Here is a 72,089-nt window from a genome sequence, read left to right as displayed (position 1 = left end):
AAAATATATTTTGTGCACAAACTACTATTAATGCTTTATGGGCATAATTGATTTACTCAAAAATGAATTTTGAGTTTTGCAAATTCACAAAAAGATAATTGTATTTCCAAATATATATTTTTGGGGAAGTCGCATTATATCCTCTCATTAAATTTACTTGTTAATTTGGAAATATCTGAATCGCATTAAATTTTCAAATAAGATCTAATTGCAAATGGAACTCCAATATCAAAGAACCTCAAATGAAATTTTTATCCACCACATTTGATAAAGTCATTTTATTCTCACTCCATAGTATTTAATATGGTTTCAAAATATTTCAAATGAGTCAAAAGAAATGAATGCCACTTTAAATTATTGAATAAAATTTTCAACCATAGTTTTCTTATTGGATGGAAATGTTATCCAACATGGTGTGAGAAATAAAAGTTTAAACAAGGACTCAAAAGGTTTTCGTTTCTCCTAAAAACCAAAGCAATTCAATCAATAGTATCTTATTATTAACATTCCAAAATTTGGAAAATTTTGGGATGTTACAATTAGGCCTTCCACTATGTAGGCCAAAAGAGGTGCCAATTTCATCTTTTCTTAGTTTGTCACCGAATCCCTCCATTGCTACAGCCGGTGCCATAAATATTAGACACCGGTGACATGACTAGTCTACAGAGACCATTGGCAATTTAACAACACGTGGAGTGCCCTGGGAAGAAGTGCCCAAACAAGTACAAGAAGTGACAGGACTCCACGATCATAGGCATTACATATTTTGAATGGGAAAAGCTTGTCAAAGTTTAATCATTGATGTTAGCAAGAAGCGACAGGACTCCACGATTATAGGCATTACATATTTTGAATGGGAAAAGCTTGTCAAAGTTTAATCATTCATGTTAGCAAGAAGACGTTAGTTTAATATATTGGAATTGGAAAACCTTGTCAAAATTTGCTCATTGATGTTAGCCAGAAGACATGCATTTGATATTTTTGAGTGGGACGCCCTTGCTGTGAGCAGCGTCGAGTATTTTTTCCTATTCCTGTGTTCAGTTTAGAAGTAAATAGTTACTCTACTGAGATATTCCTGTGTTAAGAGTTTTTTCTGAATATTGTCTATGTAATGCCAGGCCTTGTGTTTGATTGCAAAGTTGAGCTTGGAATGTTGTGGCATGCGGCATCACGAGATGTTCACCGTGCCTCCTGAGAATAATGCTTCGTATTGTTTTGCATGTCGATCTAATGCCAGTGATTTGCTTGTTAAGAAGATCATCCTCTTCTGTTGTTTCCATGCTTAAGAAGTTCATCACCCGATGTTTCATTCATAGCCTATACGACAAGTCGGGTAGGTTAGACGTGAAACCATATGATCTTCTGACCAACTCATGATATTAGGCCGTGATTGGATCATCGTTTTCCAACCAAAACCGCTTGTAAAACTGACGCTTGTAAATTAAAGCAGATGGTCTCGGGCGAAGGCGCTTGATTGGTCGACGAACGATAAAAACGTTGAACGACACTCGGATGATTGCTAATCCAGCCGTTAGCTACTGTTTCAGCCTTGCCCATGGATGGCATGATACGCACGTCGTGCATGTATCGTCTGGTAATGTCGTCCATATAGCAGTGCTCGTAAAATATACACTGGTCTCTCAAATTACACGCGTAACCCGCCGGTTTTACTTATAGTCCTCAGGCCCTCGGTTTCATTACGCCTGTATTTTATGCGTTGTTTTCGATGACGAGTAAATTACACTTGTATGTTAATACAGGTTTGAAATAAATCGGAGCTCCCAAGCGTGGCCTTACCGTTTCATGTCGTCTTAGTTTCTCGAAGGTGCTCATGGGTGTCCGATGATCCTGGCTTCCTGAATGAGTAGCGGGCGCTGTATCAGACCATCCGTAGGGCCCGCGAGGCCCTCTCCATTGTCCTTCGAGTTGTTGCGCTCGCCGTGGCGCCGAGCATTGTTAACATTGTCAACGAACATGAGGATTCAGGAGATGACTTTATTTTGATTGGATGACACAAGGGACCCACTAGGGCCATAGCCGTACGTACGCAAGTGGCTCCTTTTTATGTACAACTATTTTTTTTGGCTTTCTCCTGGTTTCCTGACATCACTGTCCCACACCATTGTAAACCTATGTAGTCAATATAAACGAGAGAATTGCACAAGGTGCGGCCGACAGCTGGGACCAAGCAGCTCGAGCAGTATTTGTGTTTTTGAGGCGTAAGCACTGCAGAGTTTTTCTTGGCGATGATTTCGTTGTTGTTCAGAGGAGATCAGGGTATTAACTGGGAGGGCTGTGGCCCGTCTAGCCCAGGCCAGATATCCAGCCCATATACTAATTTTTTCAAGATGAAAATGGCTAGCCCAGCTATACGACTTTTTGAGGAATACCCAGGCAAGGTCAACTTGTTATTCTCCGCCCCGCTGGGCTGCAAATCTTTCCTAGGAGGGAGGCATTAGGCTTAATAGGAAAATGGTCTTTAAAAAATAATAAATGGTATGTAATTATAAAAACTGGGCAGTAACTATAAAAGAATGCACCAAACACTAAATTAGTTTATAAAATATTATTTATGGATTTTGAAAATCTTAAATTTTCATTATTGCGCGCGCAATGTTTCATTGGATTTTTATGTAATACAAATTTATATTTCATCTGACAAGTAATTTCGGGATAAAAATATTTCGGAGCCCATCAAAATGTGGGAAATTTTATTGAATTCTGTCTTCAATGGTTGGTTGAAATTATTAATCAATGTCCTAGCTAGAAAATGGGCTGTACTTTTAACAAACTGTAAATGGGCTGTTGTAAATTCCATTAGAATTCCAAAATGGGTTGTACATTCTTTCAAAACGCAAATGGGCTATAAGTTCCCTGCCACACACTTGTGGGCCTACTAAGTGACGCGTCCCCTAAAAAATAAGTTGACGCGTATGCAAGGCTTTGCCAACTTATTATAGTCAACACATGGTTCTAGCAGTAGTGGCCGTTGGATGTCTATCCAACAGATGTCGTGCTTCTTCTTCAATCTCGGATATTCTTAGCTTCGGCCGCCCAAAAAATGATTCCTCCCCCTGACATCTGGGGCGCACCGTTTTGGAGGCTGACCTGTGGGCCTACTAAGTTGGAGCGTACCAAGGGCTTTGTCAACTTAGTCAATAATAAACGTTTCAAGCTTCAGTGACCGTACGATGTCCATCCAACGGCCGTAGTGCTTCTTCAACCTCTGGTCTTCTTGGTCCAGCCGCCCAAAGCAGCGCCGGTCATGCCGCCTGCTCCTGCCTCCCGTGGTCGGCTGTGCTGCCGCAGAGGCCTCACCGCCCCCATACTACTCCCACCGCTGGCCAGGCCATCCCTCCACTCACCCACACCCCCTGTTATTCTGCGGCGACGGCAGCCTCACACCGCAGCCGAACCAGTGAACCCTCGTACTCCTCTCCGCGCGGGCTTCCACTTCTGCGTCTTCCCCGGCTCCGCGTCGTCCCCTTCCTAGGCCTCGCCATCATCCAGACCACCGCCCTGGTGCTCTTGGTGCGACATGGTCAACGTGGTCAACGACCGACTTCCATCAGAAGAGTACTGTACGTGGAGAGGTTGACAGCTGGGTCCAGGCGGCCGCAAGGAAGTGCCTTCTTATTACGCGCAAAATAATTATTCCTCCACCTTACAGCAAGGACCCACCGAACGGGCCACCTTATTTCGCAAAAAAAACGTTTCCCTCCTGACTGCTCGGACCTACCGGACGGGCCAGCATATTTCGTGAAAAAAACATTCCCCCCGCTGTCAGCTCGGACCCATCGGAAGTGCCTCCTTATTACGCACAAAAAATGAATACTCCCCCTGCTAGCTGGGACCCACCATGGTGGGAGGCTGACTTGTGGGCCTACTAAGTTGACTGGGATGAGGGCCTTTGTCAACTTTAGTCAATATGAACGATTCTAGCTCCAGTGACCGTAAAATGTCCATCCAACGGCCGTAGTGCTTCTTCAACCTCTGTTCTTCTTGCTCCAGCCGCCCAAAGCAGTGCCGGTTGTGCCGCATGCTCCTGCCTCCCGTGGCCGGCTGTGCTGCCGCGGAGGCCTCACCGCCCCTACTATTCCCACCGCTGGCCAGGCCCTGCGGCAACGGCAGCCTCACACCGCAGCCGAACTAGTGAACCCTCGTACTCCTCTCCGCGCGGGCTTCCACTGCCGTGTCTTCCCCGGCTCCCCGTTGTCCCCTTCCTAGGCCTCGCCGTCGTCCACCGCCCTGGTGCTCTCGGTGCGGCGTGGTCAACATGGTCAAGGAACGACTTTCATCGGACGTGGACTGTACGTGGAGAGGCTGACAGCTGGGTCCACGGCCGCAGCAAGGAAGTGCCTCCTTATTACGTGCAAAATAATTATTCCTCCACCTGACAGCGGGTTCCCACCAGACGGGCCACCGTATTTCGCAAAAAAAATGTTTCCCCCCTGACTGCTGGGACCCACCAGCTACACCTTCGCACGCAAGGAAGTGCGTCTGGGCAAAAAAACGATTCGTCCCCCTGACTGCTGGGACCCACCAGCTACATCTTCGCATGCAAGGAAGTGCCTGACAGTCGGGACCCACCTGGTCGAAGCGTACGTAGCATTGTCATTCTGGTCGCGAACGTGTACGTACATATATACTGGTCGATGTAGAGGCGCGTACGTGTCGTAGTAGAGGTGCGCACGTAGCATGTACACGTACGTACAGCGGTCAGGGTGCAAGAAAGAAAATACGGCCATGTATGTGTACATACGGGCGGGGTCTTGAACACCTACTCGCGCATACGTACGGCGAGGGCTCGTGTACATGGCTGGGTCGGAACGGAGAAACAGCGTCGTCGTCGTGTTCATGGGGAGGCAACGGAATGTGTCGTGTTCATGGGGAGGCAATGGAATGCGTCGTGTTCATGGGGAGGCAACGTAATGCGTCGTGTTCATCGGGAGGGCTTGGACGGTACATGCGATGGAAACGAGGCCTGGCGTACCGCAGAACGGAGGAAACGGCCTTGTGTTCGACTGGCCACGTTTGAAACGGGATCCTATTCATCGGGAGGGGTCTGGCGTACCGCAAAACAGAGGAAACGGACCTCCTACGTTCGAAACGGGGGTCCTGTTGATCGGGAGGGGTGTGGCGTAACGCAAAACGGAGGAAACAGACTTGTTTTGGAGCGCTACGGTCGAAACGGGTTCATGTTCATCAGGAGGCGTGTGGCGTACCGCAAAACGGGACTCCACGGGATACTGTTCATCTCCACTGTCGACCTCCTCCAGCCTCCACGGGCTCCTGTTCATCCAGCCTCCACGGGCTCCTGTTCATCCAGCCTCCACCGCGCGCTACTCCACCGGCTACTGTTCAACCACCCCTCCACCGTCTACTATTCATCCAGCCCTCCACACCACGGGGTCCTATTCAACCACCCCTCCATGGGCACCCCTCCACCATCTACTGTTCATCCAGCCCTCCACACCACGGGGTCCTGTTCAACCACCCCTCCACCGTCTACTGTTCATCCAGCCCTCCACACCACGGGGTCCTGTTCATCCACCCCTCCACGGGCACCCCTCCACCGTCTACTGTTCATCCAGCCCTCCACCACACCACGGGGTCCTGTTCATCCAAAGGCAACGCCACCGCTCACTGTTCATCCACCCCCCCCCCCCCCCCCGCAATGCTCACTGTTCATCCCATCGATCGGCTTCAGTTAGCAGTAGTAGCGAAGGAATCGCTCGATCAAGTTCAGTTAACAGCCATCGATCGATCGCTCGGGTTCAGTAACGCGTAGCCTGCAGTGCAATCGCTCGGGTTTAGTTAGAGCCCAATGCCTCGCTCGGGTTCAGTTAGAGCCAACGCCTCACACACACGCGCGTACGTGTACGAGAGAAACGTGCATCGCTCGGCCCCCGACCTCCCACCATAACCAGGAACTCCCTGAAATTTTCCTCGCCCTCACTTATACCATGGTTTTTTTCGTCATGGACGGCCCAAAGAATGTCACGCAGCTGCGTCTCTGACCCGCCCAGCACGAAAAGCCCATTTTCTGTCATGATTTTTGGTCATAGAAGTAGGAGCCCACCACATCTATGATGATACCGGGTTTTTTCACAATTATCGTCACAGAAGTGTCATATGAATGACAGAAAAAAAAAATCCATTCGGCCCAAAATGTCATGGATGTGTCTTTTTTGTAGTGTAATGTGGTATTTATTCATAATTTAGTTGCCAAATCTCATGCGTGCAATGCACGTGTACCTTACCAGTCTAAATGGTGTTTGTGTGTGTGTTGTGCGTGTTAAACACATTGTACGTAGTATCATACATGGTTTAGATTCCGAACATCTAGCTAGAGCATACATGTACTATGATTTGAATTCAACATAAAATGGATACATATATTTGAATATGATATTGTATGTACATGTAGTTTGTATTTATATAGGGATTTACTTCTCCTATAGTCATGTCATGTGTTGTGAAGATAATATTTAGATGGTTGTATAACTAACCCGAGTACAAGCCCATTCAAACAGGGAAAATGTACTCAAATTTAATTAGTCCATATGCTAGACAACACACATTGTTTTTTTATTGTTGAGGGAACTGTAAATTGTTTTGGTACTGTACACGTTATGTTTGTTGTCCCGATTCTTTTAGTTTTTGTTGTTGTATTTGAATGCATTTCTAGTAATATAGTAAAATGGGACATGCCTCTCTCTATTGATGAGGTGTGAATTGTTTTTTTTGGCTACATGTTAAGCTTGTTCTCCCGAAATTTCAGGCTGCGCCTTGTTATTCCGAAATTTCAAGCTAGCATCTTTGTCTATCGTGCTGCGAAACTCCCACCTCTTCAACCCACGCCTTGTTACCCCGAAATAGTTAAGACATATCTTTGTCTCGTTGTGCTTGGAAAACTCCCTCCATCTCAACCCGCGCCTTTCTATCCCAAAATTACAACGCGCGCGAAAACTCCCACCTCCTGCGGAATACCGACACGTGAAATGCCCGTGATACCCCTGAACCAAAAGAACCGCGTAGCTCAAATCGATGGGGGTACTTTCATAACTTACTCCACATTTCGGACAAGTGCGTCCCTAAGCCATGGGTCCCCCCTCCCATCGCCTCGTTTTCGCCATTCGAAATCCCAGGCCGCCATAACCTCTCCGCTCCAGCCGCGAAACCCCACCCTCCTCCGTTCGCCACCTCACCGCTGCCCAGGCGGAGCCTCTTCCCCGATGATGTCGTCCACAACAAGACCTCGACGTCCCTCATCCACCGTACCGGATGAGGATCCATCGTTGATCTTGCCGTCCCGCCGGTTCAGCCACCCCGTCCTCCACCTCCAAGGAGCTGCCCCGATGTTCCCCTCGTGTTTCGCACCACCTCCATTCCCACACCGCCGTCTTCATCCGCACCACCGAAAGAGCATCATCATCACCATTTCCTCGGATGAAGTTGAGGCCTAATCGGCGCCACCAAATAGGTTGTACATTAATCGCCGCATTTCCTTCATCATTCGATCTTATGGTGCTGCCGGCGCTTCGTCCCGAGCCGACATGGTCCGGCTCCATGCATGGCGGTGTCGCCGGCCACTTCCTCCACGGCGTCTCTCCCTCGGCGGGGACATCCACATCAGTAGGAGCTGCTGCTGCTTTAACTATCGCTCGCACTTCTGCTCTACTCTTGCTCTCGGTCCCATGCTTGGTCTGCTCTTGCTATTGCTCTTGCTCGCGCTGCTGCTCTCGCTCTTGCTCTTGCTTCCGATGCTACTCCGATTTGGCTACACTTCAGCCAACTGAATTGAATTTTGGGTCAGTCGATTTTCAGGGGATGGGGGGGGGCTCGCCGGAGTTAAGGAAGAACCAGCCGAGCAGGGAGGGGGGCTCCTCGGAGAGATACCCCACTATCTATCTTAGGGTTCAGGGTGGGGGCGGTGGTCGCCGGCGGCGGTGGGGCGGTGGCGTCAGATCGCCGGAGAAAAAGCTCGGCACGGGGGGCGGCCTAGAGGGATGGTTGGGGCGGCGGCGGTCCGGCGGTGGGGAGTGGTTTCGGGGCAGGCGGGGCAGTGCACCGCCCGCCGCGGGCGGCGGGGGGCAGTGGTTTGGCCGGTGATGGCTGGCGGCTCAGGGGGCTGGAGGTTGAAGATGAACTGCTACACGACCAGCTGCCCCAGCTCTCGCAGGCGTTGTTGCTACTACTTTTCTGCTACTAGTGCATTCAGTTTTGACAGTTAAATTCAGTTTTGATAGTTAAATTCAGTTTTGACAGTTCAGTTCAGAGATGAGCGGTTGATGTATTTTACATATAGCACTTTGTGGTTATGTATTTTATGTCATCTATTGGAGATTCTATTAGAATTCCACTCAGGTTAACATTGTCTCTCTTGTCCTGCATCAGCATCGGCGTCGTACAACTCACCTGAGCTGATCCAACGATGAAACCCTCCATCATAGCGGAGCAGTACCCCGGCTTCCATCTCCAGACGCCTAAGATCTTCTTCCCCTCCTCTGACAGCCAAGTCAGCCGAAGCATCCTCACTAACCAACCCAATCACGCTCAGATCAGCATGGCTTCGCCAAAGAGGTTGTACACTTGTTGCATCTCTTTTTTACTCTACATGTTATATATATTGTCCACTGAGCACACGTAGTAATGTGAAATACGATTATTTTATCCTACTCTATGACAAGCAATGAGGTACCAGGAAACTTAAGTATATGTGATGGACTCTCTTGAACGCCATCATTATTTATCTCTGCGCGTTTGAGCTGTGCATTTGTCGATGGGCCTGGGAGTTGAGCTAGTAGGGTAGTGGCATGGGTCCAAAGTAGTAGAAGTAGCATAAAAACATTTTTTGAGTGTAGGCTTTTCCTTGCTCAAGCCTGCCTACTAGAATCGCCAGTGCTTGAAAGGAAAAGTGAAGGAAAAACATAGGAATTGGAAAGTTTCCTATGGTACTACTATTCATGCATTTGGTTCAAAGGAATGGAGCAAAGGAAAACTGTAGGATTTGTTCCTTTAGTGTCTCCTTTAAAGAAAAACGTAAGAATTTTAATTTCCACTTGTCCTCCTTTTCAAATTCCTATTCATGAAGCACAAGACTAAGATATAGTAGCATAATAGCATTATAACCGTACATTTTCTTGTGGTTTGACTTAATCTCACCATGCTTCTTTGCATCCTATGATCTTCCAATTCTTGTGAACCAAACACCCAGATTGGCAGAAATCCCGTGTTTTTAGATTCTCTGTTTTGCACGTGCATTCCTATCCTATTCCTGTCTATTTCCTATGCCTGCATTGTTAGAATTCTCAAATTCAAACGAGCCCTTAAATAATTACTTCTGTTACAGATATGTGTCAAAGAAAACCTTGTGTGGTTTGTCCTGCTCCTGCTGCGCTGTGTTCCACCCCAGCTCAGCTGCTCCAACGACGGAAGGGTTCACCACAGCAGGAATCCGCTCTCCAGACTGTCTTTCGCCGCCTTAGATCTTCTTCCCCGCCGAGGGCAGCCACGACAACTGCATTACCATCATCAACTGAGCAGATGACCTCGAGGACTACACTGGTCTGCAAGAGAGGTCGCACTCTTCCGTGTCTGCTTATGTTATGCATCACTTAATATGATGACATGCTACTTTATCATCGTGTTCACCTATTAGACTCTGAGTCAGGTCCAAACTAATGCTGAAACTTGAGTTTTTAAATGGTTGTGGTGTACATATTGGTGCAGCAATCAGTACTATCTGTCTACTATCTGGTTAATCTCGGGTGTCTACTATGAGTTTCATCTTGGGTGCAAACAAACATTAAAGGAGGCATTATCTGTATTTTAACTAAAGCTATTATCTGCCTGCTATCATTGGTTTTAGGTCTATCCACAGTTTTCTACTAGCACTCTGGATTTGTGCATGCACTCCTTAAATAATCTCACTATGTTTTATTCCTATGCATGTCAGTTATTGTACACAATGGAACTGAACATGTAGAGCAAAAGAGATGAGCCTTGTGTGGAAATAAAATTTCATGCAGACATCGCTCCATGGTGGGCGCAAAGGCAGCCCCCCTCCACCCATTTCGGATTGTAATCAAGAGGAAGATAACTGTTCTGAGGGAGATTCAGAAGGAGAAGACCACTCCTATTTACCCCCTGAGGTCTTCGCTCTAACTTGGCATGCTGATGTTGGTAATATCATGCATATGGTGCCTTGCATTGCTTTATACATCAAATATGTCATCTCCTTAGTTTAGACATGCTTTGTGTGAATGCCATCTGTTTAGTTTCTTTATCGTATATGTGAATCATGCAATACCATCTTGATTAGCCAGGCGTCATATATGTGAATTTTGCAATGCCACCCTGGTTAGCCAGTCATCTTATATGTGAATTATATCATGCCATCATTTTTTATTATGTGTTAAATTTGTCAACAATTTTAGCACATTCAATTACTCTTCCCGTGCATCAGCCATTCGGCACGGTCATGGAAAAATCTGGAGTGGAAACAAGGTCTTCAGAGTAGACAATGCTGTCTGACGAAGCGCATGTCTTGCTAGTTACGGATAGCTCCTCAGAGGAGGATTCAGAGAGAGATGACCAGTCCTATCCCCCCCCCCGAGGTGCATGCTCCAACTTGGCAGGGTTATGTTGCTCGTATCATGCATATGGTATCTTGCATTGCTATGTCATTTGCTTAGTTTAGACATGCTTTGTGTGAATGCCATATGTTTAGTGTCTAATTACCATATATGTGAATTATGCAATGCCATCTTGTTGGAAGACATCATATATGTGAATTATGTAATGCCATCTTTTTGCAAGGCATTATATATGTGAATTATGCAATGTCGTGCAGTTTAGCCAAGCGTCATATATGTGAATTATATCATGCCATCCTTTTTTTGTATTTCTCATTGCATTTGTCGACAATGTTTGTATATTCAACTGCTCTTCCTATGCATCAGCCATTTGAATTGGTGATGGAGAAATCTGGAGTGAAAACAAGGTCTTCAGAGCAGACAATGCTACCTGCTGAAGTAGATATCTTGCTGGTTAGAGATAGCTCTTCAGATGAGGATTTAGAGGTAGATCACCAGTCCTATTATCCCCTTGAGGTGTATGCTCAAACTTGGCAGGGTTACATTACTCATATCACGCATATGTTGTATTGCAATGCTTAGTTTTTACATCATATACACAATATTGAATGACATCTCCTTAGTTGACACATCATATATGCGATTGCCCTCTGCTCACTTGCTTAGTATATAAATCATATATTTGAATTATATCATGCCATGATGTTTACATAGACAGCATGTATCTGAATTATGGCATGCCAACCCATTTTCTAAAGACATAATATAGTTATATCATATCATCCTGTTTACATAGTCATCATATTTTGAATTATGTCATTCTATCCGTGAATTATATCATGCCATCATGTTTCCATCGACGGCATGTTTGTGATTTATGGCATGCCAACCACTTTAATAGACACATCGTATAGTTATATCATGTCATCCTGTTTACATAGTCATCATATTTTGAAGTATGTCATGCTATCCTGTTTAGTTAGCCATCATACATGTGAAATTGTGTCATGCTATCCTGTTTAATTAGCCATCATATATGTGAAACTATGTCCTACTATTCTGTTTGGTTACACAACATAAATGTTAATTATTTCATGCCCTGTTTCTTCCCTACTGTCCACTGCACCTGTCTATCTTACAATTCTGTACATTCAATTACTTTTCTTGTTTATCATCCATTTCAATTGGAGGGGGTGATGGCAGTATCCGTGGGAGTAAAAACACGGTCTTCAGAAAAAGATCGTGCTACCTGTCGATGCAGATAGAACCATGGTTGTACTTGCCCAAGAACCAGCCCCACCACACATAACCCAGGCTCACGCAGATTGTACCCGTACCCAATTGGACAGAGAACCAGCTACACCCTTCTAACCCCAACCCTAGCAGATAGTAACCTAGTTCCAGTTAACACAGCACCGTCTCCACCACAGAGCACCCAAACATGATCAGTTAGTAAGGCAACTGCAGTGCCCAAAGCACGAGGACCACCACTCTGAACCCCAAGTAAACACTTAAAGCAGAAGAAGAATTGTTCTCAGGTCAGGTTCCATAGCTATGGTTCATACTACTTTGCTATTACATCACTCTATTTACTCATACCAACTAATTTCAAATTTGAAGGATGCAATTGAAACTCCAATGGCGCAACTAGTATGTTTTAAACCCGTTTCTTTAACGTGTTTGCTATTGTAACTTGCTCTAAGTTGATTTCAGTTTCAATTGAATAAACAATTATGTTCTCATGCCATGCACATTACAAGTGTTGTTATTGTTGTGTAGTTTCCCACACTTATACTCTGTCCATGCTGCTTTATATTAAATAGATATGATTTGAACTGTCTCTACCTTGATTTGGCAACATAAACTAGAATGATATAGACCATACAGTGATCATACTACATAGATATATGTTTGTTTCATGCTATTATCCTGTCCACCTTACTACTGAACTGGTTTACCAAAATGAGTTTCATATACAACATGGTAAACGTGTGATGTGTTTGTTTGTTTCTCTTTTAGAACACTGATAAAATATTGGAGAAGAGTACCCCCCCCCCGGTTATGCAATGGTAAAGGAAGTAATGCAGATAAGGTTCAAGATAGTGAGACATCCCTGTTGGTCTCCAAGAAAGCTGATAAAAACTATGTTGAAGACACTGAGACAACCCCAAAGTCCTGTCTTGGTGTAGTGTTCAAGTTACTGGCTACTACTGCTGGCACCAGCTCTTCGAACTCGCTGCCTGAATCAGTTTGGCTTCTTGAGTCTCAACTTAAAAGATTGATCAGATGTTATGCGACACGAAGCCGTAGGATTGAGGAAGTCCTCTAGAATTCAGATGCATACTTTCTGGTGCAACAGCATGTGCTGGAGGATTTAAGCGCCTAACAAGAGAAAGTTAATAAGCTTGCTAATCATCTTGCCAACATTATGGGTATCCAGGATATTGTTTCTTGAGCTCTTCTGAAGTGGTTTCAGTTCTGGACTTGTTTTGCTGCGGCGTTTATTTGCACTGGTCGCCAACTTCCACAACTAATGTATATGATATGCGGCTTTGTTCCCTATATTTGCACTGGTGGCGTACTTTGATGCCCAGTGGATGTAATATGTGTAATAGCTCTGATAGCCTAGCGTAAGTTGCTTGCTTATTTATTTCCTTGTTGTCTTGTTTATTTGTTTGCTTGTAGTCAGTGCAGTTCTTTTTCTGCGGTTTGCTAGTGCCCACAATAACCTATTTTTTAAAACTAGGCCACAATAACCATGGGCTACATATTTACTGTATTTACTATGGGCCTCCTACGGAACGTAGAAATAATGGGCCTTCTAAGGGCCGTAGAGACAATGGGCCTTCTACGGACCGTATGATCGATCGGCTAAACATGGGCCCATAACAGACCGCATTATGGGCCATAAACGGGCTAGATTTGAAATTTTCCATTCATAGCCTGACCATAACGGGTCGTCATTAATCGGCCGTATTTGATGACGTTACGAAAACATCCCAAAGGATTAACGGGCCACAAATAGGTTAATTGTAACCACAGGCTGAATTTGGCCCACAAGCAGAAAAGGCCAGTAACGGGCCGTAAGTAACCGAATGCTGGAAATAAGCCCAAGAATAAATGGGCCCTAAGAAGGTCGAAAGATAACACGGGTTGGAAACGGCCCAATGGAATAATGGGCTGTTAATGGGTATAAAGCGGTTCACTGTTCATTGCGGTCCAGATTCACCACGGGCCGTTAATGGGCCAAGAGTTACAAATGGCCTCGTATGGGCCGAAAGATATCATGGGCCGTACATGGGCTGAAAGTTACAACAGGCTGGAATCATATTGGACGGCCCAGATAAAGCTAATGGGCTTAATTCCGATAGGCCGTATTGGGCCGTAAATGGGCTATATATGAACAGGCCATTAACAGGCTTTCCGTGGGCCGGCCCGTTACCTTTTGACCAAGTCAAATGAGCCAGCCTTTTCACCGGAATGGGCCTCTGTTGGGCCGTGCCACGTGTCGACGTATCATAGGCGCCTCCTGTCCAATGAATGGATGACATCTGTCCCAATGGTGAGCCAACACGTGTTTCCTCCGGCCATTGACAATTTTACACGTGGAAAATCCTCATTGGTCCGGGCTGTTAATGGGTTATCAGATCCAAAACCGGACCCGATAGCGTAACGGCGACCCGTTACGGTGGATGCCACGTGTCAGTCACCCTTGACGAAAGCACTTCTATGACGCGTGATGTATCATCATGGAAGTGGACACTTCCATGATGATAATTTTGGTAATGTCATGGAACACTTATACGACAGCACAGGTATGACTATCTTGATTCTGACATAAAATCGTCATGGATGTACATGCATGACAGAAAACGTGACCTATTGTGACAAACACATACCATCATGCAAGTGTCTCTTTTTTGTAGTGCTAGGTCATGCTCCGATGCCACCAGCTCTAACGCCTCCATCAAGGTGCGGAGCTCCACTTCGTGGCTCAGCAACCCTTTCGGGGGGACGAGCGCGGTGACCCCGAGCTCTCGGGCTTGCCGCTCCAGCGTCACGTTGTAGGCCAGAATTTCCTGCTCACGTCTTTCGGCGGCCTTGCGCCGTCGGTCCACGGCCTCGGCCTCCTCAAAGGCATGGCCACAGGCCTCTATGGTCACGGTGTAGGACACATCGTCCTTTGCGTGAGTGGCTTCATGCTGGAGGTGGCTGAAGTTCACAACCACTTTGAGTCGATGCCACTCATGCGCCAAGTGCTGATATTCGGCCTCGAGGTAGGATTCGATGTCGCCAAGCTCGACCTCGAGCGGGTCCACTGCGCCCCTCGTGTCCTGAAGAAGGCCGTGTCGGATGACACAAAGATTGCGCCTGAGCTCCAGCACTCGGCCAGGGACCTGCTTCACGCCCCCGGTTGCAGCGGAGACTACGGGAGGTCCGGCGGCATCGGGAAGGAACCGGGGACCAGCCGGCTTCGCGCCCACTTCCCTGGCTCGAGGCATGGCTCGGCATGGGTCAGATACTGGGCCGCTCTTCGGCCCATGGCAATCCCAAGCATTGTTGGGTGACATTGGGGTGAGCGGCCGCCCACCCATCTAAGCTTGGCACTGCCTTCGTCGGAGGCCGCTAGGGCTAGAGGGTCGCAAGCCGCCAGGAGTCACCTCGGGAGGAGCGCGACCCCTCCAATGGGCGCAAACTCGGCCACTGGGCACACAGACGCTCCAGAGGGTGGCGATGGGAGCTCCTTTGCCCCTCCTCCTGACGGAGGCCTGAGAAATGGGGCCTTAGGAGGGCTTGATGAGTAGAGGTCAGAGAAAGCAGGAGACTTACTTGTCCATGGCGATCCATTTCCTCTTCTCCAGGCCCCACAGAGCCGAGCTGGTGCAGCCACCATGGTTTCCTATCTTCCAGGGAGCATGGAGGACGGAAGTCAGCGTGCCGGAGTTTGGCATGTGGTGCCCCACGCTTGGGGCGATTGGTGCATCCTCGGGAGGAGCGTCTTCTTCACCGATCGGGGCCGCGGGGGCGGACCGTTGTGGGGCGGGCGCCCCAGCATATTCCTCCGCGGTTGCTCCGAGGGCTTCAACCTCGAGATCCCCAGTGTCGGGCGCCACCAGGAGGGGGTTGTCATGAGGCCCCATGCCTCCCTTGGGGAGCAGCCCCCACTTGTCGAAGCGCGGCATCGCTTTGGCAAAGGCTCCTCCATTCGGGTAATTGCACAGGGGGAGCCCCTCTTGGGGAGTGCGGCAACCTCTCTGTCGGTCTGGAGGCGGAGTATCTAGCGCAGCGTGCTAGAGGGAAGGGAATGCTCCTGAAGCCTCATTGTGTTCTCGTGGCCGGTGAAGGCTGACATTGGGCAGGAATGGTGCTGGAGAGGAGCGATTTGCCGCAAGACGAACTCCCTCACCACCATCACCATCGTCATGCCCGCCTCCCACGGGTCAACCAGCCTGGCCATGACTCGTGCGAGCCTTGAGTCCACAAGCTTCATGTGCTCCCAACTATATCTCAGCTCCGCCGGGGCCGTCAGAATCTGGAGCAGGCAGCTTACATGGCGGCATCAACATACATACATTTCCTCCGAAATCCCTCCACGTTCGGACAAAGCTCGGCGTTGATACCTGCGCCCATCGTCGCATCCACCACTCAAAGAAACACGCTTCTCGAGCATTGCCCGCTGGCAACCTTCTAGAGGGAGTAGAAGTGGCGGAGCAAAGCCACGGACGGAGTGACACCCATGAAGGCCTCGCACAAGAATGCTAATGCGGAGAGTTGAACGATGGACCCAAGGTAGAGATGCAATGCGTGGACCTGGAAATGCATGAGCATGGCATTGAAGAAATCTGAAAATGGCGGCACAAAGCCGAAGAAGAGGGTGTAGAGGTGAAGAGGGATGTTGGCGGCCTCCAGATCAGCTAAAAACCGAGAGGCGGGCCAGATATTCATCGCGTTCCACTAATTGGAGTTGGCGGCGATCATGTGCCTGACCTTGTCTACCTCTTTGAGATAGAGCATGGTGGGCCGGCCCAGCGCGGGCTCTGGCGCCCCTTGAGGATCCGCCGCCGTGGAAGCCCTACCCATCTTCCTCTTGGGGGCCATGGCGGCGAGGTAGATAGGAGCGGGCGCAAGATCCGGCGATGGGGACGCAAGCTTGCGGAGGAAGGAAGGTGAGGAGGATGAGCGCGCGGCGGGCCAATGATGGTTCCGTAGCGTGCGCCATGCTCTCAGCCTGGGCAATTGTCAAGGCAACCTGGGGAAGCGGAGGGGTCCACATCCCATCACGCGCCACGCATCAAGCCTAGCCTGCAAGCGATTGGAGCCTGCGCCGCTTAGCCCTTGCTCCTTGGCTTTGCCGGCGTTCCTGGGGCTATTGCCGGCATTCTGGGATCGGGCGTACCAAGACATGCCTGCCTATAGCCCAACATGTGGCCTCATCGACGGCCCGGTATGGCCCAGCTGCAAGGTCCCCAGGACAAGACCTTCACGAGGCCCCCAGCCTCGTGAGGCAGACGACGCCAAGACCTCCTAAGGGGCAGCTCTCCGAGCCTACCTCCCGAGGAGCGGAGACTTCAATGTAGGTACCCAACCTCACTTGGCTCTCGATGACGCAAGCCATGACGACCAAGGCCAGGCGGGCGCCAACGGGCACAAAGGTTTCCTCTTTAGTGCTAAGGAGGCAAGGACGTACGCGGATTCCCAAGGAATCCCCCGAAGGTTTCCATACCGCTGCAACAATACCAAGACCATGAGCTCAGCAGGACGGATGTTGTCACCGAGCCCACCTCAGTGTCATGACCAGAAGCTTTGCAGTTGAAGACCACCTTTCATCAGGATAAGATGTACTACTTGTCCCCTTTCAAATTAGCCGTTGTGGGATCCCTTCCCGCCTAAGCTATGAGGGAAGAGGACCAAGGCCACTATAAGTATAGGCTAGTCTCCACCGTAGAGGGGGACCGGGATCGGATCCATTCCACCTTCAATCATAGAGCCCTCGTGAGGCAGCTCATCCATTGTACTAGTTCATCCTCAACCTCCTCGTGAGGCCAATCCACCACAAAGAAGGAGTAGGGTTTTACACCGCAAGGTGGCCCGAACCTGGGTAAATCTCTATGTTCATCTTCTTCCCCGCTCACACAAACTCAACGAGGCAAGGCCGTGGGGTGGTGAGCTTGAGGTTGGGGCTGTTTTAGATCTTCGCACACACCCCAGAGGTCGAACCTTGTTGGTGCGCAGAGGCCCGATTCCGACACCGCCCCCCACAGGTTTATCATTTTGCACATGTATCCGAACTAGCTTTGCCTTTGGTGAGATTTCCTTGGTATTCCAACCTGCGTGCCCGGTGAGGGAGTCCTGGATTAGGGGGTCCTCGGACAACCGGACTATTGGATTATGAAGATACAAGATCGAAGACTTTGTCCCGTGTCCGGGTGGGACTCTCCTTTGCGTGGAAGGCAAGCTCGGCAATTCGGATATGTAGATCTCCTCCCTTGTAACCGACACTATGTAACCCTAGCCCCCTCCGGTGTCTATATAAACCGGAGGGTTTAGTCTGTAGGACAACAACAATCATAATCATAGGCTAGCTTCTAGGGTTTAGCCTCTACGATCTCGTGGTAGATCAACTCTTGTAATACTCATATCATCAAGATCAATCAAGCAGGAAGTAGGGTATTACCTCCATCGAGAGGGCCCGAACATGGGTAAACATTGTGTCCCCTGCCTCCTGTTAGCATCCGCCTTAGACGCACAGTTCGGGACCCCCTACCCGAGATCCGCCGGTTTTGACACCGACATTGGTGCTTTCATTGAGAGTTCCACTGTGTCGTCACCATAAGGTTTGATGGCTCCTTCGATCATCGGCAACGATGCGATCCAGGGTGAGGTTTTTCTCCCCGAACAGATCTTCGTATTCGGCGGCTTCGCACTGCGGGCCAACACCCTTGGCCATTTGGAGCAGATCGAGAGCTACGCCCTCGGCCGTCAAGTCAGGTTTGGAAACTTAAACTATACTGCCGACATCCGCGGAGACTTGATATTCGACGGATTCGAGCCTGTGTCAGGTGTGCCGCACAGCCACAACAAGCATGATTTAGCTCTGCCATGGGACAGTGTTCAGGAGATCACACCTGTGGCAACTCCGGCCCTTGATCCGGAGGAAATTGCGCCGTCCGAGGACGGGTGGATGGACCCCGCCACGGAGGCCGCACACCTAGCGCCGATAGAGCCGAATACTGACATCACCTCCTACGAGACCTGTGTTGCCAGATCATTGGATTCGTCCTCGGCCACAGGCTCCGAACCGCCTGCGTCCGTGCCTATCGAATCTGATTGGGCGCCAATCGTGGAGTTTTCCTCCGCGGATATCTTTCAGCACTCGCCCTTGGGCGATGTGCTAAATTAATTAAGGTCTCTCTCCTTGTGAGGAGGCCCTTGGGCGAACTATGGCCGGCTAGAGTGGGAAGCGGACCACGAAGAAATTCGTTCCCCACCCACCACCCACTTAATAGCCACTGTTGAGGACTTAACCGACATGCTTGATTTCGACTCCAAAGACATCGACGGTATGGACGACGATGCAGGAGAGGAATAGGAACCACCGCCCACAGGGCGCGGGACAACCACTTCATCACACGATATATACATGGTGGATACACCCAAAGAAAACAATGACAAGGAATGGAAGGATGCAGTGAAGGATAATCCGCTCGAGAAGCAACCAAAGCGATGACGTAGGCGCCGCTCCAAATCCTGCCTTGGCAAAAACAGCGATAACAGTGCAAGAAAGAATAATACCCCGGTCGACTCCAAAGCAAACGACGACCACATGGACCCAGCGAAAGAGCAGGATGAACCAGCGGACGACGAACATAGTACGGAGCCGCTGTACCATCACGGCAATGCCGAGGGTAAACCTCATCAACCTGTCTCCAGAGAGGAGGAACAGTCCGGACGACGATGCACACATCATCCCGGAAAGGCACTTGGAACAAGAGGACCTCCACAGAAGGCTTATTACCACCGTGAGGAGTTTGAAGAAGCAGAAGCAAAGGCTTAAGGCCGCGCAAAATACACTCAACAGTAGGTGGAACAAAGTGCTCGACACTGAAGAAGAGTACGGTGGCAGCCGCCACACAAAGAGCTATCCAAAGCGCAAGCTCCTGCCTGAATTCGATGACGAGGCTTTAGAGCCTATACAGCCGAAAAATAAAACAGCCGATCAGCCGGATCGACCACCCCGTGGCCGCGATAGGGCGGCTAACGATGTCGCACATAAGTCAGCACACGACTTACGTGAGGACTTGCACCAAAAAGCCGGCATGACCAGGTCCATCTACGGATCTAGGAAGCGCGCTCCAACACAGAATCAAAACCGAAAACTACAACCGTCAGAATGCCATGACACATCCAAATATAGGGGTGCCACGCACCCCCTATGCTTCACCGATGAGGTTCTCGATCACGAATTTCCAGAAGGATTCAAACCCGTCAACATAGAGGCATACGACAGAACGACAGACCCTGGGGTCTGGATTGAGGACTTTATCCTTCATATCCACATGGCTCGCGGAGATGATCTCCACGCCATCAAATACTTGCCCCTCAAGTTGAACGGACCAGCTCGGCACTGGCTGAAGAGCCACCCTGAAAACTCAATTGGAAGTTGGGAAGAGCTCGAAGATGCTTTTAGGGCTAACTTTCAATGGACCTATGTCCGACCTCCGGATGCATACGATTTAAGTCATATAATTCAATAGCCCGGAGAGTCATCCCGAAAGCTTTGGAACAGATTCCACACTAAGAAGAATCAAATTGTCGACTGCCCGGACGCCGAAGCCTTAGCGGCTTTCAAACACGGTGTCCGGGATGGATGGCTCGCCAGACACCTCGGCCAGGAAAAACCTAGGACAATGGCAGCCCTAACAAGCCTTACGACCCGCTTTTGCGCGGGCGAAGACAGCTGGCTGGCCCATAGCGGCACCAGCGACCCAGGCACATCCAAAGTCAGGGATGGCAATGGAAAACCATGAAGAAATAAAAAACAAGCGTCAAAACAATGAAGACAGCCCAGAGAATACGGCGGTAAACGCCGGATTCAGGGGCTCTCGACCCGGTCAACGGAAAAAGCCATTCAAAGGCAACAAAGATGGACCGTCCAGCCTAAACAAGATTCTAGACAGATTATGTCAGATTCATGGAACCTCCGACAAACCGGCAAATCACACCAATAGAGAATGATGGGTTTTCAAGCAGGCCGGCAAGCTAAACGCGGAACAAAAGGGGAGGGAGACACCAAGCGAAGACGAGGATGAGCCTCGCCAGCCGAACACTTGGGGATAGAAAAAATTCCCACCGGAGGTCAAAACAGTGAACATGATTCACGTAACGAAGGGGAGGAGCAAACACACACTCCGAGACGTATGCGCCATGGAGCCCTCTAGCACCAACTTCAACCCTTGGTCGGCCTGCCCGATCACTTTTGATCACGGGGATTACCCGACTATTATCCGGCACAGAGGATCGGCTGCCTTGGTACTAGACCCAATAATTGACGGATACCATCTCACCCGAGTCCTTATGGATGGCGGCAGTAGTCTTAATCTGATATATCAGGACACAGTCCGCAAAATGGGGATAGACCCGACAAGAATCAGCCAAAGCAATACTACCTTTAAAGGAGTGATACCAGGCCCAGACAACTTCCGAAGTGAAAAGTTAACCTTCGATATCGCTCCATTCCGAAGCGGCTATCAAGCACTACTCGGAAGAACGACTTTCGTTCGTTTTAGTGCAATACCGCATTACGCTTATCTTAAGCTTAAGATGCCCGGTCCACGTGGCATCATCATAGTTAGCGGAAACACAGAGCGTTCCTTACGTGCGGAAGAATGTGTGGCGGCTTTAGCAGCCGAACGCTAAACGGCCTCTCCAACCAGAATAAATGATCGGTCGTCAAGACCGCGGACACGGATAGATGAGTCCGACGCACCACTGGCTGTAACAGCTCAGATAAACCTAAGACTGGGTCGATGGATATAACCCCATAGGTGGTGCTAGGGGCTTCCCACATGTAAAAAGGACTACAATTCGGCTTGACCTTATTTAGATTGAATTTTAATGGTTATTTAAGAATAACCAATTTTTCACACGAAAAATTTCACCTCGGATTTTCTCTCTTACAAATGATCGTCGTGCTACACCCTTCCAGGATATGGCACAACGGAGACACAGGCACAGACGTGCAGCAGGGCCCCGTTCAAAGGTTTCTTTTTAGATTAAGACCCCATGTAAACCTTTTTTACTGTCTCTTGTTGCTTCACACCCTCCGGATACTCAACATAACCAAAAAGGATGCTGGAGTTATTGACATTTCGTCACGTGAGACTAATGCACATACCTAGAAATTCAGGGCTTATTATCAAGGTCATTACTCAGCCCAATATACGTTGTAAAGACTTAATACCTTAGGGAGTGTTCGGCGTCGCGAGTTTGGCCTTATATGCATCAGCTCCAAATCATGTCTTTGGTCAATAGTTGGGTTTGCCTGGCTCCCGTGTTTTGCTACCTTACGTTCCGCTCTATCGGCTAAGGTGGCACCAGGAGAACTACTACGATTGTGCCCTGGTTCATCTGGATGAGCACCTCAGTAGAGAAAGCCGAAAACTGACTGTCATGATAAAGCGTGAGACTGGTCAACCACTCGAGGACTCAGCGGAATCTTTGCGATGCCTCCGCATTAACGAAGGACCGGTTTCCCGGTCATGTATGTACGCGCACCGTTTTCGGATAAGCGCGGAAGTACCATGGGCTATATAGTAGCCCCACTGTCAAACTCCTATGGCTAAGTGAAAGTGTTAAAGCAATATAGTCCGATTGCCTTGTTCGCCGTGCTATCACCTCCTTAATGGACCAAGACGTTTGATCAAGTGTGAATACGCGTTTTTCCGAACACCCCCGCATTATATGCGTGGGGGCTAAAGCCGACGACTGCAAACTTTCAGGTTATATACATACATAAAATGGCCGCACAGGATGTATCACAATACTTTCAGGCAAAAGTATAAACACAGCCTTTATAATCCAAATAGCTTTGTTTTTACAATTGGGATACATGTCACTTGAACATGATACTCTTCGAGCACTGAGCCTCTATTAAACGAGCGCCTTCTAGGACTTCTTCAAAATAGTGCTCAGCCGAGACCTGGCCTATGGCCGGACTCCGGGTTGCAATAGAGGTGGCATCCATCTCTGCCCAGTATGTCTTAACACGGGCAAGAGCCATCCGCGCACCCTCTATGCATGCCAACCTCTTTACAGCGTCGATATGCGGCACAGCACCAAGGAATTGCTGCACTAAACCAAAATAACTATTCGGCTTTGGTCCTTCCGGCCAAAGATGATCCACGATAGACCTCATGGCAAGCCCGGACAACCTATGGAGGTCAGCCCACTCGGCCATTTGCTCATTTAACAGCAGCGGACGCGTTGGAGCACTGAACTGCGACCAGAACAACTTTTCCACTTCGTGATCTTTCTGATCTTTGAAAAACTCAGCCGCATCAGCAGCACTCATTGCCAGGTCCGAATACGCGTCCGCAGCACTCCATAATTGATCCAGAGGGGCATACTTCGGATCTCCGAACTTCGTTCGCAACAAAAAGGGCTTCCTAGCCGTGATATCTCCGGCCTAACGAAGCTCCTCCTTCGCTGCTCTGATTTCAGAGCAGGTTTCCTTGGCTGCTACCATGGCTTTCTTCAGGTCCGCCGCTTTTGCTTGGCTCTCCTTTATAAGAAGCTCATATCGGTCCGCGGCGTCCTTCAGCTCAATAGCCATCTTGGCTATTTTATCTTCGCTCTGGCGACGAGCAGCCCGTTCGGCTCTTAATTCTTCGGCCGCCTTTAGGGCGGCCGCATCACTTCTCATGGCTTGTTCCTTGGCTCGGGCAAGCTCCGCCCGAAGAGTCTCCACGGCGGCAGCTCCATCTGCAGTCACAGCATGTTATAGATACTAGCATCATGCTCCTCTTAATATCTGTTGACCACCGGAGAATACATAGCCTGTGCCTCGTCAAGCTGCTTGTTCACAAGCACGATGTCGGCATCTGCCGTATCAAGTTTCCGCCTCAATCTGGCCAATGCAGCATTTCGGCCAGCCACCAGACCGTCAGCCGCCTGCACGTGAAAGCAGCGTGATCATTACCTAGGACTACGATCCTCTGTTTGCTGCCTCTCGACAACAACCAGATTCTCAGGGTATACTATATATATAGAGCACACCTAGTGTGTGCGGTACCATGAAAAAATTTATATATTACTTTGCGTACCTCAAAGCCTCTTAGCAGACTCATAAAAGCTTCATGCAACCCACTTTTGGCGGATGAAATCCTCTCAACCACCGTACCCATTAAAGTACGATGCGCCTCTAAGATATCCGCTTTCTCCAAAAGACTCATCAGTGCATTCGGTTGTGCACCGGACAGTCCCGGACTCTTTCTGTTGCTCTCCTTAGGAGAGGAATGCTCCGGACTTCGGGTAGCCGAAGGGTTACCTTCTGGCCTCGATGGATCAGGAGAAATCCTCCGTGAGGACACCTCAGGGTCGTCCGCCCCAGGAGGCGGCGAGACAGGAGAAGGCGTTTCGCTCTCCATCATCTCCGGAAGAAGATCCCCCGAAGACAAACTCTGTTGAGAAGGGCTACGAGCCGGACTGCAAGATATATGTCTCGGTTATTGTCCTCGGAGATAAAGCAGGATATATTTACCAAAAGTACTCTCAATTCATTTACAGCTTGGTGGAGGGCTGGCCCCCTTGCGGGCACTGTGCGGTAAGGATGCCCTCCGGGGCAGGGCCCCCTGGCGAAGATTTCTTCTCTCATTTGGAAACCTTCGTTTCTAAGTCTTCAGGGGCGGTCCTTTTCCTTCCTTGGGGAGTGGGGATTCTAGATTCTTCTCCCCGATTATCCTCCTTCGCGGAGACACTAATTCCCCTGGTTTGGATGAGTAATGCATGAGGCCCGCTTTCGGCTTCTTTATCCCTCCCTTTATCTTCCCCTGATGGCACTTGATAAAGTGCGTGCTCATGCATCCTAGCTAGTACAAGATCCGGTGAGCCTTCGGGAAGGGGGGGGCCGAACACCCGATCATCTTCACCTTTCTTATCCAGTCCTGGCCAAGAGCAACTTTTTCAGAATGATGTTATGACAAATGAAAAGACGACATATTCGGCCGCAGAATTACTTACATGGGTATCTGGACGATTGCAGTTTAGACCCGCATCCTTGGTGGTGTCCAGACACTTTATTCGTGATCCGAAGAACAATCCATATATCCCTTCGAGCGTCATGCCGAAGAATTGTTGAATAGTACGCGGTCCTTCCGGGTTGAACTCCCACATACGGAGAGATCGACGTTGGCATGGCAAGACCCGATGAACTAGCATAACTTGCATTACCATGACGAGACTGACATCCCTCTTGAGGAGATCTCAGACGCGACTTTGCAATGTTGGCACGTCATTAACTGGCCCCCAGTCTAGCACCTTGTTGACCCATGACGCCAGTTGTGGCGGGGGTCCGAACGGAAGGCGGGGGCAGCTACCCACTTAGTACTTCGGGGAGCTGTGATGTAAAAACACTCCCGCTGCCATAAGTTGGACACCTTTGGGAAGGAACCATTTGTCCATGGAGCATCGGCGCCTTTTCTTATTATGGCGCATCCGCATTCTGCGTGTCACCCATCGATCATCTTCGGCTTCACATTGAAGTTCTTGAGCGATAAGCCGAAGTGTGGGGTGATGCGGAGGAAGGCCTCACACACGACGATAAACGACGAGATGTGAAGGATGGAATCTGGGGCTAGATCGTGGAAATCGAGCCCGCAATAGAACATAATCCATCTAACAAAGGGATCAAGACTAAAGCCTAGCCCTCGGAGGAAGTGGGAAATAAATACGACACTCAAAGTTGGGTTCGGGAGTAGGGATGACCTGCCCTTGAGCGGGCAGCCTGTGCGAGATTTCAGCGGTCAGATACCTGGCTTCTCTTAGCTTCTTGATGTCCTCCTCTGTGACAGAAGAGGCCATCCACCGTCCTTGAAGTTGGATCCGGACATGGTTGAAGGTCCGAAGCACTTAGCCTGAGCCTTGGGTGTTGGAACTCAAGGTGGGGGAAGGGAAGGATCATGCGCGAGAATAAAAGGACAGGCCTTGGCCCCTTTATAAAGAGGATGAATATCAAGCGTCCTTTGCGTGGCCATTCAGAACATGCCTAAAATTGAGGAGTCATACCAGCAGGCGCGGTTGGGTTACCCACACCCGTATTGATGAGAATCCTGTGATAAGGGGACACGATCTCTGCTTTGACAAGACGTGCCAAGAAAACCGCCTCGCAATATGTGCAGTAGCTGGTTGAGAAAAACGGTTTGTAATGGCCGGGCCACGACAGGATGTCACATTATGAAAAGTTGTTAGCAGATTAGATTTGTGGAAATATTATACTCTCTATGGTGGTATGTGGAATTTTTTTTGCAGAGCCAGACACTATCCTTGTGTTCAAAATCTTCTATGGAGTACTCGAAGGAAGAACCCGCCTTGCAATGCAGAAGACAATCTACGCGCCGGACTCATTGTCATTGAAGCCTGGTTCAGGGGCTACTGAGGGAGTCCTGGATTAGGGGGTCCTCGGACAACCAGACTATATCCTTTGGCCGGACAGTTGGATTATGAAGATACAAGATTGAAGACTTCGTCCCGTGTCCGGGTGGGACTCTTATTTGCATGGAAGGCAATCTTGGTAATTCAGATATGTAGATCTCCTCCCTTGTAATCGACTCTATGTAACCCTAGCCCCCTCCGGTGTCTATATAAACCAGAGGGTTTAGTCCGTAGGACAACAACAATCATAATCATAGGCTAGCTTCTAGGGTTTAGCCTCTACGATCTCGTGGTAGATCAACTCTTGTAATACTCATATCATCAAGATCAATCAAGCAGGAAGTAGGGTATTACCTCCATCGAGATGGCCCGAACTTGGGTAAACATTGTGTCCCCTGCCTCCTGGTACCATCCGCCTTAGACGCATAGTTTGGGACCCCCTACCCGAGATCCGCCGGTTTTGACACGGACACCCGGTGCTTCGTCACCATGAATGTCACTGCAGCCTCACGACCCCTCTCGCGACCGCCTCATGATTAAGGGCAGGCATGGCATTGTCCTTGCAACATTGTTAAATCCAAGCGATCGGGCTCTATCTCGTGGGCCAGTGATACGTCTCCATCATATCTACTTTTCCTAACGCTTTTCCTCTTGTTTTGGACTCTAATTTGCATGACTGAATGAAACTAACCCAGACCGACGCTGTTTTTAGCAAAACTACCATGGTGTTGTTTTTGTGCAAAAATAAAAGTTCTCGGTTTGGAACGAAATTTTGCAAGGAATTTTTATATGAATAAAGATAATTTCTAGAGCCAAGAACCATCGGAGGGGGCACCTAGGTGGGCACAACCCACCAGGGCGCGTCGCCCCTCCAGGCATGCCCAGGTGGGTTGTCCCCACCTGGTGGCCCCGTAGACCCTGAAACCGACGCCATAAAATCTCATAATTCTAGAAAAAAAATCAAGGAGAAAGAATTATCACGTTTCATGAGACGGAGGCGCCGCCACCTCATGTTCTTCATCGGGAGGCCTGATCTGGAGTCCTTTTGGGGCTCCAGAGAGGGGGCAACTTTGATCTTCGTCATCACCAACCCTTCTCCATCGACAATTCCATGATGCTCCCCACCAGGAGTGAGTAATTCCTTCGTAGGCTCGCTGGTCGGTGAGGAGTTGGATGAGATTCATCATGTAATCGAGTTAGTTTTGTTAAGGCTTGATCCCTAGTATCCATCATGTTCTGAGATTGATGTTGCTATAATTTTGCCATGCTTAATGCTTGTCACTTTGGGCCTGGGTGCCATGATTTTAGATATGAACTGTTTATGTTATCACCATTATATCTATGTTCTAGATCCGATCTTGCAAGCTATAGTCACCTACTACGTGTTAGGATCCTACAACCCCGGAGTGACAATAGTCGGGACACCTCCCTGTGATGACCATAGTTCGAGGAGTTCATGTATTCACCTTCTGTTAATGCTTTGTTCCAGTTCTCTATTATAAGAAGGCCTTAATACCCCTTAGTTTCCAATAGGCCCCCGCTGCCACGGGAGGGTAGGACAAAAGATGTCATGCAAATTCTTTCCATAAGCATGTATGACTATTTACGGAATACATGCCTACATTATATTTATGAACTGGAGCTAGTGTCGTATCGCCCTAGGTTGTAACTGTCACATGATGAATATCATCCAACAAATCGCCAATCCAATGCCTAAAATTTTCCTACATATTGATCTTGCTAAGTTACTAGTGTTGTTGTTACTATTGTCACCACTACAAAACTATTACTATCACTGTTGCCGTTATTGTTGCTGCTACCACTACTATCAAAGCTATCATATTACCGTGCTACTTATCACTTTGCTATAGATAATTAATCTCCATGTGTGGTTGAGTTGACAACTCAACAGCTAATACTTACAAATATTCTTTGGCCCCCTTGTGTCAAATCAATAAATTTGGGTCGAATACTCTACCCTTGAAAACTGTTGCGATCCCCTACACTTTGTGGGTTATCAGCCATCTCCCATGCATGTCACCTCCTGAGGTCCTTGGTGCCTCGCCCTCGCATGAGCTAATCGCGAGTGGGTGAGTAAGGGTGCATGTCATGGTTCATACCAACCACGGTTCGGCACTTCGCCATCGCGGAAGCCGCACGCCGGATGTCCTTCCTCTAGTCATTGCATGAGAAGACTTGACACGGCGTCTGTGCTCGGGTCCATCCCTGCAGGGCTGATAAACCCGAGTGGCTGAGCTCTGTCTGGCGGGCCGGCCCCGTTCACGTCACCTCCTGGGGTCCTTGGTGTCCGCATTCTCATGTGGTGTCCTCCGGAGGTTCACTCAGTGCAGGTCACCCCCCACCTCACAGGTTTCTTACGTGCGCCCCACGCCAAAAATCCAGGCGCAACCCGCCTTGAGGTAGGGCCTCTTGAGTCCCGCGCCGGCTCATGAGTGCCCAGATACACCTCCTCTAAGTTTTGTCGTGCCATCATTCTTACGAACGACATAGGGTTGTACACACCCGGAGGCTCTAACACAGAGTTCCCTACCCATGCCAAGTGGAAGCCCCATGCCCCGCGTTGGCAGACGGCATGCTCGAACAGCGACTATGCCCACACCAAGTGGAAGCACCCTGCTCCGTGCTGACGGGCGACATGGTCGATCAGCGACTATGCCCACACCCAAGTGGGAGTCCCATCCACCACGCTGGTGGATAAACAACTGAGGGTGCCCTTTCGGCTCTTCATGCGGCCCTGTCACACAGCATTCCCAAGGGAAGCGCGCGCGAGGGGCTGGACATGGATGCTACGCTAAGGCCGGGCCTGGCGCATGCCACCTCACCAGGTCCCTGGTACCTGGTCTTCTCGCGCCCCTCCCAGGCGAAGGATGACAAGGAAAAGTATGGACGGCTCCAGATTAACCTTGTCGCTTCCCATGTTTCCTTCATGAGGGCTGCTCGCATGTCAAGGGGGACCCCTGAGCATCGCGACTCAGGGCCCTCACTAGTCACGTAGCCCCTTGCCCCTTGGTTTCGTCCTGGCATCCGGACGTCCTAATGGCGGTTGAGGTATGCGCGGGGCTGGTCCCTGTCGATGCAAAGCACAAAGGCAGACAAAAAGGAAACCAAGCACAAAAAGGAAATCATGGTGTCTAGGGAGTTATTACAGGCACCAAATGTTATCCAAATTCAAACAAAGTCTTACACCACCGTGAGGCATGATAAGTGTCGCAGGATAAAATCTAGGAGGAGGGGTCATCATCTCCATGTTCATAGTTGCCGCTTGTCCCAGCTGCGGTGAGCTCGTCGTCAACATCGCTGTCATCGCCGGTGTTGCCGTCGCTTGCCTCTGCTATAGGGGGCTCGATGTCAGGGATATGCAGGTGAACTTCTTCAGCAGTGCGTCCACATGGCCCTTCACTGCCGCCGCAGCGGCGGCGTGGGACTCAGGAGCAACTGGGCCAACCACCACATCAAAGTTGAAGTCGGGATCCTGGAGGTAGAGGTGGTTAAAGATGCGCGTCGCCGCCGTGGAGAAGAGGGAGCGGTACTCGTCTTCCAGGATGGAGTCCACCTTGGTGGCAGCGCGTTTGAGATCCTCAACAAGCCTGGAGGAGAGCCCTATGTAGCCTCCCTCGGGGGGCGCGAGCGGATCCTTGAAGCCTCCCCTACAAATCGACTGCAGCACCTAACGAGCCCTAAGCTCGAGGGAGGGGAAGGCGTCGTGCTTTGCGGCCGCCTTTCTTTCGGCGCCGCTAAGGGTCTTCTCCCTGGCACCCAGCCGGGCCGTCACCTCGAAGACGTGCTTGGCATGCGATGCCTGGGCCGCGACCACCTCCTCCTTCAGCTTGGTCAAATGGTCGTGTTCCACGGCTTGATCAGTGGTCACCTTGGATAGCGCGGAATCGCGATCGGCAAGCTTCACCTTGCAAGCCTTGAGGTCCTCCTCCTGCTGTTGAAGTTGTTGTGTGTGTGCGGCTTGCTCCTCCTGAAGGGCCTTCAGATTGGCCTCTGCCTCGCTGCAATGCTTCACGCCAGACGCTGCCTCGGCCAGCACCGTGTTGCGAACCGCCTTGGCTTTGGCAGCCTCCTACCTGCTTTCCGTGGTGGCAGTTTCGGCCCGACCCCAGACCATCCTGGTGGCTTTGTCGGCCTGGAGCCACCCAGAGACAAGCCCTAGGCGCCCCCTCGTGAGGCACCTGTCGGCATCTTGAAGGTCAACCTGGATCCAAGGCCCCGGGCATGGTAGGCTTCATCCAAGGCCCCGAGCCTGATTAGGGGTCCGCAATTTGTAAGCGCGAGGACCTGGTGGGGAGGCAACGCTGACACGTCGGCTGGCTGTGAGGCCAAGGAAGCGGTGGCATGTTTGTCTTGGGGCACTGTAGGATCCAGGCTCTTCTTAGGCGTGGCGAGGGCTGACGGCTCCACATCCTGCTGGCCCACAGGGGCTGGCTCTGCCTGAAGCATCATCGCCGCGCCCTCAGGGGCGGATTTCCTCAGAGGGGGGGCGAGGGGGCACCCCCTCTACCGTTGTCGGGGTTGCCACGGCGGTGGCAAGGGGTACCACCTCGCGAACCCCCTTGTCCTCGACGGTTGCTACATCTTGAGCTTGTGTTGGTTTTTCCCTTGAAGAGGAAAGGGTGATGTAGCAAAGTAGAGTAAGTATTTCCCTCAGTTTTGAGAACCAAGGTATCTATCCAGTAGGAGACAACGCGCAAGCCACCGAATACCTGCAGAAATAAACACCAACTTGCACCCAATGTGATAAAGGGGTTGTCAATCCCTTCACGGTTATTTCCAACGTGAGATCTGATAGAGATAGATAAAAGACAAAGTAATGTTTTTTGTATTTTTGGTTTATGGAACGGAAGGTAAAAGATTGCAAAGAAAGTAAATAGGAAACTAAAAGTGTAGATCGGAAACTTATATGATGGAAAATAGACCCAGGGTCCATAGGATTCACTAGAGGCTTATCTCAAGAAAACAATTATTACGGTGGGTGAACAAATTATTGCCGAGCAATTGATAGAAAAGCGCAAAGTTATGACTATATCTAAGGCGATGATCATGAACATAGACATCATGTCCGTGTCAAGTAGACCGAAACGATTTTGCATCTACTACTATTACTCCACACATCGACCGCTATCCAGCATGCATCTAGAGTATTGAGTTCATAAGAATAGAGTAATGCTTTAAGCAAGATGACATGATGTAGAGGAGTTAACTCAAGCAATATGATGAAAACCCCATCTTTTTGTCCTCGATGGCAACAATACAATACGTGTCGGTTCCCCTTCTGTCACTAGGATCGAGCACCGCAAGATTGAACCCAAAGGTAAGCACTTCTCCCATTGCAAGAAAAACCAATCTAGTTGGCCAAACGAAATCGATAGTTTGAAGGGATTTGTAAAGATATCAAATCATGCGTATAAGAATTCAGAGGAGATTCAAATAATATTCGTAGATAAGCTGATCATAAATCCACAATTCATCGGATCTCAGCAAGCACACTGCAAAAGAGTATTACATCGAATAGATCTCCAAGAACATCGAGGAGAACTTTGTATTGAGAATCAAAGAGAGAGACGAAGCCATCAAGCTACTTGCTATGGACCTGTAGGTCTGTGGTAAACTACTCACGCTTCATCGGAGAGGCAATGGTGTTGATGTAGAATCCCTCCGAGATCGAATCCCCCTCCGGCAGGATGCCGAAAAAGGCCCCATGATGGGATCTCATGGGTACATAAGTTTGCGGCGGTGGAAAAGTGGTTTTGTGGCTCCCCTGGAAGTTTCTGGGGTATATGACTATATATAGGAGGAAGATCTAGGTCAGGAGGTCACCGAGGGGCCCACAAGGTTGGGGGCGCGCCCTACCCCCTGCGCCTCCACCCTTGTGGCCGCCTCGTGGCGCTTCTGACTTGCACTCCAAGTCTCCTCGGTGTCTTCTGGTCCAAGAAAAATCATGCGAAAGTTTTATTCTGTTTGGACTCCGTATGGTATTCCTTTTCTGCGAAACTCTAAAACAAGTAAAAAACAGGAACTGGCACTGGGCTCTAGGCTAATAGGTTAGTCCCAAAAATTCATATAAAATAGCATATTAATGCATATAAAACATCCAAAACAAATAATATAATTGCATGGAACAATCAAAACTTATAGATAGTTGGAGATGTATCAAGCATCCCCAAGCTTAATTCCCGCTCGTCCTCGAGTAGGTAAATGATAAAAATAGGATTTTTGATGTGGAATGCTACCTAACATATTTATCCATGTAATTCTCTTTATTGTGGCATGAATGTTCAGATCTATAAGATTCAAAACAAAAGTTTAATGTTGACATGAAAACAATAATACTTCAAGCATACTAACAAAATAATTATGTCTTCTCAAAATAACGTGGCCAAAGAAAGCTTATCCCTACAAAATCATATAGTCTATCTATGCTCCATCTTCATCACACAGAACATTCAAATCATGCACAACCCCGATGACAAGCCAATCAATTGTTTCATACTTTTGATGTTCTCAAACTTTTTCAACTTTCATGCAATACATGAGCATGAGCCATGGATATAGCACTATAGGTGGAATAGACGGTGGTTGTGGAGAAGACATAAGAAGGAGATAGTCTCACCTCAACTAGGCGTATCAACAGGCTATGGAGATGCCTATCAATAGATATCAATGTGAGTGGGTAGGGATTGCCATGCAACGGATGCACTAGAGCTATAAGTTTAGGAAAGCTCAAAAAGAAACTAAGTGGGTGTGCATCCAACTCGCTTGCTCACGAAGACCTATGGCATTTTGAGGAAGCCCATCATTGGAATATACAAGCCAAGTTCTAAAATTAATAATTCCCACTAGCATATGGAAGGTATATCATTTGAGACTCTCTATCATGAAGATTATGGTGCTAGTTTGAAGCACTAGTGTGGAAAAAGGATAGTAGCATTGTCCCTTCTCTCTTTTTCTCTCATTTTTTTGCTAGGCCTTCTCTCAATTTTTTGGCCTCTCTTTTTCATCCGGAGTCTCATCCCGACTTGTGGGGGAATCATAGTCTCCATCATCCTTTCCTGACTTGAGACAATGCTCTAATAATGAAGAACATCACACTTTTATTTACTTACAACTCAAAAATTACAACTCCATACTTAGAACAACATATGACTCTATGTGAATGCCTCTAGCGGTGTACTAAGATGTGCAATGAATCAAGAGTTACATGTATGAAAGAATTATGAATGGTGGCTTTGCCACAAATACGATGTCAACTACATGGTCTTACAAAGCAATATGACAATGATTGAGCGTGTCATAATACACGGAACGATGGAAAGTTGCATGGCAATATATCTCAGAATGGCTATGGAAATGCCATAATAGGTAGGTATGGTGGCTGTTTTGAGGAAGGATATGTGGTGGGTTTATGGTACCGGCGAAAGTTGCATGGTACTATAGAGGCTAGCAATGGCGTAAAGGTGAGAGTGCGTATAATCCATGGACTCAACACTAGTCATAAAGAACTCACATACTTATTGCAAAAATCTATTAGTTATCGAAACAAAGTACTATATGCATGCTCCTAGGGGGATAGATTGGTAAGAAAAAACCATCGCTCATCCCTCACCGCCACTCATAAGGAAGACAATCAATAAATAAATCATGCTCTGACTTCATCACATAACGGTTCACCATACATGCATGCTACAGGACTCACAAACTTTAACATAAGTATTTCTCAAATTCACAACTACTCACTAGCATGACTCTAAAATCACCATCTTCATATCTCAAAACAATCATAAAGAATCAAACTTCTCATAGTATTTGTCAGATCGAGGGTTCCGCAGACCCTTGAGAGGTTCGAACACTGGGGTGCGTGCGAAGAACTCGTCCTCCCCAACCTACCTGCTCGCCGATCCCACGGCCTAGCTCGACGAACCCAACGGACAAGAGACACAACAGTTTACCCAGGTTCAGCCACCTTACAGTGTAAAACCCAACTCCTGCTTTGTGGTGGATTGGCCTCGAGGGGCTGAGGATGAACTAGTACAGTGGAGAACGACCTTAGGAGGAGAGGTGTTCTTGCGCTCGATGAGCTAGTGGTTGTGAGGATGATCTGAATGATCTGTCCCCCTCTATGATGGTGGCTAAGTCCTATTTATAGTGGCCTTGGTCCTCTTCCCAAATGTAGGCGGGAAGGGATCCCACAACGGCAAAGTTTGAAGGGAGACAACTGGTACATGCTATCCTGACAAAAGTGGTCCTCGCCTGCAAAGCTCCTGGTCGTGACGCCGCGGTGGGTTCCGCGATGACCCCTGTCCTACCGTCCTGGCAGTATTGGTCTTGTTGCACCGGAATGGAAACCTTTAGCTGATCCATTGGGACTCCGCGCCTGCGCTTGCCTCCTTAGCACCAAAGAGGAAACTGGTACTCTGCGCCCGTTGGCGCCCGCCTGGCCTTGTTCATCATGGCTCATGTCATCCGAACCTCGCGAGGTGCACCTTGCATTGACATCTCCGCTCCTCGGGAGCCAGCCTGGGGAGGCCAACCCCCAGGGAGGTCTTGGTGTCGTCCTCCTCGCTAGGCTTGGCCCGTCGCGAGGGTCTGAGTTGTCGATGTTGAAGCTGGGCCGTACTGGGCCGTTGACAGAGCCACGCCGTGGGCCACAGGCAGGCAAGTCTGGGTACCCCCATTCCCAGAACACCCAGTATTCAATGCACTCTATATGAAAGTTTTTATTATATCCCTCTTGGATGCCTATCATATTAGGACTAATTTTATAACCAAAACAAATTACCATGATGTTCTAAAGGCTCTGAAAATAATATAAGTGAAGTATGAGAGTCCATCAATTTCTATAAAAGAAAATCATCGTCGTGCTCTAAAAAGATATAAGTGAAGCACTAGAGCAATTTTTCCTAGCTCAAAAGATATAAGTGAAGCACATAGAGCATTCTAATAAATCACGATTCATGTGTGTCCCTACCAAAAGGTGTGTACAGCAAGGATGATTGAGTCAATCTAAAAAGCAAAGACTCAAATCATACAAGACGCTTCAAGCGAAACACATATCATGTGGTGAATAAAAATATAGCCTCAAGTAAAATTACCGATAGATGAAGACGAAAGAGGGGATGCCTTCCCGGGGCATCCACAAGCTTAGGCTCTTTGGAATCCTTGAATATTAGCTTTGGGTGCCTTGTGCATCCCCAAGCTTAGGATCTTGCCACTCCTTATTTCATAGTCCATCAAATCCTTACCCAAAACTTGAAAACTTCACAACACAAAACTTCAACAGAAAATCTCGTAAGCTCCGTTAGTATAAGAAAATAAATCACCACTTTTGGTACTGTTGCAAACTCATTCTTTATTTATATTGGTGTAATATCTACTGTATTCCAACTTTTCCATGGTTCGTACCCCCCGATACTAGCCATAGGTGCATCAAAATAAGCAAACAACACGCGAAAAACACAATTTGTCAAAAACATAACAGTCTGTAGTAATCTGGAGATTTCAAATACTTCTATAACTCCAAAAATCCTAAGAAATTAGGAAGTCCTACACAATTTGTTCGTAAATCCTCTGCAAAAAGAATCAGTATTTTATCACGCTCCCGTAAAAAAGTAAAACTAATAGCCTAGGAGCAAAAGTTCCTGTTTTTCAGAAAGATCAAATCAACTATCACCATAAGCTATCCCAGAGGTCTTACTTGGCACAAACACTAATTAAAACATAAAACCACATCTAACCAGAGGCTAGATGAAATATTTATTGTAAAACAGAACCTAAAAAGCAAAAACAAAAATAAAATTGGGTTCCCTCCCAAGAAGCGCTATTGTTTAACGCCCCTAGCTAGGCATAAAGCACGAATAGATCTAAGTGTTATCATCTTTGGCATGCAATTCTTCAATTACACACTCATGATCCTTAGGAGATTCTTTAGTTTTATCAATGATCAAAATCCTAGGCAAGAAATCAAGAAATTCATTCATGAAAATAGGTGTCCTCATAATATCGAGAAATTTGGGGTGAACACTAATTGATTTGAGATCTTCATTATTTTTACTAGAAGATTCACCCTTATTTTTAGGAACATAAGTAAGCTTGGAAATCATAGGAGAAAGATTTGGGGTAGTTTTAACGGAGGAAAAAGCGGAACCCATGTTGGTAATAATATCTTCTAGTTTTCCAATTCTAGTAGAATCTTGATCTATCTTTCTATTAACTATGGGTTCCTTTTCCTTAAGGTTCTTTATGGTAACTCCTACCTTAGATCCATATTGAGTAATCTGATTATGAATCTTTTTATCCAAATTTTCAATCAACTCGATGGTAGAAATTTTATTTTCAATAATATCTAATCTTTGTAAGAGTCGAAAGTATGCCCCCTGAAGAAATTTCCCCCCGGTAATGGTATCTAAAACATATCTATTCCATGGAGTAACGCCTAAGTAAAAATTGCGAAGAAGAATGGAAGAAGATTGCTTTCGAGTAGATCTATTTTGAGCATTGCAAATTCGATACCAAATATCTTTTAAATTCTCTCCTTCCCTTTGTTTAAAATTGAGAACCTCATTATCAGGAGTGCTAACAAGGACAGGAGCACTAGCCATAGAAGGGAGATAAGCACACAAAAGCCAAATAAAGAAGAAGACGAACGGACGAGGGGCGAAGAAAAGGCGAATATTGTCGAAAATCATTTTAGAAGTGGGGGAGAGGAAAACGAGAGGCGAATGGCGAATACTGTATTGCGAGGGATGAGAGTTTATGATGGGTACTTGGTATGTCTTGGCTTGGCGTAGATCTTCCCAGCAACAGCGCCAGAAATTCTTCCTGCTACCTCTTGAGCTTGTGTTGGTTTTTCCCTTGAAGAGGAATGGGTGATGCAGCAAAGTAGAGTAAGTATTTCCCTCAGTTTTGAGAACCAAGGTAGCAAAAAAGACGCGCAAGCCACCGAATACTTTCACAAACAAAAACCAACTTGCACCCAACGCGGTAAAGGGGTTGTCAATCCCTTCACGGTTATTTGCAACATGAGATCTCATAGAGATAGATAAATGGCAAAGTAATGTTTTTGGTATTTTTGGTTTATGGAATGGAAACTAAAAGATTGCAAAGAAAGTAAATAGGAAACTAAAAGTGTAGATCAGAAACTTATATGATGGAAAATAGACCTGGGGGCCATAGGTTTCACTAGAGGCTTCACTCAAGAAAGGAATTATTACAGTGGGTGAACAAATTACTACCGAGCAATTGATAGAAAAGAGCAAAGTTATGATTATATCTAAGGCAATGATCATGAACATAGGCATCACGTCCGTGTCAAGTAGACCGAAATGATTCTGCATCTAGAACTATTAGTCCACACATCGACCGCTATCCATCATGCATCTAGAGTATTAAGTTCATAAGAACAGAATAATGCTTTAAGCAAGATGACATGATGTAGAGGAATTAACTCAAGCAATATGATGAAAACCCCATCTTTTTATCCTCGATGGCAACAATACAATATGTGTCGTTCCCCTTCTATCACTAGGATCGAGCACCACAAGATTGAACCCAAAGCTAAGCACTTCACCCATTGCAAGAAAAACCAATCTAGTTGGCCAAACCAAATAGATAGTTCGAAGAGACTTGAAAAGATATCAAATCATGCATATAAGAGTTCAGAGGAGATTCAAATGATATTCATAGATAAGTTGATCATAAATCCACAATTCATCGGGTCTCGGCAAACACACTGCAAAAGAGTATTACATGGAATAGATCTCCAAGAACATCGAGGAGAACTTTGTATTGAGAAGAAGCCATCTAGCTACTTGCTATGGACCCATAGGTCTGTAGTAAACTACTCACGCTTCATTGGAGAGGCAATGGTCACTAGTACAGCGAGCTGCTAAACAAACGGTTTTTAACCCCTTTCCGTGACGGCATTTGGAACCATCGCCAAGTGAGTGTGGGAGATAGGGGGGTCCTTCCCACACGACCCAGAAACCGTCGGGGATATGCCCTCCTGGCACACACGCTCGACAAAATGAGGTCATGTGCGACCGGCGAGCGCTCAAATACGGAAATACATACAGTAGAGCTAAAAAATACAATTAGACGGCAAAATTGTTTCTGGTCGCAAGTACATCCCACAAAGTCAGTCCCCGCCAAACGTTTCCGTTCGTATGTACATCTCACACAGTCACTCCAAGGAAAATGTTTTCATTCACAGGTTCATCACACACAATTTTTCCTGTTAAATCGTTTGTGTTATTGAATGTATCACACACGGTCCATAGAAGAAACTGTGTGGCAAAGGCTCTCCATCGTACACAGTTTTTATGTGGTAAATGTTTGCGCAAGGTGGCCTAACGGAAACAGTTTTCAAGAGAAAGTCATGTGTGATTGTTCATTGATCAAACACAGTTTATTCCTAGAAACTGTGTGCGTTGCCTGAGGTCATCGCCCGCGGTATTTTTTCAACAGCCGTTTGCAATAGAAAAACCCAATTAGAAGGCTAATTCGCCATTAGCAGGATAATTATCCGATTATTCATAATACATTTTTAATCTAATTGACATTTCATATTAAGCACACAATATATTTCATTTTCATAATTGAAATACATCAGAGTACAACATCATATATCTTCATCATTCAGCTACCCCATTACACAACTACACCAGGACCAAGTTCCACATGCAACATCTATAACCTTTCGAAATTAGCATCATAGAGGTACATAGACAGATGTATCTCATCTGGAAAACTGCTGAAGCAGAAGGCGAATATTGAGCCTTCATTGATGTTGAAGGTCTTTGTAACTTTAGGCCAGTGCCTATGGATGATTGACCGTCCATCCTTCGTCCTCTTCAGGAACACTTCAATATTGAACTATGGGTGTTGTATGAGTACCTTCCTCGCCTCCTGACCATATAGGTGGTTTGAGAGGTAATCATCAGTGAACTTCTTTGGAAAGTCCTGAAAACAAGGATGTGCATAAATATCTTTATATTCGAAATGGGGCAAAGGAATAAAAAAGGAAAGGTATAATAGTTAGTACCATCCTGTAGTGAACTGATGTATTCTTTATTGTGCAGACAAAGATCTTGTTGTTTTTTGTTGCTAATTTCTTTATCCTAACAATATTTCTGAGTTTCTTGACTTGACTGATATTCATGGACAACTCATTTCCCCATATGCAAAAAAGGGTCGAACAGTGGGTCAAAACCTCTGACAGCAGGAGCTACATGTGAAAGACCAAATTGTTAAAAACCTAAATATTAGAATGGTTCCTACAATTTCACAATAATGTGTTGTTATACAACGGACCATGCACGTGCTAACCTCGATTGTAAACCTCAGTGCTTCCCATTGTTTCCCTGAAACACATATAAGGTAGTTAGTCATCAGGTTAAGTAAGGGTTCGCATGCTATCAGTAAAATATGTTGATGAAAAATAAGCACATTGCAGATTCATGTGATTAATTCAAGCCACACAGAAAACCCATTTATCCAAACCAAGCATGATTAAGAACTAGGAAATATAGCACTTGTATATGTTTCTCATGTATTAAGTGCGGCCAAATTCGATTTATTCCTCACATGCACAAGCACAAGCACAACAATACAAAATTCTACCCACGACAAATGAACCAACATTAACTGAGCACAACATTGCACAATAACAAATGAACCAACATTAACTGAGCACAACATTGCACAATATAACATACTCCTAATAGAAGATCAGAAGTTAACCAAACAGTTAACTACAGCCAATTGTAGCAATTGTATTTGTTTCTCATGTATTTACTACAGCCAAATTCAATTTATTCCTCACATGGTATACAATAACAGAATGCACCCACAACTATTGAACATCGCATTGCAGAATTGAACCAAACAGTTAACTAAACACCACAACACAAATGACCAAACGTTAACTGAGCACCACATTGCACAATGTATAACCAAACCAAGCATGCTTGACAACTTGGAAATATAGCAATTGTATTCGTTTCTCATGTATTTTGTAAAGATAAATTCGATTTATTTCTCAGATGGAAGACAATACAAAATTGCAGCCTGAAGAATTGAACATCACATTTGCAGAATTTAACCAAACAGTTAACTGAAGATGACAACTAATTAACAAAACAGTTAATAAGTGAGCACCACACTGCACGACATATAGAACATATACACTAGAGCAACAGATTTCATGGTAAAATTAGATAGCTCAATTCATTAGAATTTGTGAAGGAAAGGCAGGAGCAGCACACGCAACGGGTAAACCGAGCATCCTTAACCGGCGTAGCTAGCAAATGGCAAGGTGCTCCTTCAAGATCTAGGGGTCGGCACGAATGGCAGTCATCGCGACCTCATCCGCGCATGCGGCCGCGATTTGTTTCTCCGCTGCCAAATGCTCCTTGAGGTCCTGGCTCTACTATGTGCACCATGGCTTAGGCCAGTGTTTATTTGGTGGAGGGGTTGGTGATTTGGGTGGAAGGGGTTGCGCTCACGCCGGCGGTCGGGGCATCTGGGATGTGGAAGGAGGAGGAGGATGGGGGTCGGGTGTGGATTACTTGCCTGGATAGGCGAGGCTGAGCAGCGTGAAGGAAGGTCGCCGGCAAGGAGGCGGCGGCGCTGCAAGCAAGGAATGAAGGTTTCAACTTGGAAAGGAAGGCGGAAACCGGGGAAATGTGGCTTTTGGTAAGGGGGAGGGGTGCTACCTCTTGAGCACTGCGTTGGTTTTCCCTTGAAGAGGAAAGGGTGGTGCAGTAAAGCAGCGTAAGTATTCCCTTAGTTTTTGAGAACCAAGGCATCAATCCATTAGGAGACCACGCGCGAGTCACCTCGTACCTACACACACAAATAAGAACATCGCAACCAACGCAATAAGGGGGTTGTCAATCCCTTCACGGCCACTTGCAAGAGTGCAATCTGATAGAGATGATAATAATAATATAAGTATTTTTGGTATTTTTATGATATAGATTGAAAGTAAATAAAGCAAAATAAACGGCCCCAGAAATAGCTTGTTCACGGGAGATTAATATGATGGAAAATAGACCCGAGGGCCATAGGTTTCACTAGTGGATTCTCTCAAGATAGCATAAGTATTACGGTGGGTGAACAAATTACTGTCGAGCAATCGATAGAAAAGCGAATAATTATGAGAATATCTAGGCATGATCATGTATATAGGCATCACGTCCGTGACAAGTGGACCAACTCTTGCCTGCATCTACTACTATTACTCCACACATCGACCGCTATCCAGCATGCATCTAGAGTATTAAGTTCATAAGAACATAGTAACGCCTTAAGCAAGATGACATGATGTAGAGGGATAAACTCATGCAATATGATATAAACCCCATCTTTTTATCCTCGATGGCAACAATACAATACGTGTCGTTTCCCTTTCTGTCACTGGGATCGAGCACCGCAAGATTGAACCCAAATCTAAGCACTTCTCCCATTGCAAGAAAGATCAATCTAGTAGGCCAAACCAAACTGATAATTCGAGGAGACTTGCAAAGATAAACCAATCATACATAAAAGAACTCAGAGAAGATTCAAATATTGTTCATAGATAGACTTGATCATAAACCCACAATTCATCGGATCTCGACAAACACACCGTAAAAGAAGATTACATCGAATAGATCTCCAAGAGAATCGAGGAGAACTTTGTATTGAGATCCAAAGAGAGAGAAGAAGCCATCTAGCTACTAGCTATGGACCGAAGGTCTGAATTAACTACTCACACATCATCGGAGGGGCCATGGAGTTGATGTAGAGGCCTTCCGTGATCAATGCCCCCTCCCACAGAGCTCCAGAAAAGGCCCTAAGATGGGATCTCTTGGGTACAGAAGGTTGCGGCGGTGGTATTAGGTTTTCATGGTGCTGCTAGATGTTTGGGGGGTACGTGGATATATAGGAGGAAGAAGTACATTGGTGGAGCAACAAGGGGCCCACGAGGGTGGAGGGCGTGCCTAGGGGGTGGGCGCGCCCCCCTGCCTCGTGGCTGCCTCGTTGATTGCTTGACGTCCACTCCAAGTCTCCTGGATCATGTTCATTCCAAAAATAACGCTCCTGAAGGTTTCATTCCGTTTGGACTTCATTTGATATTCCTTTTCGGCGAAACTCTAAAATAGGCAAAAAATAGCAATTTGGGCTGGGCCTCCGGTTAATACGTTAGTCCCAAAAATAATATAAAAGTGTAAAAATAAGCCCATTAACATCCAAAATAGATAATATAATAGCATGGAGAAATCAAAAATTGTAGATACGTTGGAGACGTATCAAGCATCCCCAAGCTTAATTCATGCTCGTCCTCGAGTAGGTAAATGATAAAAACAGAATTTTTGATGTGGAATGCTTCCTAACATATTTCTCAATGTAATTTTTCTTTATTGTGGCAGTGGCATGAATGTTCAGATCCAAAAGATTCAAGATAAAAGTTTAATATTGGCATAGAAATAATAATACTTCCAGCATACTAACTAAGCAATCACGTCTTCTCAAAATAACATGGCCATAGAAAGTTATCCCTACAAAATCATATAGTCTGGCTATGCTCTATCTTCATCACACAAAGTATTAAATCATGCACAACCCCGATGACAAGCCAAGCAATTGTTTCATACTTTTGATGTTCTCAAACTTTTTCAATCTTCACACAATATATGAGCATGAGCCATGGATATAACACTATGGTGGAATAGAATGGTGGTTGTGGAGAAGACAAAAAAGGAGAAGATAGTCTCAAATCAACTATGCGTATCGACGGGCTATGGAGATGCCCATCAATAGATATCAATGTGAGTGAGTAGGGATTGTCATGCAACAGATGCACTAGAGCTATAAGTGTATGAAAGCTCAACAAAAGAAACTAAGTGGGTGTGCATCCAACTTGCTTGCTCACGAAGACCTAGGGAAATTTGAGGAAGCCCATCATTGGAATATACAAGCCAAGTTCTATAATGTAAAATTCCAAGTAGTTTATGAAAGTGACCACATAGGAGAATCTCTATCATGAAGATCATGGTGCTACTTTGAAGCACAAGTGTGGAAAAAGGATAGTAACATTGTCCCTTCTCTCTTTTTCTCTCATTTTCATTTTTTTATTTGGGCCTTCTTCTCTCTTTTTTTGGCCTCTTTTTTTCTATTTTTTTTATTTTTCGTCCGGAGTCTCATCCCGACTTGTGGGGGTATCATAGTCGCCATCATCCTTTCCTAACTGGGACAATGCTCTAATAATGATGATCATCACACTTCTTTTTACTTACAACTCAAGAGTTACAACTCAATACTTAGAACAAAATATGACTCTATGTGAATGCCTCCGGCGGTGTATCGGGATATGCAATGAATCAAGAGTGACATGTATGAAAGAATTATGAACGGTGGCTTTGCCACAAATACGATGTCAACTACATGATCATGCAAAGCAATATGACAATGATGAAGCGTGTCATAGCAAACGGAATGGTGGAAAGTTCCATGGCAATATATCTCGGAATGGCTATGGAAATGCCATAATAGGTAGGTATGGTGGCTGTTTTGAGGAAGGTATATGGTGGGTTTATGGTACCGGCGAAAGTTGCACGGTACTAGAGAGGCTAGCAAATGTGTAAGGGTGAGGGTGCATATAATCCATGGACTCAACATTAGTCATAAAGAACTCACATACTTATTGCAAAAATCTATTAGTTATCGAAACAAAGTACTACGCGCATGCTCCCAGGGGGATAGATTGGTAGGAAAAGACCATCGCTCGTCCCCGACTGCCACTCATAAGGAAGGCAATCAATAAATAAATCATGCTCCGACTTCATCACATAACGGTTCACCATACGTGCATGCTACGGTAATCACAAACTTCAACACAAGTATTTCTCAAATTCACAACTACTCAACTAGCATGACTCTAATATCACCATCTCCATATCTCAAAACAATCATCAAGTATCAAACTTATCTTAGTATTCAATGCACTTACATGAAAGTTTTTATTATTGCCATGTTGTTCTAAAGTACTCTCATAATAATATAAGTGAAGCATGAGAGATCAATTATTTCTATGAAAATAGAACCACCGCCATGCTCTAAAAGATATAAGTGAAGCACTAGTGCAAAAACTATATAGCTCAAAAGATATAAGTGAAGCACATAGACTATTCTAATAAATTCAATTCATGTGTGTCTCTCTCAAAAGGTGTGTACAGCAAGGATTATTGTGGTAAACTAAATATGAAAGACTCAAATCATACAAGACGCTTCAAGCAAAACACATATCATGTGGTGAATAAAAATATAGCTCCAAGTATAGTTACCGATAGACGAAGACAAAAGAGGGGATGCCTTTAGGGGCGTCCCCAAGCTTAGGATTTTTGGTGTCCTTGTATTTTACCTTGGGGTGCCATGGGCATCCCCAAGCTTAGGATCTTGCCACTCCTTGTTCCATAATCCATCAAATCCTTACCCAAAACTTGAAAACTTCACAACACAAATCTTAAAAGAAAATTTTCGTGAGCTCCGTTAGTAAAAGAAAACAAACCACCACTTCAAGGTACTCTAATGAACTCATTCTTGATTTATATTGGTATTAAAACTACTGTATTCCAACTTCTCTATGGGTTATAAACTCTTTCACTAGCCATAGATTCATCAAAATAAGCAAACAACACATGAAAAACAGAATCTGTCAAAAACAGAACAGTCTGTAGTAATCTGTAGGTTTCGACCACTTCTAGAACCCCAAAAATTCTAAAATAAATTTCTGGACGTGAGTAATTTATCCAATAATAATCTGAAAAAAGAATTAACTAAATAGCGCTCCCCAATAAAAAATGGCATCAATTCTTGCGAGCGCTAAAGTTTCTGTTTTTTACAGCAAGATCAAAAAGACTTTCCCCAAGTCTTCCCAATGGTTCTACTTGGCACAAACACTAATTAAACACAAAAAACACAACAAAAAAAGAGGCTAGATGAATTATTTATTACTAAGCAGGAGCAAAAAGCAAGGACTAAAAATAGAATTGGGTTGCCTCCCAACAAGCGCTATCATTTAACGCCCCTAGCTAGGCATAAGATTTCAACGATGATCACATGAAAGACAAGAATTGAAGCACAAAGAGAGCATCATAAAACACGTGACAAACACACCTAAGTCTAATATACTTCCTATGCATAAGCATATTATAGGCAAATAAATTATCAAGGCAAGCAAAACCTAACATACGCAAGGAAGCAGAAAGAAACAATAGCAATCTCAACATAACGAGAGGTCATTTAGTAACATGAAAATTTCTACCACCATATTTTCCTCTCTCATAATAATTACATGTTGGATCATAAGAAAATTCAACAAAATAGCTATCACATAAAATATTTTCAACATGATCCACATGCATACAAAGTTGACACTCTTCCAAAATAGTGGGATTAACATTAACTAAAGTCATGACCTTTCCAAACCCACTTTATCAAAAGTTTCATAAGATTGAACATTCTCCAAATATGTGGGATCTAAAGTTGACACTCTTCCAAACCCACTTTCAATAATATTGCAAACACTATTATCAATCTCATATTCATCATGGGGCTTAAATAAATTTTCAAGATCATAAGAGGAGTCACCCCAATCATGATAATTGCAACAAGTAGAGCACATAGCAAAACTAGCATCCCCAAGCTTAGGGTTTTGCATATTACTAGCACAATTTACATACATAGAATTTATAACAAAATCATTGCAATCATGCTTTTTATTCAAAGATCTATCATGACTCACTTCATAAAGTAATTCATCGCACTTTTCAGATTCACAAATTTCAAGCAAAACCTCATAAAGATAATCTATTGCACTCAACTCACTAGCAATAGGTTCATCATAATTAGATCTCTTAAAGAGATTAGCATGTGGATGAGGATCCACAAAATTTTAGCAAGCGAAGATGCAAGCAAAAAGAAGGTACATGGTAACACGAGCAAACAAAAGGACCAACAGAAGAGAGGCAAATAAAACGGCAAAGGTGAAGTGGGGGAGAGGAAAACGAGAGGCAAATGACAAATAATGTAATGCGAAGGATAAGAGTTGTGATGGGTACTTGGTATGTCTTGACTTGGTGTAGATCTCCCCGGCAACGGCGCCAGAAATCCTTCTTGCTAACTCTTGAGCACTGCGTTGGTTTTCCCTTGAAGAGGAAAGGGTGGTGCAGTAAAGCAGCGTAAGTATTTCCCTCAGTTTTTGACAACCAATGTATCAATCCAATAGGAGACCACGTGTGAGTCACCTCGTACCTACACACACAAATAAGAACCTCGCAAGCAACGCGATAAAGGGGTTGTCAATCTGTTCACGGCCACTAGCAAGAGTGAGATCTGATAGAGATGATAATAATAAGATAAGTATTTTTGGTATTTTTATGATACATATTGAAAGTAAATAAAGCAAAATAAATGGCCCCAGAAATAGCCTGTTCATGGGAGATTAATATGATGGAAAATAGACCCGGGGGCCATAGGTTTCACTAGTGGCTTCTCTCATGATAGCATAAGTATTACGGTGGGTGAACAAATTACTGTCGAGCAACCGATAGAAAAGCGAATAATTATGAGAATATCTAGTCATGATCATGTATATAGGCATCACGTCCGTGACAAGTGGACCGACTCCTGCCTGCATCTACAACTATTACTCCACACATCAACCGCTATCCAGCATGCATCTAGAGTATTATGTTCATAACAACAGAGTAATGCCTTAAGCAAGCTGACATATTGTAGAGGGATAAACTTATGCAATATGATATAAACGCCATCTTTTTATCCTCGATGGCAACAATACAATACGTGTCGTTTCCCTTTCTGTCACTTGGATCGAGCACCGCATGATTGAACCCAAAGCTAAGCACTTCTCCCATTGCAAGAAAGATCAATCTAGTAGGCCAAACCAAACTGATAATTCGAAGAGACTTGCAAAGATAAACCAATCATACATAAAACAATTTAGAGAAGATTCAAATATTGTTCATAGATAGACTTGGCCATAAACCCACAATTCATTGGATCTCGACAGACACACCGTAAAATAAGATTACATTGAATAGATCTCGAAGAGAATCGAGGAAAACTTTGTACTGAGATCCAAAGAGAGAGAAGAAGCCATCTAGCTACTAGCTATGGACCCGAAGGTCTACTGTAAACTACTCACACATCATCGGAGGGTTCATGGAGTTGATGTAGAGGCCCTCCGTGATCAATGCCCCCTTCGGCGGAGCTCTGGAAAAGGCCCCAAAATGGGATCTCTTGGGTACAGAAGGTTGTGGCGGTGGAATTAGGTTTTCGCGGTGCTCCTGGATGTTTGGGGGTACGTGGATATATATATATAGGAGGAAGAAGTACATCGGTGGAGCAACGAGGGGCCCACAAGGGTGGAGGGCGCGCCCAGGGGGTGGGCGCGCCCCCTGCCTCATGGCCACGTCATTCTCCAGTGCATATAAACTGGTTGAAAAATCAAATATGTTTCCTTGGGTGCATGCTTAGGTCCCATGCAAGAAATGGGAATGAGTTTCAAACACCCTACCACCGTCACTCCGCCACAAACATTGAGATACCTGTTTTTTAAATTCTAGTAAATCCAAAACTCGTCTGAAATTCATGAAACTTGGCATGCTATCATGGAGCGGCATCAACATGCCGTGGCAAAAATTTTGTACCATTTGGTGCAGGTTTGGGTATAAGCTTCTCACAAACTAGAGCTTCTCACAACAAGCGTGATGGTTTCGGTAGGGAACGTGCCACCTTTGGGGACGAAATGATATCTGTTGCCTCTTATTGCTTTCAAAAAATTTCAAGTTTGAACATAGAACAAGAAAGAGTGTTGTGTTCAATTTTGGAATTTTTCGGGGTTCGTTTGGACATTTTTATACATTAACTGGGTTATCCAGGCATTTTATGTGCATAATTCAAATTTGAACTACATGCACACTCTCCAGTGCATATAAACTGGTTGAAAAATCAAATATGTTTCCTTGGGTGTATGCTTAGGACCCATGCAAGAAATGGGAATGAATTTCAAACACCCTGCTACCGTCACTCGGCCACAAACATTGAGACACTTGGTCTTTAAATTCCAGTAAATCCAAAACTCATCTGAAATTGAGGAAACTTGGCATGCTATCATGGAGCGACATCAACATGCCAGCAGGTTTGGGTCTAAGGTTGATGGTTTAGAAGGGAGCGTGCCACCTTTGGGGACTAAACGATATCCTTTTCCTCTTATTGCTTTCAAAAAATTTCGAGTGTCAACATAGAACAACAAGAGTGTTGTGTTCAATTTTCGATTTTTTCGGGGTTCGTTTGGACATTTTGATACATTAACTGGGTTTTCCAGGCATTTTATGTGCATAATTAAAATTTGAACTAAATGCACATTCTCTAGTGCATATAAACTAGTTGAAAAATCAAATATGTGTCCTTGGTTGCATGCTTAGGTCCCATGCAAGAAATGGGGAAGAATTTCAAACACCCTGCCACCGTCACTCGGCCGCAAACATTGAGATACCTGGTTTTTAAATTCTAGTAATTCCAAAACTCGTCTGAAATTCATGAAACTTGGCATGCTACCATGGAGCGGCATCAACATGTCGTGGTAAATTTTGTGTCCCACTTGGGGCAGGTTTGGGTATAAGCTTCTCACAAACCAGAGCTTCTCACAACAAGCGTGGTGGTTTCGGTATGGAGCGTGCCACCTTTGGGGATGAAACGATATCTGCTGCCTCTTATTGCTTTCAAAAAATTTCGACTGTCAATATAGAACAACAAGAGTATTGTGTTCAATTTTGGAATTTTTCGGGGTTCGTTTGGACATTTTTATACATTAACTGGGTTTTCCAGGCATTTTATGTGCATAATTCAAATTTGAACTACATTCAAATTCTCAAGTGCATATAAACTGGTTGAAAAATCAAATATGTTTCCTTGGGTGCATGCTTAGGTCCCATGCAAGAAATGGGAATGAGTTTTAAACACCCTACCACCGTCACTCGGCCGCAAACATTGAGATACGTGGTTTTTAAATTCTAGTAAATCCAAAACTCATCTGAAATTCATGAAACTTGGCATGCTATCATGGAGCAGCATCTACATGCCATGGCAAAAAATTTGTCCCATTTGGTGTAGGTTTGGGTATAAGCTTCTCACAAACTAGAACTTCTCACAACAAGCGTGATGGTTTCGGTAGGGAACGTGCCACCTTTGGGAACGAAACGATATCTGTTGCCTCTTATTGCTTTCAAAAAAATTCAAGTTTGAACATAGAACAACAAAGAGTGTTGTGTTCAATTTTGGAATTTTTCAGGGTTCGTTTGGACATTTTTATAAATTAAATGGTTTTTCTAGGCATTTTATGTGCATAATTAAAATTTCAACTACATGCACATTCTCCAATGCATATAAACTGGTTGAAAAATCAAATATGTGTCCTTGGTTGCATGCTTAGGTCCCATGCAAGAAGTGGGAATGAATTTCAAACACCCTGCCCCCGTCACTCGGCCGCAAACATTGAGATGCCTGGTTTTTAAATTCTAGTAAATCCAAAACTCGTCTGAAATTCATGAAACTTGGCATGCTATGATGGAGCGGCATCAACATGTCGTGGTAAATTTTTGTCCCATTTGAGGCAGGTTTGGGTATAAGCTTCTCACAAGCCAGAGCTTCTCACAACAAGCGTGATGGTTTCGGTAGGGAGCATGCCACCTTTTGGGATGAAACTATATCCGTTGCCTCTTATTGCTTTCAAAAAATATCGAGTGTCAACATAGAACAACAAGAGTGTTGTGTTCAATTTTGGAGTTTTTTGGGGTTCGTTTGGACATTTTTATACATTAACTGGGGTCATACATGCATTTTATGTGCATAATTCAAATTTGAACTACATGCACATTCTCCAGTGCATATAAACTAGTTGAAAAATCAAATATGTTTCCTTGGGTGCATGCATTGGTCTCATGCCAGAAATGGCAATGAATTTCAAACACCCTACCACCGTGACTCGACCGCAAACATTGAGCTACCTGGTTTTTAAATTCTAGTAAATCCTAAACTTGTCTGAAATTCATGAAACTTGGCATGCTATCATGGAGCGGCATCAACATGCCGTAGCAAAAAATTTGTACTATTTGGTGCAGGTTTGGGTATAAGCTTCTCACAAACCAGAGCTTCTCACAACAAGCATGATGGTTTCGGTAGGGAAGGTGCCACCTTTGTGGACGAAACGATATCCGTTGCCTCTTATTGCTTTCAAAAAATTTCAAGTGTCAACATAGAACAACAAGAGTGTCGTGTTCAATTTTGGAATTTTTTGGGGTTCGTTTGGACATTTTTATACATTAACTGGGATTTCCAGGCATTTTATGTGCATAATTCAAATTTGAACTACATGCACATTCTCCAGTGCTTATAAACTGGTTGAAAAATCAAATATGTGTCCTTGGTTTCATGCTTAGGTCCCATGCAAGAAATCGGAATGAATTTTAGACACCCTGCCACCGTCACTCGGCCGCAAACATTGAGATGCCTGGTTTTTAAATTCTAGTAAATCCAAAACTCGTCTGAAATTCATGAAACTTGGCATGTTATCATGGAGCGGCATCAACATGACGTGGTAAATTTGTTGTCCCATTTGGGGTAGGTTTGGGTATAAGCTTCTCACAAACCAGAGCTTCTCACAACACGCGTGATGGTTTCGGTAGGGAGCGTGCCACCTTTGGGGACGAAACAATATCCGTTGCCTCTTATTGCTTTCAAAAAAATTCAAGTGTCAACATAGAACAACAAGAGTGTTGTGTTTAATTTTGGAATTTTTCGGGGTTTGTTTGGACATTTTTATACATTAACTGGGTTTTCCAGGCATTTTATGTGCATAATTCAAATTTGAACTACATGCACATTCTCGAGTGCATACAAACTGGTTTAAAAATCAAATATGTGTCCTTGGTTGCATTCTTAGGTCCCATGCAAGAAATGGGAATGTATTTCAAACACCCTGCCACCGTCACTCGGCCGCTAACATGGAGATATCTGGTTTTAAATTCTAGTAAATCCAAAACTCATCTGAAATTCATGAAACTTGGCACGCTATCATGGAGCGGCATCAACATGCCGTGGTAAAGAATTTGTCCCATTTGGGGCAGGTTTGGGTATAAGCTTCTCACAAACTAGAGCTTCTCACAACAAGCGTGATGGTTTCGGTAGGGAGTGTGCCACCTTTGGGGATGAAACGATATCTGTTGCTCCTATTTCTTTCAAAAAATTTCGATTGTCAACATAGAACAACAAGAGTGCTGTGTTCAATTTTCGAATTTTTCGGGGTTCGTTTGGACATTTTTATACATTAACTGGGTTTTCCAGGCATTTATGTGCATAATTAAATTTGAACTAAATGCACATTCTCCAGTGCATATAAACAAGTTGAAAAATCAAATATGTGTCCTTGGTTGCATGCTTAGGTCCCATGCAAGAAATGGGGATGGATTTCAAACACCCTGCCACCATCACTCAGACGCAAACATTGATATTCCTGGTTTTTAAATTCAAGTAAATCCAAAACTCGTCTGAAATTCTTGAAACTTGGCATGCTATCATGGAGCGGCATCAACATGTCCTGGCAAAAAAATTGTCCCATTTGGTGCAGGTTTGGGTATAAGCTTCTCACAAACCAACGCTTCTCACAACAAGTGTGATAGTTCCGGTAGGGAACGTACCACCTTTGGGGACGAAACGATATTCGTTGCCTCTTATTGCTTTCAAAAATTTTCAAGTGTCAACCTAGAACAACAAGAGTGTTGTGTTCAATTTTGGAATTTTTCGGGGTTCATTTGGACATTTTTATACATTAACTGGGTTTTCCCCGCATTTTATGTGCATAATTCAAACTTGAACTACATTCAAATTCTCAAGTGCATATAAACTGGTTGAAAAATCAAATATGTTTCCTTGGTTGCATGCTTAGGTCCCATGCAAGAAATGGGAATGAATTTCAAACACCCTGCCACCGTCACTCGGCCGCAAACATTGAGATGCCAGGTTTTTAAATTCTAGTAAATCCAAAACTCGTCTGAAATTGATGAAACTTGGCATGCTATCATGGAGCGGCATCAACATATCATGGTAAATTTTTTGTCCCATTTGGGGCAAGTTTGGGTACAAGCTTCTCTCAAACCAGAGCTTCTCACTACAAGCGTGGTGGTTTCGGTAGGGAGCGTCCCACCTTTGGGGACGAAACGATATCTGCTGCCTCTTATTGCTTTCAAAAAAATTCGAGTGTCAACATAGAACAACAAGAGTGTTGTGTTCAATTTTCGAATTTTTCGGCGTTCGTTTGGACATTTTTATATATTAACAGGGGTTTCCAGGAATTTTATGTGCATAATTCAAATTTTAACTACATGCACATTCTCGAGTGCATATAAACTAGTTGAAAATCAAATATGTGTCCTTGGTTGCATGCTTAGGTCCCATGCAAGAAATGGGAATGAATTTCAAACAGCCTTCCACCGCCACTCGGCCGCAAACATTGATATGCCTGATTTTTAAATTCTAATAAATCCAAAACTCGTCTGAAATTCATGAAACTTGGCATGCTATCATGGAGCGGCATCAACATGTCGTGGTAAAGTTTTTGTCCCATTTGGGGCAGGTTTGGGTATAAGCTTCTCACAAACCAGAGCTTCTCACCAAAAGCGTGATGGTTTTGGTAGGGAGCGTGCCACCTTTGGGGACGAAACGATATCTTTTGCCTCTTATTGCTTTCAAAAAATTTTGAGTGTCAGCATAGAACAACAAGAGTGCTGTGTTCAATTTTGGAATTTTTCGGGGTTCGTTTGGACTTTTTTATACATTAACTGGGCTTTCCAGGAATTTTATGTAAATAATTCTAATTTGAACTACATGCACATTCTCCAGCGCATATAAACTGGTTGAAAAATCAAATATGTTTCCTTGGGTGCATGCTTAGGTCCCATGCAAGAAATGGGAATGAATTTCAAACACCCTACCACCGTCACTCGGCCGCAAACATTGAGATACCTAGTTTTTAAATTCTAGTAAATCCAAAACTCGTCTAAAATTCATGAAACTTGGAATGCTATCATGGAGCGGCATCTACATGCCGTGGCAAAAATTTTGTCCCATTTGGTGCAGGTTTGGATATAAGCTTCTCACAAACCAGAGCTTCTCACAACAATCGTGATAGTTTCGGTAGGGTACGTGCCACCTTTGGGGACGAAACGATATCCGTTGCCTCTTATTACTCCCAAAAAAATTTCAAGTGTCAACATAGAACAACAAGAGTGGCGTGTTCAATTTTCGAATTTTTCGAGGTTTGTTTGGACATTTTTATACATTAACTGGCTTTTCCAGGCATTTTATGTGCATAATTCAAATTTGAACTACATGCACATTCTCCAATGCATATAAGCTGGTTGAAAAATCAAATATGTGTCCTTGGTTGCATGCTTAGGTCCCATGCAAGAAATGGGAATGAATTTCAAACACCCTGCCATCGTCACTCGGCCGCAACATTGAGATACCTAGTTTTTAAATTCTAGTAAATCCAAAACTCGTCTGAAATTCATGAAACTTGGCATGCTATCATGGAGCAGCATCAACATGCCGTGGCAATAATTTTGTCCCATTTGGTGCAGGTTTGGATATAAGCTTCTAACAGACTAGAGCTTCTCACAACAAGCGTGATGGTTTCGGTCCTTTGGGGACGAAACGATATCCATTGCCTCTTATTTCTTTCAAAAAATTTCAAGTGTCAACATAGAACAATAAGAGTGTTGTGTTCAATTTTGGAATTTTTCGGGGTTCGTATGGACATTTTTATACATTAACTGGGTTTTCTAGGCATTTTATGTGCATAATTCAAATTTGAACTACATGCACATAATCCAGTGCATATAAACTGGTTGAAAAATCCAATATGTTTCCTTGGGTGCATGCTTAGGTCCCATGCAAGAAATGGGAATGAATTTCAAACACCCTACCACCGTCACTCGGCCGCAAACATTGAGATACCTGGTTTTTCAATTCTAGTAAATCCAAAACTCGTTTGAAATTCATGAAACTTGGCATGCTATCATGGAGCGACATCAACATGCCAGCAGGTTTGGGTCTAAGATTGATGGTTTAGAAGGGAGCGTGCCACCTTTGGGGACTAAACGATATCCTTTGCCTCTTATTGCTTTCAAAAAATTTCGAGTGTCAACATAGAACAACAAGAGTGTTGTGTTGAATTTTCAAATTTTTCGGGGTTCGTTTGGACATTTTTATACATTAACTGGGTTTTCCAGGCATTTTATGTGCATAATTAAAATTTGAACTAACTGCACATTCTCCAGTGCATATAAACAAGTTGAAAAATCAAATATGTGTCCTTGGTTGCATGCTTAGGTCCCATGCAAGAAATGGGGATGAATTTCAAACACCCTGCCACCATCACTTAGACGCAAACATTGATATGCCTGGTTTTTAAATTCTTGTAACTCCAAAACTCGTCTGAAATTCATGAAACTTGGCATGCTGTCATGGAGCGGCATCAACATGCCGTGGCAATAATTTTGTCCCATTTGGTGCAGGTTTGGGTATAAGCTTCTAACAAACTAGAGCTTCTCACAACAAGCGTGATGGTTTCGGTCCTTTGGGGACGAAACGATATCCGTTGCCTCTTATTTCTTTCAAAAAATTTCAAGTGTCAACATAGAACAATAAGAGTGTGGTGTTCAATTTTGGAATTTTTCGGGGTTCGTATGGACATTTTTATACATTAACCGGGTTTTCCAGGCATTTTATGTGCATAATTCAAATTTGAACTACATGCACATAATCCAGTGCATATAAACTGGATGAAAAAACAAATATGTGTCCTTGGTTGCATGCTTAGGTCCCATGCAAGAAATGGAAATGAATTTCAAACACCCTGTCACCGTCACTCGGCCGCAAACATTGAGATGCCTGGTTTTTAAATTCTAGTAAATCCAAAACTCGTCTGAAATTCATGAAACTTGGCATGCTATCATGGAGCGGCATCAATATGTCGTGGTAAATTTTTTGTCCCATTTGGGGCAGGTTTAGTTATAAGCTTCTCACAAACCAAAGCTTCTCACAGTGAGCGTGATGGTTTCGGTAGGGAGCGTGCCACCTTTGGGGAAGAAACGATATCCGTTGCCTCTTATTGCTTTCAAAAAATTTCGAGTGTCAACATAGGACAACAAGAGTATTGTGTTCAATTTTGGAATTTTTCAGGGTTCGTTTGGACATTTTTATACATTAACTGGGTTTTCCAGGCATTTTATGTGTGTAATTCAAATTTGAACTACATACACATTCTCCAGTGCATATAAACTGGTTGAAAAATCAAATATGTTTCCTTGGGTGCATGCTTAGGTCCCATGCAAGAAATGGGTATGAATTTCAAACACCCTACCACCATCACTTGGCCGCAAACATTGAGATACCTGGTTTTTAAATTCTAGTAAATCCAAAACTCGTCTGAAATTCATGAAACTTGGCATGCTATCATGGAGCGACATCAACATGCCAGCAGGTTTGGGTCTAAGCTTGATGGTTTAGAAGGGAGCGTGCCACCTTTGGGGACTAAACGATATCCTTTGCCTCTTATTGCTTTCAAAAAAATTCGAGTGTCAACATAGAACAACAAGAGTGTTGTGTTCAATTTTCAAATTTTTCGGGGTTCGTTTGGACATTTTTATACATTAACTGGGTTTTCCAGGCATTTTATGTGCATAATTAAAATTTTAACTAAATGCACATTCTCCATTGCATATAAACAAGTTGAAAAATCAAATATGTGTCCTTGGTTGCATGCTTAGGTCCCATGCAAGAAATGGGGATGAATTTCAAACACCCTGCCACCATCACTGAGACGCAAACATTGATATGCCTTGTTTTAAATTCTTGTAACTCCAAAACTCGTCTGAAATTCATGAAACTTGGCATGCTACCATGGAGCAGCATGAACATGTCGTGGCAAAAATTTTGTCCCACTTGGGGCAGGTTTGGGTATAGGCTTCTCACAAACCAGAGCTTCTCACAACAAGCGTGATGGTTTTGGTAGCGAACGTGCCACCTTTGGGGACGAAATTTTATCCGTTGCCTCTTATTGCTTTCAAAAAATTTCAAGTGTCAACATAGAACAACAAGACTGTTGTATTCAATTTTGGATTTTTTCGGGGTTCATTTGGACATTTTTATACATTAACTGGTATTTCCAGGCATTTTATGCGCATAATTCAAATTTGAACTACATGCACATGCTCCAGTGCATATAAACTGGTTGAAAAATCCAATATGTGTCCTTGGTTGCATTCTTAGGTCACATGCAAGAAATGGGAATGAATTTCAAACACCCTGCCACCGTCACTCGGCCGCAAACATTGAGTTACCTGGTTTTTAAATTCTAGTAAATCCAACACTCGTCTGAAATTCTTGAAACTTGGCATGCTATCATGGAGCGGCATCAATATGCCGTGGGAAAAAATTTGTCCAATTTGGTGCAGGTTTGGGTATAAGCTTCTCACAAACCAAAGCTTCTCACAACAAGTTTGATGGTTTCGGTAGGGAACATAACACCTTTGCGGACGAAACGATATCCGTTGCCTCTTATTGCTTTCAAAAAATTTCAAGTGTCAACAGAGAACAACAAGAGTGTTGTGTTCAATTTTGGAATTTTTTGGGGTTCGTTTGGACATTTTTATACATTAACTGGGTTTTCTGGGCATTTTATGTGCATAATTCAAATTTGAACTACATGCACATTCTGAAGTGCACATAAACTGGTTGAAAAATCAAATATGTGTCCTTGGTTGCATGCTTAGGTCCCATGCAAGAAATTGGAATGAATATCAAACACCCTGCCACCGTCACTCGACCGCAAACATTGAGATGCCTGGTTTTCAAATTCTAGTAAATCCAAAACTCGTCTGAAATTCATGAAACTTGGCATGCTATCATGGAGCGGCATCAATATGTCATGGTAAAATTTTTGTCCCATTTGGGGCAGGTCTGGGTATAAGCTTCTCACAAACTAGAGCTTCTCACAACGAGAGTGATGGTTTCGGTAGGGAGTGTGCCACCTTTGGGGACGAAACGATATTAGTTGCATCTTATTGCTTTCAAACAATTTCGAGTGTCAACATAGAACAACAAGAGTGTTGTGTTCAATTTTGGAATTTTTCGGTGTTCGTTTGGACATTTTTATACATTAACTGGGTTTTCCAGGCATTTTATGTGCATAATTCAAATCTGAACTACATGCACATTCTCCAGTGCATATAAACTGGTTGAAAAAACAAATATGTGTCCTTGTTTGCATGCTTAGGTCCAATGCAAGAAATGGGAATGAATTTCAAACACCCTGCCACCGTCACTCGGCCGCAAACATTGAGATGCCTGGTTTTTAAATTCTAGTAAATCCAAAACTCGTCTGCAATTCATGAAACTTGGCATGCTATCATGGAGCGGCATCAATATGTCGTGGTAAATTTTTTGTCCCATTTGGAGCAGGTTTAGTTATAAGCTTCTCACGAACCAAAGCTTCTCACAAAGAGTGTGATGGTTTCGGTAGGGAGCGTCCCACCTTTGGGGACGAAACGATATCCGTTGCCTCTTATTGCTTTCAAAAAATTTCGAGTGTCGACATAGAACAACAAGAGTGTTGTGTTCAATTTTGGAATTTTTCGGGGTTTGTTTGGACATTTTTATACATTAACTGGGTTTTGCAGGCATTTTATGTGCGTAATTCAAATTTGAACTACATACACATTCTCTAGTGCATATAAACTGGTTGAAAAATCAAATATGTTTCCTTGGGTGCATGCTTAGGTCCCATGCAAGAAATGGGAATGAATTTCATACACCCTACCACCGTCACTTGGCCGCAAACATTGAGATACCTGCTTTTTAAATTCTAGAAAATCCAAAACTCGTCTGAAATTCATGAAACTTGGCATGCTATCATGGAGCGACATCAACATGCCATGCAGGTTTGGGTATAAGCTTGATGGTTTAGAAGGGATCGTGCCACCTTTGGGGACTAAACGATATCCTTTGCCTCTTATTGCTTTCAAAAAATTTCGAGTGTCAACATAGAACAACGAGAGTGTTGTGTTCAATTTTCAAATTTTTCGGGGTTCGTTTGGACATTTTTATATATTAACTGGGTTTTCCAGGCATTTTATGTGCATAATTCAAATTTGAACTAAATGCACATTCTCCAGTGCATATAAGCTGGTCGAAATATCAAATATGTGTCCTTGGTTGCATGCTTAGGTCCCATGCAAGAAATGGGAATGAATTTCAAACACCCTGCCACCGTCACTCGGCCGCAAACATTGAGATACCTGGTTTTTAAATTCTAGTAAATCCAAAACTCGTCTGAAATTCATGAAACTTGGCATGCTATCATGGAGCGGCAGCAACATGCCATGGCAATAATTTTGTCCCATTTGGTGCAGGTTTGGGTATAAGCTTCTCACAAACCAGAGCTTCTCACAACAAGCGTGATGGTTTTGGTAGGGAACATGCCACCTTTGGGGGCGAAACGATATCTATTGCCTCTTATTGCTTTAAAAAAATTTCAAGTGTCAACATAGAACAACAAGAGTGTTGTGTTCAATATTGGAATTTTTCGGGGTTCGTTTGGACATTTTTATACATTAACTGGGTTTTCCAGGCATTTTATGTGCATAATTCAAATTTGAACTACAAGCACATTCTCCAGTGCATATAAGCTGGTTGAAAAATCAAATATGTGTCCTTGGTTGCATGCTTAGGTCCCATGCAAGAAATGGGAATGAATTTCAAACACCCTGCCACCGTCACTCGGCCGCAAACATTAAGATACCTGGTTTTAAATTCTAGTAAATCCAAAACTCGTCTGAAATTCATGAAACTTGGCATGCTATCATGGAGCGCCATCAACATGCCCTGGTAAAAATTTTGTTCCATTTGGGGCAGGTTTGGGTCTAAGCTTCTAACAAACCAGAGGTTCTCACAACAAGCGGTGATGGTTTCGATAGGGAGCGTGCCACCTTTGGGGACGAAACGACATCCGTTGCCTCTTATTGCTTTCAAAAAATTTCAAGTGTCAACATAGAACAACAAGAGTGTTGTGTTCAATTTTGGAATTTTTCGGGTTTCGTTTGGACATTTTTATACATTAACTGGGTTATCCAGGCATTTTATGTGCATAATTCAAATTTGAACTACATGCACATGCTCCAGTGCATATAAACTGGTTGAAAAATCAAATATGTGTCCTTGGTTGCATTCTTATGTCACATGCAAGAAATGGGAATGAATTTCAAACACCCTGCCACCGTCACTCGGCCGCAAACATTGAGATACCTGGTTTTTAAATTCTAGTAAATCCAACACTCGTCTAAAATTCAAAAACTAGGCATGCTATCATGGAGCGGCATCAACATGCCGTGGGAAAAAATTGTCCAATTTGGTGCAGGTTTGGGTATAAGATTCTCACAAACCAGAGCTTCTCACAACAAGTTTGATGGTTTCGGTAGGGAACATGACACCTTTGCGGACGAAACGATATCCGTTGCCTCTTATTGCTTTCAAAAAATTTCAAGTGTCAACAGAGAACAACAAGAGTGTTGTGTTCAATTTTGGAATTTTTCGGGGTTCGTTTGGACATTATTATACATTAACTGGGTTTTCTAGGCATTTTATGTGCATAATTCAAATTTGAACTACATGCACATTCTGAAGTGCATATAAACTGGTTGAAAAATCAAATATGTGTCCTTGGTTGCATGCTTAGGTCCCATGCAAGAAATGGGAATGAATTTCAAACCCCCTGCCCCCGCCACTCGGCCGCAAACATTGAGATGCCTGGGTTTTAAATTCTAGTAAATCCAAAACTCGTCTGAAATTCATGAAACTTGGCATGCTATCATGGAGCGGCATCAATATGTCATGGTAAATTTTTTGTCCCATTTGGGGCAGGTTTGGGTATAAGCTTCTCACAAACTAGAGCTTCTCACAACGAGAGTGGTGGTTTCGATAGGGAGTGTGCCACCTTTGGGGAGGAAACGATATTAGTTGCCTCTTATTGCTTTCAAAAAATTTCGAGTGTCAACATAGAACAACAAGAGTGTTGTGTTCAATTTTGGAATTTTTCGTGGTTCGTTTGGACATTTTTAAACAATAACTGGGTTTTCCAGGCATTTTATGTGCATAATTCGAATTTGAACTACATGCACATTCTCAAGTGCATATAAACTGGTTGAAAAATCAAATATGTTTCCTTGGGTGCATGCTTAGGTCCCCTGCAAGAAATGGGAATGAATTTCAAACACCCTACCACTGTCACTCGGCCGCAAACATTGAGATACCTGATTTTTAAATTCTAGTAAATCCAAAACTCGTCTAAAATTCATGAAACTTGGCATGCTATCATGGAGCGGCATCAACATGCCATGGCAAAAATTTTGTCCCATTTGGTGCAGGTTTGGCTATAAGCTTCTCACAAACCAGAGCTTCTCACAACAAGCGTGATGGTTTCGGTAGCGAACGTGCCACGTTTGGGGACAAAACGCTATCCGTTGCCTCGTATTCCTTTCAAAGTTTTTCAAGTGTCAACATAGAACAACAAGAGTGTTGTGTTCAATTTTGGATTTCTTTTCGGGTTCGTTTGGACATTTTTATACATTAACTGGGTTTTCCAAGCATTTTATGTGCATAATTCAAATTTGAACTACATGCACATTCTCCAGTGCATATAAACTAGTTGAAAAATAAAATATGTGTCCTTAGTTGCATTCTTAGGTCCCATGCAAGAAATGGGAATGAATTTCAAACACCCTGCCACCATCACTCGGCCGCAAACATTAAGATACCAGGTTTTTAAATTCTAGTAAATCCAACACTCGTCTGAAATTCATGAAACTTGGCCTGCTATCATGGAGCGGCATCAACATGCTGTGGCAAAAAAATTGTCCCATTTGGTGCAGGTTTGGGCATAAGCTTCTCGTAAACCAGAGCTTCTCACAACAAGCGTGATGGTTTCGGTAGGGAACATACCACCTTTGGGGACGAAACGATATCCGTTGCCTCTTATTGCTTTCAAAAATATTCAACTGTCAACACAGAACAACAAGAGTGTTGTGTTCAATTTTCAAATTTCTCGGGGTTCGTTTGGACATTTTTATACATGAACTGGGCTATACAATCATTTTATGTGCATAATTCAAATTTGAACTACATGCACATTCTCCAGTGCATATAAACTGGTTGAAAAATCAAATATGTTTCTTTGGGTGTATGCTTTGGTCCCATGCAAGAAATGGGGATGAATTTCAAACACCCTGCTACCGTCACTCGGCCGCAAACATTGAGACACTTGGTCTTTAAATTCTAGTAAATCCAATACTTGTCTGAAATTCAGGAAACTTGGCATGTTATCATGGAGCGGCATCAACATGCCGTGGCAAAAATTTTGTCCCATTTGGTGCAGGTTTGGGTATAAGCTTCTCACAAACCAGAGCTTCTCACAACAAGCGTGATGGTTTTGGTAGGGAACATGCCACCTTTGGGGGCGAAACGATATCTATTGCCTCTTATTGCTTTAAAAAAATTTCAAGTGTCAACATAGAACAACAAGAGTGTTGTGTTCAATATTGGAATTTTTCGGGGTTCGTTTGGACATTTTTATACATTAATTGGGTTTTCCAGGCATTTTATGTGCATAATTCAAATTTGAACTACAAGCACATTCTCCAGTGCATATAAGCTGGTTGAAAAATCAAATATGTGTCCTTGGTTGCATGCTTAGGTCCCATGCAAGAAATGGGAATGAATTTCAAACACCCTGCCACCGTCACTCGGCCGCAAACATTAAGATACCTGGTTTTAAATTCTAGTAAATCCAAAACTCGTCTGAAATTCATGAAACTTGGCATGCTATCATGGAGCGCCATCAACATGCCCTGGTAAAAATTTTGTTCCATTTGGGGCAGGTTTGGGTCTAAGCTTCTAACAAACCAGAGGTTCTCACAACAAGCGGTGATGGTTTCGATAGGGAGCGTGCCACCTTTGGGGACGAAACGACATCCGTTGCCTCTTATTGCTTTCAAAAAATTTCAAGTGTCAACATAGAACAACAAGAGTGTTGTGTTCAATTTTGGAATTTTTCGGGTTTCGTTTGGACATTTTTATACATTAACTGGGTTATCCAGGCATTTTATGTGCATAATTCAAATTTGAACTACATGCACACTCTCCAGTGCATATAAACTGGTTGAAAAATCAAATATGTTTCCTTGGGTGTATGCTTAGGTCCCATGCAAGAAATGGGAATGAATTTCAAACACCCTCCTACCGTCACTCGGCCGCAAACATTGAGACACTTGGTCTTTAAATTCTAGTAAATCCAAAACTCGTCTGAAATTGAGGAAACTTGGCATGCTATCATGGAGCGGCATCAACATGCCGTGGTAAAATTTTTGTCCCATTTGGGGCAGGTTTGGGTATAAGCTTCTCACAAACCAGAGCTTCTCACAACAAGCATGATGGTTTTGGTAGGGAACGTGCCACCTTTGGGGATGAAACAATATCCATTGCCTCTTATTGCTTTCAAAAAATTTCAACTACAAACATAGAACAACAAGAGTGTTGTGTTCAATATTGGAATTTTTCGGGGTTCGTTTTGACATTTTTATACATTAACTGGGTTTTCCAAGCATTTTATGTGTATATTTCAACTTTGAACTACAAGCACATTCTCAAGTGCATATAAACTGGTTGAAAAATCAAATATGTGTCCTTGGGTTCATGCTTAGGTCACATGCATGAAATGGGAATGAATTTCAAACACCCTGCCACCGTCACTCGGCTGCAAACATTGAGATACCTAGTTTTTAAATCTAGTAAATCCAAAACTTCTCTGAAATTCATGAAACTTGGTATGCTATCATGGAGCGGCATCAACATGCCGTGGTAAAAAAAATTGTCAGCTTCCCCAGGTTTAATTCGGTTTCCCCAGTTTAATTCGGTTTTAAAATATAAAACACTCATCGCAAAGGTTTTAGTTAGAACACCCGTATGCAAACCGACAGCTTCCCCAGGAAGCCAAGAGAAAATGTGTTGAGCAGGATTTGTGGAGCTCTTGATTGCAAACATTTTAGATAGAACACCCATATGCAAAGTGAGAGCAGCGCTGGATTTGTGCATCCCTTCAACGCAAGCAGTTGTTCTGGATGACCCGTGTGCAACCACGTACAAACATTTATTGGGTATGTTGCCATTTATCAAACTGGAAAGATTTACATTTGTTGATCTAGTTGCGTTGCCATTTGTCAATCCCTGTAACACTGCAATTTGTCAAAATTTGCAGCAAGAAATCATTAGCACTATCTAATTTTTGCAACTAAAATTCCGTAATTAAGCATAGATTTCATTCATAGATTAAGCAGTTGTTCTTAATTTATACAAACAGTTCAACTCGATGGATGAACCGACCAAACTTCTCCCCAATTGTTGCCAACCACGCACTGAAATTGCTAGTTCAACTATATATACTAGCTAATTTTAAGTACGTTGTACAGTTCGACCACACATCTATAGTTAGATGAACTGAACAAAATAGCCCCTAAATACTACTACTACCACGGAGGGGCTTTGTGCTACTTCCCGTAGTCTCTCCTATGCCGAGCGCGCTCACCCCCTCAGTAAGAGGCAGAGGAGGAGGAGGAGCCTACCGTCGAGCTGGACAAATGCAATACGGTGCTTGCCGTTGCTGTACGTTCAGCGATGCTCGTCAGCTCGAATGCCCACTGCCGCTCTAGACGACCCCTCTCGAAGCGGCCGGACTACTCATAGATCTCCTGATTCCTCGCCTCTGCATCAGCGTGTGTTGCGGCCACGACTGTGGTAAGGATCTTTGCCTGCTCGACAAGGCGCTCGTCGTCCTCCCACAGGAACTCGATGTAGCGCTCAAGGTCGCTGACGCATGTGCGAGCCTCCACCTCCGCCTCCCGCCTTCGGGCCGTGGCGGCAGAGCGAGTGATAATCCCAGTGGTCGATGGTGGGCTGGCGGCCACGGCAGCCGATGATGGGGTGGCGGCCACGACCACCACCTCCCGCCTTTGGGCCGTGGTGGTGGAGGGGGTGATGGCCACGGTGGTCGGCTGTGGGGTGGTGGGCACGATGGCCACCTCCCGCCTTTGGGCCACGATGGCGGAGCGAGAGATGGCCCTGGCTTTCGACGGTGGTGTGGCGGCAACGGTGGCCGGCAACAGCTGCCGACGGGCAGCGGCGGTGGAGTGTGTGGTGGGTGTTCCATGCACACCCAACAGGGATGCCACGCGCACTACACTACGCCGGGGACTGCGCCGCCGCCGCTGTGTTGCCTCCCAGCTGGAGTTGTCCTCTGATGACGGCGGAGTGGCTGAGCGACGACGACGGACCGGTGCCATTGGCGATTGTGGGAGAAGCAGGCGAGATAAACTATAGGGAGGGAGGGGAAAATGCGATGCGGGATTCGCCGGTCGTGAGGGTTTTTATAGCAGGCCTATAAGCATTGCGATTTTGGGGATTTCACCGAGTTGGGCGGGAAGCTTGCATGGGAACCTGCAAGGTTGTGCGGGAACAGGATCACCGATGATTCATTGGCGCCACCGTTTGTCCAAAAGAACGCCCCGCGCGCTGCGCAAGCTTGCACTGTAAGCCATCTATGGCAGCGAGGTGACAAACGTGTGAGAGGACACGTTTAATAAAAAAACGTTTGTGATTTAATTACCAACTATACCCCCATCCTGGTTTATAAGTAGGATTTAACTAATAAAATATGAATGCATGTCGCCAAAGATTATATCGTTGGAGTCATATTTGAACATAGTTTCTAGCTATACAATTTTCCTAACATGCATTAACATTGTTTTGGTTAAATTTAAGGTTATATACCAGCAATCGTTTGCCCGCAACACACACGGCTTATTCCATCACAAATAGCTCCAATGGATCAATTGTATGCCACATATCGCACACGCAACTCTAATCTGATTCGTGCTTGATGTCTCCGACATCGCTCGTATAGTTCGTCTTATTTGCCACGTACCACTGTGTCATCCTCTACTCGAGTCCCTCGGCAAGCTCTGCTCGCCGTTAGGCGCCACGGCATGCCCTGCTCGCATCCGTCAGCGCACCCGACTTGTGGACAGCTTTTCCTTGCGCTGTGATGCAGTTACGAGTGGCACGATGGAGTTACGTGCTGCCAATTAGAACTGCCATCAGGTCCTGCCGATATTCCTGGCAGTCCGGCTTTCCCTTTAATTCCCATCGCCATTAGAACCTTAGTCTCTTCAACCTTTCGATCGCGCCCCACAACACAACAAGCACACCCACGACGATACATAGAGAGGGGATGTCTAGCGGTGCTCCAATGGAGTTCGGTGAGCATAGAGTGGAGACCCACGCGAGGGAGACAGATCTCTCGGTGGTGTACACCATCAACCCGGCCGTGGTGGACGACTACATCAACAACGTTGAGCAGTTGCTTGCTGGAGACAAGTACAAGGTGGTCGGCATCGACCTCCAGTACATCGCTGGTCGTACCGGCATAGATCAGAAGGTTGCAGTTGCCCAGTTGTGCGTGCACCAGCATGTCCTCATCTACCACTATTGCATGGCCACAGAGCCTTGCGACCGTTTCAAGAGGTTTGTCAATAGCACCGACTACAAGTTCACCACGGTGGAAACCAAAGACGATGTAAATGCGCTCAGTGTTACAGGCTTGGCCTGCAAGAACCTTGTCAAAACCGTGACCACTACAGGGTCTGGGGCAGCACGAAGAAGGACTCCCTAGTCGAACTCGCCTCGGCCATCATCGACCCCTACTACGAAAAGATGAAGCAAGATGCCCAGAGAACAAGTCCCCTATCCTGGCACATGGCCTGGATGCGGCAACTGGATGAACCTCACCTCAGGTTCACGGCCAAGAGCGTGTACACATGCTACGAGATGCATAGGCGGATCGTTGGCATGAGGAAGTGCCTCGTTACCAAAATTGACGAGCCCGGATCGAGCCACAAGCAGAGCAAGCATCACAAGAAGTAGATGATGATCAGATGATCGTTTATGCTAGTTAATCATGCATGTAATGTATAGTTTAGTTTATTGGTGTGTGGAAATGTTATGTGTGTAGTAGCCACCTATGTAATTATGCATGTAATAGTTTACTTTGGTGTGTGCAAATGCCATGGTTGTAGTGGCCACCTATGTAAGTGGATGTTTAAGTTGGTCATGCAAGCATGTCCTTATAAGTGTGTGTGTATATATATATATTGTTGTTCTGTATGCAATCCCATCACACAACACACATGTCTTGTTAAGTTGAATCATTTATGTTCTCTTGTGTCAACGCAAACAGTTCATCCGAGTGAACCGCATGCCGTATATCGCACACACCTTGATCTGGCTGACCGTTTCTTTTGTGTTGCCTAATCACAAACAGTCCATCCGAGTGAACCGCATGTTGTATATCGCACACACCTTCATCTGGCTGCCCATTTCTTTTGTGTTGCCTAATCACAAACAGTTCATCCGAGTGAACCGTATGCTGTGTATTGCACACGCCTTCATCCGGCTGCCCGTTTCTTTTGTTCCTCCTCATCGCAAACAGTTAATTGAACTAAACTGTATGCCCTTCATCACACATGCAACTAAATTCTAAACCGTGTTTGATGCATCCTCCATTGCAAACGTCTTGCACCTTTTTTGACGGTTTTCATACACCACCATTTGCGATTATTGCATCTCACACAGTTTCTCGAAGGGTCTCTGATCGTAGTGTCGCATTAGTAGCATCCTGTAGTAGTGCGTATTGATGTAGAAGCCCTCCATGATCGAATCCCCCTCCGGCAGGATGCCGGAAAAGGCCCCAAGATGGGATCTGAAGAGTACAGAAGGTTGCGGCAGTGGAAAAGTGGTTTCGTGGCTCCCCTGGAAGTTTCTGGGGTATATGAGTATATATAGGAGGAAGATCTAGGTCAGGAGGTCACAGTGGGGCCCACAAGGTTGGGGGCGTGCCCTACCCCCTGGGCGCACCCTCCACCCTTGTGGCCGCCTTGTGGCTCTTCTGACTTGCACTCTAGTCTACTGGGTGTCTTCTGGTCCAAGAAAAATCATCGCGAAAGTTTTATTCCATTTGGTATTCCTTTTCTGTGAAATTCTAAAACAAGGAAAAACAGGAACTGGCACTAGGCTCTAGGTTAATAGGTTAGACCCAAACTTATATAAAATAGCATATTAATGCATATAAAACATCCAAAACAGATAATATAATAGCATGGAACAATCAAAAATTATAGATACGTTGGAGACGTATCAGTGGGTCCCTCTCCCGAGCATCGTCGGCAAGGTGCCTGGGTGTAACACCCACAATGCGGCTATATCTCCCATGTGTCGGGGCACGACTTAGAGGCATAGCCGCATGGTAGGCATGTCGCAAGAGGGGTAATCTTTACACATCCCATGTACTGAATAAGAAAGGGATAAAGAGTGGCTTACAATCGCCACTTCAGACAATACGTAAATAAACCGTACATCATCCGAAATACCATCAAAGGTCCGACTGCGGAACCAAAATAAAGAAAGACAACCCCAAATGCTAGATCCCCGATCGTCCCAACTGGGCTCCACTACTGATCAACAAGAAATGAAACAAAACAATGATCAAGATCTTCATCAAGATACCACTTGAGCTGGGTTGCTTCACCTGCACTGGTATCATCGGCACCTTCAACTGTTTGGAAGTAACTATGAGTCACGAGGACTCAGCAATCTCACACCCTCATGATCAAGACTATTTAAGCTTAAAGGTGGGAAAGGGGTAGTGAGGTGGAGCTGCCGCAAAGCACTAAGCATATATGGTGGCTAACTTTCGCAAATGAGAGCGAGAAGAGAAGCAAAGCACAGTCGAGAAGCCAATAGTGATCAAGAAGTGATCCTCAAGCTACTTACGTTCAAGCATAACACGAGACCGTGTTCTCTTCCTGGATCCGCCAAAAAGAGAGCATCATGGCTACACACGCGGTTGATTCATTTTAATTAAGTTAAGTGTCAAGTTCTCTACAACCGGATACTAACAAATTCCCATCTTCCCATAACCGCGGGCACGGCTTTCAAAAGTTCAAAACCCTGCAAGGGTGTCCCAACTTAGCCCATCACAAGCTCTCACGGTCAACGAAGGAAATTCCTTCTCCCGGGAAGACCCGACCAGTCTCAGAATCCTGGTTACAAGACATTTCGACAATGGTAAAACAAGACCAGCAAAGCCTCCCGAATGTGCCGACAAATCCCGATAGGAGCTGCACATATCTCGTTCTCAGGGCACACCGGATGAGCAATCCATACAACTAAAACCAACCCTCAAGTGTCCCTGAGGTGGCGCTGCAAGGGGCTCTAGTTCGGACCAACACTTAGAGAAGCACTTGCCCGGGGGGTGGGGGTTAAAATAAAGATGACCCTCGGGCACGCGAAAACCCAAGGGAAGGTTATAGGTTGTTAGGCAAATGTAAAACCAAGGTTGGCCCTTGCTGGAGGAGTTTTATTCAAAGCGAACTGTCAAGGGGTTCCCATAACACCCAACTGCGTAAGGGACGCAAAATCAAGGAACATAACACCGGTATGATGGAAACTAGGGCGGCAAGAGTGGAACAAAACACCAGGCATAAGGCCAAGCCTTCCAGCCTTTACCAAGTATATAGATTCATTAATTAAAATAAGAGATATTGTGATATCCCAACATATCCATGTTCCAAACATGGAACAAACTTCATCTTCACCTGCAACTAGCAACACTATAAGAGGGGCTGAGAAAAAGCGGTAACATAGCCAAACAACGGTTTGCTAGGAAAGGTGGGTTAGAGGCTTGACATGGCAATAAGGGAGGCATGATATAGCAAGTGGTAGGTATCGCGGCATAGTAATAGAGGAAACAACTAGCAAGCAAATATAGAAGTGATTTCGAGGGTATGGTCATCTTGCCTGCAAAGTTCTCAGAGTTGACGAAAGCTTGATCCTCGTTAGCGTACTCAACAGGTTCCTCAATCACGTACTCGTCTCCCGGCTCTACCCAAAGAAAGAACACAATCAACAGACCAACAATCAATCATGGTGCAATGCACAAGCAACATGATGCAAAACATGGCATGATATGCAAGACATGATATGCAATGCATGTGCGTGCTCCGGAAGGAAAAGGAAGAAAAAGGAATCAACTTGGCAAACCAAGCATGCCGCTGGAAAGATGTGATGATTTCGATATAAAGATCACCAGAAACGGAGGCACGGTTTGCAAATGGCAAGAAAAACAATAATGGCAGAATTCTGCGATTAACAGCACGATGCCATCTAGAATGCAACAAGAAACTAAGCTACTGCACTCCAACATAGCAACAAAGCACATGGCAGTGATGTGCACAAGATGCTTTACAAAACATGAACACTGAGCTACAGCTAAACCACACAAGAGCAGGTTCAAGCAAGCATGGCAAAAGTGCAAAAGATATCAGCTTCACAGACTTGGTGAAAATACTATGCCATGCCATCTTTACAGGGGTGCTTGCCATGTATTTTTTTGATCAATGTGGTGATTAGCACAAGCATGAAAACTAGGCTTCGTGATATTTCTTATTGCTCATCCGGTGTGCCCTGAGAATGAGATATGTGTAGCTCCTATCGGGATTTGTTGGCACATTCAGGCGGCTTTGCTGGTCTTGTTTTACCGTTGTCGAAATGTCTTGTAACCAGGATTCCGAGACTGATCGGGTCTTCCCGGGAGAAGGAATATCCTTCATTGACCGTGAGAGCTTGTGATGGGCTAAGTTGGGACACCCCTGCAGGGTTTTGAACTTTCGAAAGCCGTGCCCGCGGTTATAGGTAGATGGGACTTTGTTAATATCCGATTGTAGAGAACTTGACACTTAACTTAATTAAAATGAATCAACCGCGTGTGTAGCCGTGATGGTCTCTTTTTGGTGGAGTCCGAGAAGAGAGCACGGTCTCGTGTTATGCTTGAACGTAAGTAGCTCCAGGATCACTTCTTGATCACTATTAGCTTCTCGACTGTGATTTGCTTCTCTTCTCGCTCTCATTTGCGTAAGTTAGCCACCATATATGCTTAGTGCTTTGCTGCAGCTCCACCTCACTACCCCTTTCCACCTTTAAGCTTAAATAGTCTTGATCGCGAGGGTGTGAGATTGATGAGTCCCCGTGACTCACAGTTACTTCCAAACAATTGCAGGTGTCGATGATACCAGTGTAGGTGACGCAACCCAGCTCAAGTGGGAGCTCGATGAAGATCTTGATCGTTGTTTTATTTCGTTTCTTGTTGATCAGTAGTGGAGCCCAGTTGGGACGATCGGGGATCTAGCATTTGGGGTTGTCTTTCTTTATTTTAGTTCCGTAGTCGGACCTTTGATGGTATTTTGGATGATGTACGGTTTATTTACGTATTGTGTGAAGTGGCGATTGTAAGCCGACTCTTTATCCCTTTCTTATTCAGTACATGGGATGTGTAAAGATTACCCCTCTTGCGACATGCCTACCATGCGGCTATGCCTCTAAGTCATGCCCCGACACATGGGAGATATAGCCGCTTTGTGGGCGTTACACTGGGGCAGGTGGTGCACCCATGTGCTCGAGCGTGATGCCGCCTATGCGCCCAAGGGCTTCGCTGGGCTGGGATGATGCACTTCCATGCCCGCCGCGACCACGGTCGGAGGCTGACGGTGCCCTCAGGATATGGGGCTCCTTTGGCTTAGTACTCGCCTTCTTCTTCTTTTCCATGTCGCCACTCTTGGTATTCAAGAGGGGAGTGCTATGAGCACATGCACAATCTATTCTTGACCAAAAGCAAGGTAGGATACTTACTACTCAGGCGCGACCCACTTCCTCTTCTTCTCCTTCTCGGTGAATGTCGGTGCCCCCCACCCGCTCTCCTTAGACGTGGCCTTGGCCGCATCCAGGGGCGGGAGGGGGGCTCCTCGACAGACCTTGTAGTGGCACTGCTGCCTGGAGAGGTGAGAAGGTCACCCCGGGTGTTCACGGAAGGTGGAGCTGCATCCACACCAGCGGTGGCTGCCCCGTCCTTTGGCTGCAGCTCGGATAGAGATAGGACCGACGTCTCGGCCACCCCGCTGGAGCGTGGGGATCCCTTCGAAGGGGGCGCAACCGCGTCTTTCCCTGAGGCCGTCTGACCAGATGCTCGTGTGGTCTAGGGAGTGGGTCCTGACTGCCTGAGGACCCTGGCAAAGTGGGGGAGTCCGTGACTGGAGAATCCATGGCGTCATCATAATCCTTGAGGTTGCGGAGAAGCTCACGCTGCAACAAAGGGTACGCCCTCGTCAAGCTGTCGTACTTGGTCTCTTCGGAGTCCTCCTCATCCCCGCTATTGCTAGAGGACAGCTCCACGAGGGAATCGGGATCGACGGGCGGGTTAAGCCCCTAGTCGTTGAAGGCGGGCATGGCAGCAACTAGGGCCTTCCGATTGTCGCGGTGGTATAGCAGGGCGTACACCTCGGGTATGTCCGCCAGGATGCTACCCAACAAAATGACCAAGGTTGCCTCAAGCTCTCTGCGCGTCAGGCTGGTAGGGCGCAACCTTACATTGTCACTCGCGCCCTGGTACTCCCATAGGGGCTTCGTGTGCGACTGGAGCGGCGCCAGGCACTGCATCAAGAACTCCTTCACTATCATCTCCCTAGTTAGGTGATTGGCCTCCAT

This window comes from Triticum urartu, chromosome 5, assembly GCF_003073215.2.
Source record: "Triticum urartu cultivar G1812 chromosome 5, Tu2.1, whole genome shotgun sequence".
NCBI classification, from domain to species: domain Eukaryota; kingdom Viridiplantae; phylum Streptophyta; class Magnoliopsida; order Poales; family Poaceae; genus Triticum; species Triticum urartu.
The sequence above is the reverse complement of the archived record's forward strand: the minus strand, read 5'-3'. Positions refer to the sequence as shown.